We start from the raw sequence: 72,089 nt of genomic DNA on the forward strand, positions 1-72,089 counted from the left end.
TAAAACAACCTAAGCCACCCATTCTCAACCAAGGTTCCTCCAGAGGTTGCTAGGGCTTCTGTGAGCTGTGACTGACTGACCTCCTATTTGATGATAGTTCCAGGCCCATCACCACTTGGCAAAGCCAGCAGCATGACATCAATTATATTTCCAATTATCATTCTGACCACCACTGTAAGGGTAGCATTCTTCCCCCTGACCACCAACATAAGGGGCATTTTGTTCTTTGACCATCAATAAATTGGTTTTAGTAAGGGTTCCTCAAGACCTAAAAATTATTTTAGGGGTTCCCCTGAAGTAAAAATGTTGAGAGGCTGCTCTAAGCTGTTTACTGCTAAAATAGAGTTCATCGACTGTTTCTGGAAAATTCTCTGTTTGCCTCCTTGTAGGCAGGTAGGTGTGGGCTGCACTTTGTCCTCCAGCCTTCAGGCCAGTCAGTGTTCATTGAGGGACAGTTGTCTCCTTTTGTGAGCTGCAGACAGACATCTTGGGGAGGACAGGTATCCTACTGAAATCTGCAGCCCAATAAGATTTCTGTGGCCATCTTGACTAGGGATTCTTTAAATAAAGGACCCTGTGTCATTGGGTGCACCTGCGTCATGGTAATGAGACAGGGAAAGAGCCCCACTGGTTAGGGTTAATGTATGATACTTGGGTTACTTCTGATACTTGGGTTTCTATTAATGTATGAGTATGAGAAGCAGTACGGACCACATTTTACGCAGACTTTTGCTGCCAGCAAGATTCTGCATATATTGTAAAAGGCCATGTGCACGAGGCCTTACAATACCTAAGTGCTTTACATCTGTTGAGATAAGATATCATTCACCCAGAGATTGCATCATTTTCAGTGGAACAGCTGAATATGGAAGGAAGAAGTACAGCATAGATACAATGGGGTCTATTTATCAACCATTCATTGCACACATTTTATAAACATTCGTGCACGCGGAACAAAATTTTACTGTCTTTTTAACAGATTAATTCCTGTATCACCAGCTCCATCCAATGGACAAAATGTGGTATAGTTTTCTGAATTACCTCAAAAAGAAAATATACTGTATTTTGGCCACTAGATGGAGCTGATAATACAGAAATAATCTATTAGAAAAAATAAAGTGACATTTCGTTCAGCTTGCATAAATGCTTCTGATATTCAGCCATTGAATGTTTTATAACTAGACCCCTATATAACACTGCAAAACAGGAAGCAGACAATATGTATTTAATGAACAAATATGGCTGCTCCTATGTACATTAGGGATGGGCCAAACACCCCCGGTTCCGTTCGCACCAGAGCATAGTTACATACATAGTTACATAGTAGATGAGGTCGAAAAAAAGACACAAGTCCATCAAGTCCAACCTATGTGTATGGTTATATGTCAGTATTACATTGTATATCCCTGTATGTTGTGGTCGTTCAGGTGCTTATCTAATAGTTTCTTGAAACTATCGATGCTCCTCGCTGAGACCACCGCCTGTGGAAGGGAATTCCACATCCTTTCCGCTCTTACAGTAAAAAATCTCGAACAGGCAAAAAGTTCTAGTGAACATGCAAACTCTATTAGACTGCTTTCACACTGAGGCGCTTTTCTTGTGTTTTAGTGCTAAAAATAGTGCCTGTAAAGCACCTGAAAAGCTCCTCTCATGCCTCCCCAGTGTGAAAGGCCGAAGGCTTTCACACTGGGGCGTATACACCACTCCCAAAACACCCTGCCAATTTAAATGAATGGGCAGCACTGCCAAAAAGCCTGCAAAGCGCTTCAACAGTGCCGCAACATGGCATAGATTTTGGGGGGTACCCCACAGCATATTTTTTTTTTACATTTTGGCGTGGAGTTCCACCTAAAATCTATACTAGACCCAAAGGGCCTGGTATGGATTTTGGGGGGGAACCCATGCCATTTTTCTTCTTAGTTCTGTCATAGGGTTCTCCTTGCCCATACACTGTATTATATACTCTGCACTGCACTATATACTCTGCACTGCAGTGTATTATATACTCCTCACTGCACTATATACTCTGCACTACACTGTGTTATATTCTCTGCACTACACGATATTATATACTCTGCACTATATACTCTGCACTGCACTGTGTTCATAGGTGTGTGCAGCCTATTGCATTAGGGTTTGCACCTAAAAGCTCAAGCACATGTGTGTGTGTGTATGTGTGTATATATATATATATAAAAAATGTATTAAAACATGGACTGTGTCAGTAGTTTTTTATTTATTCTTGAATTATTTTATTACAATTTTATTTTTTTGATTATTTTTACAATTTTATTAAGAACCCCATTGAGGGGCTTTGGTGAAATATCAGCAGGGGGAATCTGTGCCCCATGAGATGATTAGGGTGTGCCCAGGCACACCCGGCACACCCCCTGCGCACGCCTATGACTGTGTTATATACTCTTCACTACACTGCACTATATACTCTGCACTGTGTTATATACAATACACTGACTGCACGCTCAATCAACTAACTACCCTGCCTAATCTCTCTCCATTAATACACACTTTACATGGCCGCTGTGTAAGCAGCCTTATATAGTGTGGGGCGTGGACATAGCCCCTGAGCCATGCACCCTGCCTTTGGCCAATTATGGCTCTCACTGTACATTGCGCTGTGATTGGCCAAAGCATACAGGTCAGGTGCATGCTTCGACCAATCAGCAGCCTTCAATGCACTGCAATCTCGCAAACAAACGAACACCCGATCTTCGACTCGAACATCGGGCCCATCCCTAATGTACATACAGTATGTGCAGAAAGTATACAAGGTAACAGTGTTTTTAAACTACCTACACACAATGGTAATATTTTTTACATCAAGCTGACTTTTTCAAATGAATATCTAAAATAATGAAAAAAGACTATATGTTCCCTTTAGGAACTATCGTGTTTTAATAAACCAGTTAAGATTATGAATATAATATTGTCAATTTCACTCTTTCCAAATGAACATGCAAAATAAAAGCAAGTAAAGCCAATTAAACTGTGTCTGATTTTTTTTCCTACCACTTGGTAAAAGCTTTTCCCTTTTGAAAAAGTGACAGGTCACGTGACGAAACGCGTCAGTCGGAGCTGCATGATTGTGCATGCCCATAACCAGAAGTAGGCTGACTTATACATAGTGTGATGCCAATGGTTGATCCTTAAGGGGGCAATATCTGTATTAAAGCAACCATATCTCAGTGGTCTGAATTTAGAGTGCACTTTACTTGTGAGTGTTTTATATCACAATTTTGATGAATTTTTTTTTTTTTAATTTACTACACTATAAGAGCTTTTTTTTGTCTTTGAGCATTCATGCCTAAAGGTGGTGGATTAGTCACATACAGTGGATAAAAAACACTATATTGGTACATCCGATAAATACCCAAAGGGGATAAAAGCCCATGGGCAAGGTGTGGTTTGACCCTAATGCCGCGTACACACGAGCGGACTTTCTATCCTACTTGGTCCGGCACACTTTCCGACGGACTTTGTCCGCCAGGTGCGCCGGACTTTAAAACGGACGGACTTGCCCACACACGCCGGGACTTTCCGGTGGGCTAAGTCCGCCCGTCTTTCCGACGGACTTTCGCCGGAGTTCCGGCGGACTTTCAGAATGAACGGACTTGCCCACACACGGACAAGTCCGTTCATTTTGAACGTGACTCAGGTGCGACGGGACTAGAAAAGGATGTCAATCTTGCCGCTTTTATCGGCGAGATTGACACCTTGCTAGCCCCATCGCGGGGCATACCAGGCCCTTAGGTCTGGTATGGATTATAAAGGGGAACCCCGCTACGCCAAAAAAACGGCGTGGGGTCCCCCTAAAATCCATACCAGACCCCGATCCGAGCACGCAGCCTGGCCGGTCAGGAAAGGGGGTGGGGACGAGCGAGCGCCCCCCCCCCTCCTGAACCGTACCAGGCCGCATGCCCTCAACATGGGGGGTGGGTGCTTTGGGGGAGGGGGGCGCCCTGCGCCCCCCCCCCCCCCCAAAGCACCTTGTCCCCATGTTGATGAGGACAAGGGCCTCTTCCCGACAACCCTGGCCGTTGGTTGTCGGGGTCTGCGGGCGGGGGCTTATCGGAATCTGGGAGCCCCCTTTAATAAGGGGGCCCCCAGATCCCGGCCCCCCACCCTATGTAAATGAGTATGGGGTACATGGTACCCCTACCCATTTACCTAGGAAAAAAGTGTAAGTAATAAAACACACTACACAGGTTTTTAAAATATTTTATTAAACAGCTCCGGGGGGGGGATCTTCCTCCGGCTTCGGGGGTCTTCTTCCGGCTTCGGGGGTCCCTCCGCTTCATCTTCTCCCGGCGTCCGGTTGGTTCTTCTCCGCTCTCCGGCCTCTTCTCCCGGTGTCGCAGGTCTTCGGCCGGCCCCTCCGCTCTCTTCATGTAGCTCTATTGCGAGCGGAGGTCCGGACTTCTGGGCTTCTGGGCTTCTGGGCTTCTGGGCTTCTTGGCTTCTCTTCTCTTCCCCCAGATGTTGACACGACGCTCTCTCCGGCTGGACTGGTCTCTGAGGGCTGCGTTGTGACTTATATAGGCGGAGACCCCGCCCCCATATGATGTCACAGTCCCTGGGCATGCTGGGACTGTGACGTTTTAGGGGGCGTGGTCGACCACGCCCCCTAAAACGTCACAGTCCCAGCATGCCCAGGGACTGTGACATCATATGGGGGCGGGGTCTCCGCCTATATAAGTCACAACGCAGCCCTCAGAGACCAGTCCAGCCGGAGAGAGCGTCGTGTCAACATCTGGGGGAAGAGAAGAGAAGAGAAGCCAAGAAGCCAAGAAGCCCAGAAGTCCGGACCTCCGCTCGCAATAGAGCTACATGAAGAGAGCGGAGGGGCCGGCCGAAGACCTGCGACACCGGGAGAAGAGGCCGGAGAGCGGAGAAGAACCAACCGGACGCCGGGAGAAGATGAAGCGGAGGGACCCCCGAAGCCGGAAGAAGACCCCCGAAGCCGGAGGAAGATCCCCCCCGGAGCTGTTTAATAAAATATTTTAAAAACCTGTGTAGTGTGTTTTATTACTTACACTTTTTTCCTAGGTAAATGGGTAGGGGTACCATGTACCCCATACTCATTTACATAGGGTGGGGGGCCGGGATCTGGGGGCCCCCTTATTAAAGGGGGCTCCCAGATTCCGATAAGCCCCCGCCCGCAGACCCCGACAACCAACGGCCAGGGTTGTCGGGAAGAGGCCCTTGTCCTCATCAACATGGGGACAAGGTGCTTTGGGGGGGGGGGCGCAGGGCGCCCCCCTCCCCCAAAGCACCCACCCCCCATGTTGAGGGCATGCGGCCTGGTACGGTTCAGGAGGGGGGGGGGCGCTCGCTCGTCCCCACCCCCTTTCCTGACCGGCCAGGCTGCGTGCTCGGATCGGGGTCTGGTATGGATTTTAGGGGGACCCCACGCCGTTTTTTCGGCGTAGCGGGGTTCCCCTTTATAATCCATACCAGACCTAAGGGCCTGGTATGCCCCGCGCTCGCCGCAATAGGAAGATTTGTTTTTCCTATTGCAGCGAGCGCGAGATGCAATACCATCCCCTCGTGTCGTATTTGGTCTGTCGGACCAGCCTACACACGAGCGGGCTTTCCGTCGGACCAGCACACACACGAGCGGACTTTCCGCCCGAAACTGAGTCCGACGGAAAGATTTCAAACATGTTTAAAATCTAGGTCCGGCGGGCTTTTGGGAAGAAGTCCGCCGGAAAAGTCCGCCGCCGCCCACACACGGGCGGATTGTCCGGCACACTCTGGTCCGCCGGACCAAGTATGCCGGAAAGTCCGACCGTGTGTACGCGGCATAACTGTTTAGTGGGTCATACATTTAGGTAAGCAGCCTGTGCGGAAGGTGCAGAGCACTAACACTGGAGGTGAACATGAAAAGAATTCCACACGTACCCAGTTTTTGTGGAAGGGTGGACTTTAATGGAATGATTAATAAGTTATGATTAATAAGTTATGATTATGTTATTGATCATAATGTGTGGATAAAAGGTAGAAGATAAATGCATATAAGGTGTCACATGGACATTCACTTTATACATGGATTTATATGATTTGATACGTTTTTATATTGTTTGCAGACACACGTAGTCTAATCTTTTTTTTTATTTGTTGTTCTGGAACATATAAGACCCGTGATAAAAAATGAGTCTGGAAAAATCTTGCTTCTAGACATTACACAAAATGACAGTGCTGTTTTATGTAACCATGATCCCTTCCCCGGCTACAAAATGCATTGATAAGAAACATTTTCTCAACTGCTGGAATTGATGTCTAACCTTCTGTGCAGATACTCCCTAAAAAAGAAAAAAAACAGCTGCAATGAGTTGATATTTTATATGGTTCTTTTTTCTTCCCCACTGAAGTTCTGTTTTATTCGGTGCAGAATAAGTATCCCTTTTGCACGTAACTTTAAACCTTTCAGTTTTTGCTCCAAACAGTACAATTCGTGAGTTTAAATTGGGCAGAGAAGATTGGAGCCGGGCTGTGTAATGAGCATGGAAGGCCTATGTCACTATGCCAAGCTGAAGCCCGGTGGAGAATCAAGAATGTACTGGGGGTGCGGGGCGGAGGGTGATTGAAAGCAAATGGGAGCAATTGGCTGTGTTTATCTCATGTCTCACACAAGATGACGGCTGACAGTTGTTATGGTTTTGGAGCTATATAAAAACAATAGTTTAGAAAAATGTGTCTGCTGTGAAACAAGACGTGTGATTGGTTTACAGCATATCCCAATTACACATTTCTGCAGAAGGCATCTAATAGTGCATTAAAACGACCAGCTACCTCCATCCAAGGGGGACATTTCAATTATGAGTGGTGTGACAGAGCGAGGGTGACCCTGCCACTGTGAACATTGAGGAGAATATGACACAGGATTTGCATTAAAGTAGGCAAAAGGCAAAAATTTGTTTCCATTTTAAACAGAATAAGATTGAGGTATAACCCCTGTCAGATTTTTTTTTTTTTGCCATCTGTGTCCCATTGCGGAGATTTCCCCTCTCTTCCTGTACCATAGCCATACAGGAAGTGAGAGAAAATCCCTGCAAATTAAGAGAATTATTTGGGGACTCCCAGGTCATCAGAACTAGTGTCCCCATTGGAAGATTTCCTCTCTATCACTTTTCTGGGGACAACCCAAAATTTGTGAATTTCTTTTACTTTCACTTTCAATAATAATGATAAACCGGTCAAATAGAGAGGGTGAATCTCCTTCATGGGGGCACAGACAGCAATAAAAACTGACAGGTGTCCTAATCCCCCTCCACTCTATCCAAAACTAAAATAAAAAGTTTTGCCTTTAGTTATACTTTAAGGGTTATAATGCAAGGTCCTGGACATTCGTTTCTGCGCAGAGAAAGCTGCTTTTTTGGTTTTCTCCAGATTCCATAGTTCTGGATCAGGACCTTCAATCCCATGTCTGGATTTTACCAGGTGCCTGCAGCCTGTCTGAGTACACAGGTGTGCAGGGTCATTATATTCCTAAGCCTAACGATGGCTCAAAACTCATAGTTTGGGAGACAGAAGGTCTCAACCTGGGGGTCAGAGGAGACCCAGCCAGGAGTCAAAAGATAGAAGATCTCACCCGGGGGTCAGAGGAGCCCCAACCAGGAGTCAAGAGACAGAAGGTCTTACCCAGGGTCAGAGGAGCCCCATTCAGGAGTCAAGGGACGGAAGGTCTCACCCAGGGGGTCAGAGGAGCACCAGCCAGTAGCCAGGATGTCTCTTTCCAGGAGTCAGGTGGGCTCCAATCAGGGTGTTAGGAGAACCCCTATCCAGTGGCCAGGATTGGGCCGTGCAGCAGGGTGCTGTGACTAAAGGCTAAGAGAGCAAAGGGAGCCAGTAGAGTTGGACAACACAGTCAGAGGAACTGGTAAGGAGAGCAGTGGTGCTGCCAACAAGGGAGCCAGGTGGCTCAGTATTTTCATTTGACTGTTCATATTGATGTGGAAGAACACCTGCAAGTGGGCAACTGATACTAAGAAATATTAGGGAAAACGGCGCTACCGGAAAACCTGTTTGGCTCAGCCTATACAGGGGAACGTTATGCAAACGTTATTTTTTGATTATCACCCAGATCTTCAAGTTAGTGTACAGAAGAGATTCAGTGTTATACCTCCTGATATAAAATACTAGGAACTGTAAGAATTGCAGTACAATGGCTGGGGTATATGCGTATGGGTCAGTTTATACTTGTATGCCTCCTACATGAGTGGTGGTATATCAGAAGAAACCCATTATGCATCCCATATAGTCCTAAGGAGTCCGTATGCTTTCTCCAAAGCCACAAAATACATTACCACTGTTTGCACATTAGAAGCATAATATGTATAGCAAAAAAAACCTTATAGAAACCCATAAATTAATTCCTGTAAGGGAAAAGGATTACATGCACAGTGGGTGTATCTAGGGATCTCAATATTCATACAGTTCATAAATGGTGGTAATAATAGGAGTATGTAGCAAAGTCCCATGCAGTTCATGCGACAATCAGACACATATTTTTCGGAGTGACTTTCGTGTATACAGGGTTGAACGGTGACTTCTGTGATCCCCCCTTAAATTGCTCACTCACCAGATGTCGGAACCCCTACAGGGGTATCAGGCCTGTACTGTTACACAAGGGCTTTGCTGCTGGTTGCTGCTATGTTCCAAGTATTTCCAATTTGCATGCTGCAATTACTCCTTATATGTCAGAGAATAAAGAAAAAGGGCTTCCATAGTGTGATACAATCCCAAAAAAATATTTTTATTTAAAATAATTTAAAATCCAAAGCCATAAAATAAGAAATGCAAAAATAAAGTTAAAAAAATTACTTGAAAGAACGCACAAGTCCAAAAAATGAGCTATCCTTCACCCACCCAATGACCACTGGGGGGGGGTTGACGCTCCAGTGTTTGTTTGGATGTTGTGCTCAGTCACTGTCCTCAAAGTGGGTACAGACTTGGGGGAAGCAGCGATCAGCTGGAGATGTGCTACGTTCCTCCCACTAGTCTGCAGGAAGTGACACAGCAAGTGTGGGTCCGTCGTGCGCGCTTCGTCTCCTGACGTCTTCAGCGGTGGTACCACGCATGTGCAGACTAACATATTTATGCAAGGGGAACGCTCAGTGTGTCCCTCCCCTCTAGAGGATCGCAGCTAATCATCGCTGGACAATTCAGATAGGGAGGAGGGAAGGGCGGGTCCGAGAATTACCTATCACCCCTTGGGATGTGTATTATTCCCATTATGTATATCCAGCAAAACGGCCACCTATTAAGGAATTCATAGGAGCGGTCTGGTGTTTTCATGCCCAGCTAAAGGGGAACCATGTGAAGAATGAGAAATAGACAGCCCCTAGTGGCCATAAGTGGTATAGCATAGATGCAGTATTTGTTATCATTAATAATCTGACAGTAGCTACCTTAGCATAGCAACCAATCTTAACATATCTGGTTACAAACATTACAAATCGAGATACTAATGGCACTCCTGAGTTACAGAGTCACATAGAATGGCCTAATTATATAGAGGTTGAAAGTGCCCTCAGTGTATAGCAAGTGCATCATATTAAAACATAACACCTACTGTGCTCAAATTTTACAGGATAAGGAAAGGAAACCTGTTTACATACATATGTTGTGACATAGTGCTTAGAATATTGTACATTACCATAAAGAATACTTATTTATAAGTCTGCTATTGTATGGTCATAATTCTGTCACTATGTATAATATAAGATTTAAAAAAAAAAGAAAAATTGAAGAGGGGACATGGTAAATAAATATCAATGTATGTGTACCCCTGTGTAAATGAGGATGGTGAACACATAAAAGTGTTTAGTGGAATAGTAGTGGTGAAGTTGTCCTAATATAATATGGACATAATGGACAGTAATAAAGGTGAAATAATCCTAATATAGATATGTAGACCTAAAGTACAATTGATATATCCACAGGGACATAATGTGTATATTAAACCCTATGTTGTATCATAGGTCACTTAGTATAATACTTGGTGCATGTATGGTCATAGTGTACAAAAAGGAATGTGCCTGTGAACAAAAATAAATAAAGGTGGCATATTAATGCCTTAAGTAGCCTGTGCATGCGCACAAATAAGTTTCGCATTGGAAACGTAGGGTATTGAGTGTATCGCAGATATATGAGAGTAGGTGACCCCTACCATTGATATGTTATAGTCATCCAAATTGTTATAAGGGGATGAGGCCTAAGTGTCCCAAATCCCAAGGTAGGAGAATACCTAAGCTGTATTATGGATTGGCGATAAAGCAGTTAAGGTCTATATCTAGGTTGAGGCCCCTAGGGGCCAGGGACCCCAACCTATATATCCAAGCTGTCTCGTTTTGCGAGACGAGAGTAGTCATGTTGCCCCCCCTCCAGTGTTCTTTAATGGAGTCGATACCATAAAAAACAAGGCCTGATGGATCCCTATTGTGTACTTGGTCGAAGTGGCGTGACAAGTTGTGCTTAGGGAAGCCCTTCTTGATATTCTTAATATGTTCCCTTATCCTAACATATAGGGGCCTTGTGGTTCTACCCACATACTGGAGGTGGCAAGGGCATTCTATAACATATGTTACATGGGTTCTATGGCAAGTAATAAAATTTTTTATCTTATATTCTTTCTGGTCAACTTTAGATCTAAACGTTTCTTTTTTGCGGGGCTGCTTTTTTGCTAACCCTGCAGGGCAAACATTTTTGACATTTATAGAACCCTCTGAGATTAGGAAAGATCTGTATCTGTTTGGGGGGGTTGATGGCATTATGGACCAAGTGATCACGAAGGGTGGGGGCCCTCCTATAGATGAAATTTGGTTTGTTGGGAAGTATTTTGGTTAGTATTCTGTCTTCCTTAAAGCGTTTGTAAAGGTGTTTTTTTTTTTTTTTAAAAATAACAAACATGTTATACTTACCTTCACTGTGCAGCTCGTTCTGCACAGAGTGGCCCCGAACCTCGTCTTCTGGGGTCCCTCGGCGGCTGTTTCAGCTCCTCCCCGCAAGCATTCACCACCTTAATGCGAGCTCCCTCGCACGGTGGTGAGTGCTTGCGGGCGCGCTCCCGTGATACAGCCGGCGGCTATAGCCGCTCGCTGTATCACTCGGCCCCGCCCCCCGGCGCGCCGCGTCATCGGATGTGATTGACAGCAGCGCGAGCCAATGGCTGCGCTGCTTTCAATCCATCCACTGCAGCCAATCAGCGGCCAGGGTGAGCGGAGGAACAGATGTCGGGAACGCGAAGCTGACTTTCGAGGCGTCAGGTAAGTAAAACGGGGGGCCTGGGGGCGGCGGTTCTGTCAGAAGTTTTTTCACCTTAATGCATAGAATGCATTAAGGTGAAAAAATTTTTACCTTTACAACCCCTTTAAGAATGGGCCAGTATTTTCTAAAGATGTGTTCTAAATTTTTGTATTGGCTATTGTATCCCGTTATAAATGCTAAATCCATCACCTTGTTCTTATTCCGATTTTTTCTGAATAGGTTGCCTCTGTCCATACCAGCTACTTCCATTTTTGTCTGCATCAGCCTTTCCATACTGTAGCCTTTTTCATGGAATTGTTCAATCAGCCTATCTGCTTGTGTTTGAAAGTCTTCCATGGTGTCACAGTTTCTGCGTATTCTTAACAGTTGGCCTTTCGGAATATTTTGTTTCCATTGTGGGTGATGGCAGCTGGTGGTAGGTATATAACCATTTTTGTCTGTAGCCTTGAAGTAGGTTTTGGTGTATAGCCTATCTTCATTTTTGAAGATTTCCAAGTCTAGGTATTCAATTTTTTCATGGTTCCATTTTCCTGCAAAGGTGAGCCCGTATTTGTTGATGTTCAAGTTTTTGAAAAATTCTTCCAGCTCTTCACCCGTACCATCCCAAACAAAGATAAGATCATCAATGTATCTTCGGTAGAACTTAAGTTGGGGGATGTTTCGTTCATACAGGTATTCCTCCTCCCACATATTCATAAGCAAATTTGCAACGCTGGGTGCATACCGTGCCCCCATTGCAACACCTTTTTGTTGAACATAATAGCTCTGATTGTGCCAGAAGTAATTGCAGCTCATAGCCATCTCCAAGCCTTCCAGTATGTAATCAATTTGTGCTTGCCTCATCTGGGTATGCTCATGTAGGGCTTTCTCTACCGCAAGCAATCCGTCTTGTTGTACGATACTGGTGTAGAGAGAGTTTACATCAACTGTGGCTAATAGGAAATTCTGAACTCCATTCAGTTCTCGTAGATCTTGTAAGAGTTGTGAGCTGTCCCGTAAATAGGATTTCCCTTTACATACCAACGGTTTTAGAAATATATCTAGATATTCACCTAACCTTGAAAAAATAGAATTTATCCCACTGACAATGGGCCTTCCCGGAGGTTTGTGCAAGCTTTTGTGAATTTTTGGGGTATAGTACATTACGGGAGTCTTCGTAGAGTTGGATACAAGATATTCCGCCTCTAGGGTATTTAGTATTCCGCTGTTTTTCCCTTTTTGCACATAGGCCTTTAATCTTTTTAGATACATCTTCTTGGGGTTCCCTTTTAATTTTTTATATGTATTTTCAACCCTTAGTAAGTTTTCCATTTCTTCTTCGTAGTCATCCTTGTTAAGGATGACCAATCCTCCCCCTTTGTCCGCTGGACGGATAACTACTTGTTTGTTTCTGCTTAATGTATTGATGGTTTTCCAGATGCTTTTAGCTTTATGATTGTTTCTTTTATCTAGCTTCTTGAGGTCCTCTTCTACCATTTTTTTAAAGGCTGTCATACATTGGTTGCCCGGAGTGTTTGGGTTGAAGACCGATTTGTTTTTGAGTGAGGTATGCACATATATCGACTCTTCCTTTAGTCGTTTGTTTTCATTTACCGCAAAGTGTTTTTTGAGGTTGAGCTTCCGCATGAATTTTTACAAATCAATGTAAGCTTCAAATTTATTCAAGGATTTTTCTGGTGCATACTTCAATCCTAAATCAAGGACCTTCATCTCTTCATCCGTAAATTGGACAGAGCTTAGATTATAGATTCCCTTGCCTAAAATTCCCTTCTTCTTTTTCTTTCTCCCCCCTCTAGTTCCTCTAGTCTGCTTTCTCCTCCTTGGGGTCTTGGAACTGTTCCAATATTCCTTCCTTGCTGGTTGTTCCAGTTCCTCCCGGGGGGTCCGTATGCTCTCCTCACTGGGTATTCTCCGCGATGATAATCTTCTCTTGGATGTTGGTATCCATCCCTGTTCCCATTTCTTCCTCTCCAAGTTGGATTTCTGTAAGGAACACGAGCTTTCCACCTTCCCGGCGGCTTGTCTTGTGGACCTCGCCTGGGAAAAACCCTTTGCTCTGCATAATAACTTCTGTCCATATTTTCTTCAAAATCCCCATATCCTCTCCCATTAGGGGGATAATTGTGTTCTGTTAGTGCTGAATATCTATTATACGTGGATACATTGTATCTGGGTGTGAGTGGTGTTCCATGTTCATTGCTCGGTTGGTGATAAGTTCTTCTTTTCTCCGGCCTATTAGGAGATCTATTCGGTGTTCTATGCGTTCCGTGGTTCGTAGGCCTAAAGTTGGTTCTAATCCTGGGTTGTGGGGTGTTACAGACTGGTTCATCCAGGGACGTATCCAAGGAGATATCCCCTTCATACATAATGTTATCCATTGGTATGTCTTCCACCTCCAGGTGTGTGGTTTGCCATTTGTAAACCTTCATAGTATTGTAGTCTGCCAAATCTCGTTTATATTTCTTTAATTTTTTTGTCTGTATGCTAGTGTCATATTTTTTAAGGATGTCTTGGAGCTCTTTTTCTTTGTCTTTATATTCCTTCTGATTTGCAAAGGGTAATAATTGGTTTTTAATTTCAGCTAGGTGTGTTTCCACCCCTTTAAGTTTAAATTGTCTTCTTTTAATAATCTTATGTAATAATTCGTTTTCGCATGCATTACAGAGGGTATACCATTCCTCCATAAGAGCTGGATCCTCAATGCCATCATTTGGGTTGATATCCCACCTGAGTCTCCTGGGCGTCATTTTGGCATTAATGTATGTTTCTAAGGTGGCTATATCCCACCATACTCTTAATTGTTTTTCCATGGTATGTCTTAATTGCTTCATTAGACCTTGCATATCATGGGTGTTGGTTACTACCTCTTGATTAAATAGACCTGCCAGGTCAATGTTACGATTGCCCATATATCCAAAAATATCCATAGCTGCAGTTTCGAATCAGTGGGCAACTGATGTCTATGTAAACTTTCTGTTTTGTTTAATAAAAGTGGGCTCCCATGCCTTAAATATGGTATGGACTGGTGCAGTATAATCACCCCAGGATCACAGTGGCTCCAGGCAAGATGGATCACTTGCTGGCATTTTTATGCAAAATGGTCCTTTTTTCAGATATTAAATGCTGAAAGCCAAACAAGGAATTGTGTGCCTGTAATTCCATACATAAAGCATGCAGATATGGCCAAGGTGTGCAGTTGTTAGAAGAATAGGGAAGATTTATGATTTAAGCAGGTTATCAAGCAGTTGAACAGGTGTACCTAATAAAGTGAAGAAACTATACCAAATAATTCTGCGCTGCCCTAGGGGAGGAAAATAAGCAGCTAACACGGCCAGTAGGATATGTGCATATGGAAAGGAAACAAAAATAAGTGTAGCGCTAACATAAACAACCATAAATGTCTAACATGAAGATAATATAGTCCAAGGGCTAGTAAACCTCTAGGCACAAATTAGACAGAAGTCCTCCATATTTGGGTGGCTGCTAATAAATGATAGTCCATAGAAATTCATAACTTCATATGTGGAACATATCAATGGGTGCATAACATCTGAAGTGAAGAAAACACCACCACCGACAATAAGGAGGCTTACCGGATCAATTGGACCCAAAGAGACATACGCCTAGTTGGGTCAAAACAGGCTTAGGTGGTAGGCAGCTATAGGAGATCCGGAGAAATTGGAAAGATGGAGGTCCTGAGATGAACCGTGGACCGATATGTCTCTCAAGGTGATGTCAGAAGACAGATGTCAATAACAATAGATGGAAAGGAAAAAGGAAAGGCCATATAGTGTAAATCCATAAAAAAGGTAGCAAATGTATTAAAAACCAGGAAATACACTCACATGTAAATCTTTAAAATCAGCGCTGTGAACATATGGCCGCAGTGGTTTCCTACCCGACGCGTTTTGTCCTCATTTGACGTCGTCGATCATTTATTAGGAGCCACCCAAATATGGGGGACTTCTGTCTAATTTGTGCCTAAAGGTTTACTAGCCTTTGGACTTCTGTCTAATTTGTGCCTAGAGGTTTACTAGCCCTTGGACTATATTATCTTCATGTTAGACATTTATGGTTGTTTATGTTAGCGCTACACTTATTTTTGTTTCCGTACCTAATAAAGTGGCCAGTGAGTGTATATATATTTATTTTTTATATTTTTTTTAAAGTAGAGTTTTCTTTAATCCTATGATTGTTAAAAAGCAAACACCAACTATATATCTCTTATTTTAAACTTTTATAGAATGATTGTGTTTATCGGGACTTTAAATATTTATCTGGACTGAGGATACTTTTGCAAATGTAATTTGTACAAATATACATTTTATTTAGTTCAACCCTGCTAGATGCTAAAAAGGTTCTAAAAGAACATATACAAATCCTAAATGTTTTAAAATATATAAACTCAAATGATTAGGTATTTCCTCTCAAGACATGCAGTTCACATTCGCTTGTGCTATACAGTTAAAAATTAGAATACAATGGAGGTTATATGAAAGGTTGCAGGACCGGTATTACTTTTGATATGAGCGCACTAATGGACATAATTGTAAAGAGGCAACTAATCAACTCAAGGTAGTATAACAATAATGTCATTGCATTCTTGCTATCATGTCATTCATTGAATTATTAAAGCACATTCACCTTTCAGGTTCATGGGGGTGGGGATAGAGAAATAAGCACTGTGTTGCTTTCCTTTTCCATGTCCAGTTACAGGCTCCAGGATGACCTGGGCTCAAAGGAAGTGGGCTGAATGATGCTGATCATCAAACTGAGCAGACCAAGAATATTTACCAATCTCCAGACTGAAGCTGTATATTGCAGCAAAAGCTGGTTTTGTTATTTCATCTTTTATTGGGATACTCATCTGCTTTAACTCCTTGTTCTCTAAATCTTCAAGGAAATGTTCTAAAGGAGACATTCAAGAAGGAGCCCCCTGGTGGAGGTGTCACCCAGAAGTTCAGGACAAAAAGTTGATAAGGGATGCAAAACAATCACCCATAAATAGTATATAAATAATAATAGATTTCACATAACTACACAGTACGTTCTCTTGTAATATGCAGTATTTAAATATTTATTGCCAGCCTCAACACATTCAAGATGTTTTTGAAGAGAAATTAATGGAAGGTTGGAAAGTTCACAATAAAAGCTCATAAACAATGCAGGGCAGGTGAGAGTTTTATAGTGTACTGGCTGCTTTGTACAGACACAATGTTTTTAGTGAATTAATCATGGTGAATTAATCATACACATCTCTTCAATAACACTGGCGTCATGGAACAGAGAGTCATATAAAAGGTCTATTAGCAACAATCACTGGAACTTCATATGTTCTTCAATATATGTGTTCTCGGTGAACTCTCATATTTAGGGAGCAAGCACATAACTTGATGTGCTCTACAATATACGTTACAGAGTATTTTGACCTCATTTGTATATAGCCTCACCCAGACATACGGTGCCTTGAAAAAGTATTCATACCCCTTGAAATTTTCCAAATATTTTCATGTTACAACCAAAATCCTAAATGTATTTTATTGGGATTTTATGTGTTAGACCAACACAAAGAGGCACAGAATTGTGAAGTGGAAGCAGTGGCGGCTGGTGCTTAAATTTTGGTGGGGGCGCAAACAAACTGAAAAATTCTGAAAAAACCCCCATCAATTGCAGACTCACTGTGCCCATCAAACGCAGCCACTGTGCCATCAAATGCAGCCACTGTACCATGAAACCCAACCACTGTGCCATCAAAAGCAGCCACTGTACCATCAAACACAGCCACTGTGCCATCAAACGCAGCCACTGTGCCCAAAAATTTGCCGCCACTGTGCCCATCAAACGCAGCCACTGTGCCCATCAAACACAGCCACTGTGACATCAAACGCTGCCACTGTGCCCATCAAATGCCGCCACTGTGCCCATCAAATGATGCCACTGTGCCCATCAAACGCTGCCACTGTGCCATCAAATGCTCCCACTGTGCCATCAAATGCTCCCACTGTGCCCATTAAATGCTGCCACTGTGCCATCAAATGCTCCCACTGTGCCATCAAATGCTCCCACTGTGCCTATGGAATGCTGCCACTGTGCCCTCCACCTGCCATCTGCCTGGCACTTACCCTTTCTCGGTGGGCCAGTGGGTGACAGCGGCGGGTGGCGAGCGATGTCCTCGATGTCTTCTGCTCCCGTCCTCTCCTCCCATCCTCTCCTATGACTGGATGCCTGATAGGTGTCCAATCACAGTGCCTGTCGTTTCAGCCAATCAGGTGACGGGTAACAGACCCGAGCACCTGATTGGCAGAGAGGTGGTTCCGTGTTAGAAAAGCGAATATTCACTCGCTTTTCTAACACAGCTGGGTGAACTGCGAGCGCCAAACATGGCGCTCGCTGTTTACCTTTTTTGACCCCTATTAGAGCCTATGGCTCTAATCAGGTGCTTCAAAACCACCCCCCGCCGCTGTAATTCAGGGGCAGGGCGCCTGAATAGGGGGTGCAGCGGTGGCAATGCATGAATCTATCTATTAGTGATAGAGGGAATGGCTGGAGAGAGGCTCCTTATGGACGCACCGCCACTGAGTGGAAGGAAAATGATAAATGGTTTTCCAAAAAGTGTGAGGTGCATTTGTATTCATCCCCCCCCCCCCGAGTCAATACTTTGTAGAACCACCTTTTGCTGCAATTACAGTTGCAAGTCTTTTTGGGGATGTCTCTACCAGTTTGCACATCTAGAGAGTGAAAATTTTGCCCATTCTTCTTTGCAAAATAGCTCAAGCTCTGTCAGATTGGATGGAGAGTGTCTGTAAACAGCAATGTTCAAGTCTTGCCACAGATTCTCAATTGGATTTAGGTCTGGACTTTGACTGGGCCATTCTAACACATGCATATGCTCTGATCTAAACAATTCCATTGTAGCTCTGGCTGTATGTTTGGGGTCGTTGTCCTGCTGGAGGAAGAACCTCTGCCCCAGTCTCAAGTCTTTTGCAGGTTTTCTTCTAAGATTGCCCTGTATTTAGTTCCATCCACTTTCCTATCAATTCTGACCAACTTCCCTGTCCCTGCTGAAAAAAAGCATCCCCACAACATGATGGTGCCACCACCATGTTTCACGGTGAGGATGGTGTGTTCAGGGTGATGTGCAGTGTTAGTTTTCAACCACACATAGCATTTTGCTTTTAGACCAAAAAATTTAATTTTGATCTCATCTGACCACCTTCTTCCACGTGTTTGCTGTGTACCCCACATGGATTCTTGCGAATTGCAAACAGGACTTCTTATGGCTTCCTTTCAACAATTACTTTTTTCTACTCTTCTATAAACGCCAGATTTGTGGAGTGCATGACTAATAGTTGTCCTGTGGATAGATTCTTCCACCTAAGCTGTGGATCTCTGCAGCTCCTCCAGAGTTACCATGGGCCTCTTGGCTGCTTCTCTGATTAATGCTCTCCTTGCCCGGCCTGTCAGTTTAGGTGGACAGCCATGTCTTGGTATGTTTGCAGTTGTGCCATACTCTTTCATTTTCGGATGATGGATTGAACAGTGCTCCGTGAGATGTTCAAAGCTTGGGATATTTTTTACTTTCAATATGTTTTTATTTTAATTGGCACATACAAATTATGCAATAACATATTTATACGCTCAGGAGGGAATGCCTCCTAGAGCATGACACATAAAAGTTACAAACAGAAATATATTTCGATAGTCAGCTCAGCCATGGAAACTTATGGGGAGGTCCGCTAACGATTATCAAGACCCAAATACTAACATAACAAGATCCAGGCTCTTCCCCTAAAACTTTAGGGATCCCTTCCCTGCCACCGGCACCCCTGACGGGATCTGACTGTGCCGGATGAGGGAAATCCCCCCTTACTATACTGCCCATATGGGCTGAGCAAACAGGTAAGATAGGACGATTGTGTGTCCCCCTGAGCGAGGGAGACTACCTAACGGTAGCATCTAATGAATTTATCAACATTTAGCTATCTGACATGAGTTAACCGACATAGATGATAGAAAAAAGAAAGAAGAAAGAGTAAGAAGGGGAGAGGTGGGAAAGGGGGTCCTCATGATCAGTGAGGAGATAGGATTATTTCTTCTGCATGCCTCTTGCATAGCTATTGGATAGACGTGACTAAAGATTGTTTAGGAATGGTGTCGTACCTGAACACCCGGAATGAGGGAAGTACCCATATATAGGGCCCAAGGCTCCCATATTTTTTGGAATTTCGAGGAGGTGTCCGTCAGGATGCTGGTAAGTTTTTCTTGGGTCATAATCCATGAAATCTTCCTTTTGACTGTATGTATTGCTGGTTTTGGTTGTTTCCAGGCTTTGGCAATTGTGATTTTTGTACCCAGCAGTATAAAGTAGATCAGCGTTTGGGATGCCTTGGTTATGTCTGGGATGCATGTATTTAGAAGTGCCACCTCTGGGGTCCTGGGGACCTGGCAAGCCGTCACCTTGAAGATCATGGAGAAAACTTTTCTCCAGAAAATGCGGATTTTGGGGCATTCCCACCAAATGTGGGCCATTGTGCCTAGGTGTTGGCATCCTCTGAAGCACAGAGGGCTTGCTGAGGGGTATATGACTGCTAGCCTGGTAGGGGTTAGGTACCATCTGGTTAGCAGTTTGACGCTTGCTTCCATGAGGGAGATATTTTGGATCCCTTTGAATGATCTGGATAGTGTTGCTTGCCAAGTCTCTAGATCTCTGCAGTGTTGGAAGTCAACCTCCCAAGCCTTCATGTATGGGGTTTTGTCCATAGGACAAGTGAGGGCTGAATATATCACCGAGATTCCCCCCTTCTGCTCCATGGCTTGTCCGCACCACAACTCGTATGCTGTGAATTTGGGGGGAAGGGGTTTTTCCTTCCAGATGGTGTGAAGAAAATTGGTGATTTGGTAGAAACGGAAGCGTTCCGATTCTGGGAGTTCCAGGTGTTTGATACAAAATTTGAGATTGATCGTCCCAGTGGGGGTGAAGAAGTGTCCTATCCAGTATAGCCCTTTGTTTAGACACCATTTAAATGCTGAGATGTCTAGTCCGGGTGGAAAATCGGGGTTGTGAAAGAGATACGGTAGAGGGCGTCCCTTGGAGACCAGAGTTGGGACTAGCCGGAGGGAATCCCATAGGGCACAGGAGTAAGATAGAGTCGGTGAGAGGATGGGTGGCCTGGATTTAGTCAGGCACCAAAGTATGTGATCTAGCGTGTGGTTGGGAATGGCCTGTCTTTCTATATTGACCCAATCAGGTTTTTCATATCTGGAATAAATCGTGGACAATTGTGCGAGTCTAGCTGCTAAGTAATATTTATGTAAATTTGGGAGACCTAACCCTCCTTTGCGTCTGTGGATGAATAAAGTGTTCTGAGGGATGCAATATCCTTTTTTACCCCATATATATTTAAGTATGTTACTCTGTAAAGATCGTAAGTGGTCTTTCCTGATTGGTATAGGAAGGGAGCGAAAGAAGTAGAGAAGTCTGGGTAGGAGGGTCATTTTGATAGAATTGATCCGGCCCAGCCATGATAGCTCATGTTTTGACCATCGAGCAAGGTCTGCCTCCAGTTTTTTGAAGAGTGAGGGGTAATTATGTGTGTAAAGAGTTTCCGTTTTGGCCGTCAATGTGATACCTAGGTAGCGAATGGAGGTATCGCTCCATTTGAATTTGAAGGATTGTTTTAGAGAGGATACTGTTTGAGGAGGTAAAGAGACGTTGAGAGCTTGGGATTTAGAGATAACTTCAAGTCCTGAGATTTTGGCAAATTTCTCTAACATTAAGCAGAGATTGGGTAGTGTAGTGGGTGGGGAGGTCAGGAAAAGGAGGATGTCGTCGGCGAAAAGGCCGCATTTGTGCGTCTGGTCCCCACAGGTCACCCCTTTGATGTCTGGATTATGTCGCACCGTGATCGCCAGTGTTTCTATAGCTATTGCGAATATAAGAGGAGACAACGGGCACCCTTGCCTGGTGCCTCTCATAATGTCTATTGGTTTGGAATAGTGTCCCTGTAGACGTATCTGGGCCCTCGGTCGTGAGTAAAGAGCATGCAGAAGACCAAGGAAACGATCACCGAAGCCCCACCCCTCCAATAGTGAGAAAATGTAGGGCCAGGAGACCGTGTCAAAGGCCTTCTGCAGGTCCAAGGATGAAAGGAATCCTGCTTGGTTTGGTCCCCCTTCCCAGTTAGTTTGTAGGATCGAGGTAATATCTATTGCCCGCCTTATTTGATCAGGGCCCTGTCTTCCAGGTATGAATCCTACCTGATCCTTATGTATATACTGACTAATGAAGAAAGATAGCCTGTTAACCATTATTTTTGTGAGGACTTTTAGGTCATTGTTTATGAGGGAGATCGGCCTGTAGTTGCTAACGTCCTCGTGGTTCTTGTCAGGCTTGGGTATGACTGTGATTAACGCTGTATTAAGGTGAGTATCTAGGGGGTCTCCATTGGTCTTGGAGTTAAAGAAGGAGGTCAGGTGAGGTGCTAGAATGTGCGCAAAGGATTTATAATAGGTTATGGAGAGACCATCAGGCCCCGGGGCAGACCCCTTTCTGAAGTCCTTGATGACCCCCAATACCTCCCCTTCCGTGATGGGTGATTCCATCCTTTGTTTGTGAGCGTCTTTTAGGAAAGGGATAGGAAGATCCTCCAGGAAGCTAGGGATTAAGTCAGCGGTGGATGTAGCAGGTCGTCTATACAATTTAGAGTAAAATTCTTGGAAAGCTTCCAGTATTTTGGATGGATTAGTCGTGGGGGGTTGACCATTTATTATTATTATTATTATACAGGATTTATATAGCGCCAACAGTTTACGCAGCGCTTTACAACATTAGGGCAGACAGTACAAGTACAATACAATTCAATACAGGAGGAATCAGAGGGCCCTGCTCGTTAGAGCTTACAATCTAGGAGAGAGGGTCAAGTGATACAAAAGGGTAATAGCTGTGGGGGATGAGCTAATGGAGAAAATAGTGCAGTTGTTAGATGGAGGCAGGATAGGCTTCTCTGAAGAGGAAAGTTTTCAGGGATCGCCTAAAAGTGGATAAAGTTGGAGACAGTCTGACAGATTGGGGTAGGGAATTCCAGAGTATGGGCGAGGCTCGGGAGAAGTCCTGGAGGCGGATATGGGAGGAGGTGATGAGGGAGCTAGAGAGCAGGAGGTCTTGGGAGGAACGGAGATGGCGATTAGGTTGGTATTTTGAGACTAGGTTAGTGATGTAGCTGGGGGCAGAGTTGTGGATGGCTTTGTAACTTATTGTTAGTATTTTGAATTTAATTCGTTGGGCGAGTGGTAGCCAATGGAGGGATTGGCAGAGAGGGGTAGCAGACACTGAGCGGTTTGTAAGGTGGATGAGTCTGGCAGCAGCATTCATGATGGACTGAAGGGGGGATAGTCTGTTTAAAGGTAAGCCAATGAGGAGTGAGTTGCAGTAGTCAAGGCGAGAGATAACCAGGGAGTGAATCAGGAGCTTTGTGGTTTCATTGGTTAGAAAGGGACGTAGTTTAGAGATGTTGCGGAGGTTGAGGCGGCAAGCTTTGGAAAGTGATTAGATGTGGGGCTGAAAGGAGAGTTCAGAATCCAGGATAACACCTAGTACCCTGACATGTGGGGACGGGTGGATGGTTTTGCCATTGCTCTTGACAGAGAAGTCGGGGGAAGAGGAACGTGGGGGAGGAAATATTATAAGCTCGGTTTTGGACAAGTTGAGCTTGAGGAAGTGGTGTGACATCCATACAGATATGTCGGTTAGTAAGTTAGTGATGCGTGAGGAGACTGATGGAGTGAGTTGAGGGGTGGAGAGATAGATTTGTGTGTCATCAGCATAGAAATGATATTGAAAGCCGTGAGAGGCTATCAGCTGACCCAGGGAAGAGGTGTAGATTGAAAATAAAGAGGTCCAAGAACAGAACCTTGGGGGACCCCGACAGAGAAGGGAAGAGGAGTGGAGGAAGTAGAATTGTAAGTGACACTGAAGGTGCGTTGGGATAGGTAGGATGAGAGCCACTGAAGAGCACAGTCACGGAGACCGAGGGAGTAAAGTTTTTTGAGGAGGAGGGGGTGGTCAACCGTGTCAAAGGCAGCTGAAAGATTTATCCTGAGCTTGGGTAATGCATGAGTTTTGATGGGGGGAGAAAGTTTTGTTACTAGTAGGGGACCTATTTTGTCTGCCTGTGTGTAGAATTTATGTTTGTTCCAGCGAATGGCCTTTTCAGCTTTGGCTGTGAGTGCTAGGTTGAGATCTAATCTGGCTTTGTCGATGAGCGAGGAGGGGTTCCTGGATGGGTCTTTTTTGTGAGAAGCCTTGAGTTTATTGTATTCTCTGTCTAACCGAATTATGTCGGCTCTTTGTTCTCGTTTGATCTGTGTGGAGATCTGAATGAGTTTACCCCTTATGAAAGCCTTGCGCGCCGCCCAGAGCATTTCCGGGGATGTGTCCTCTGTTTTATTGAGTGTAAAGTACTCCTGCAGTGCTGTTTCAAGTTCTGTGACTCTGATGGGGTCAGATAGTAACGACTCATTGAGTCTCCATTGTCCCCTAGATCCACCCAAGGCTCCTGTTTTAAGTGTTATGGTGACAATGGAGTGATCCAAAAGGGACGATTCCCTGATTTGGGCTCTGTGTATTGATGGGAGTAGTGAGGATGGGGTCAGGATGTGGTCGATCCTTGCATAAGTGTTGTGAGGGGAAGAATAATGTGTGAAGTCCCGCTTTTTGGGATTGAGTACCCTCCAAGTGTCAGACAGGCCATGTGCATGTATCGTCTTTGCGATTCTGAGATTTTCTTTGGTGGGACGTGTGAGTTGAGACCGCGGTGGTTTAGACTTATCCAACCTCTGATCGAACGCTGCGTTCGAATCTCCGCCAAATATGATCGTCCCCTCCAATTTCTGAGCTAGTATGTGCAATAGTGAGTCAAAAAATTTAGCTTGTCCTCTATTCGGTGCATAATAGGAGACCAATGAATACAGATGGTCTCCCACCGTGCCCTTAACCAAGAGGAACCTGCCCTCTGGGTCAGCATGCTCAGAGATTTTCACAAACTTATGGTTTTTGGAGATTAGGATTGCGACTCCCTTGGTTTTGTTGTTTGCGCTCGCTAAAAAGAACTGTGAGAAGTGTGGGTGAAGAAACTTAGGGCTATACCTGGACGGGAAATGTGTTTCTTGCAGCATAATAACGTCTAGCTTGAGATGTTTGTAATAGTCAAGAACCTTTCTCCTTTTAATCGGGGAATTGAGTCCCTGAACATTGTGTGACGCTATTTGTAGTTCAGCTATGGGGCCGTCAGCCATGGAGCAGAAGGAGAGAGATGCAACGTAAACAGCCCCCACTTACCCTTAGATGTGTTGACACTTGGACGATAGCGTGATGATCATTGTTCCGTGTTGGTGGGTTATGGGCAGTCACTTCCTCGAGGGTGTGAATGTTATCTGAAACACAAGATGCAGTTAGATGCAATGTTGTGATCGGGAGGGAGGGAGGGAAGAACAGAAAAGGACAGTAAAGGTCTCCTAGAAAAGAAAGAAAGGACACGGGGAAGGAGAAACCCCACGTGTCCTTCTGAAGAGAATCAGATAATGTCTGGCCCATCCAGGCTCAGACAACCTAACCCTCAGAGACCAACGGGTATCTAAGGGTTAGATAGGTGCGCAAGTGGTCCGTCACGAAACCGGACGCCCTCTAAATAACATGTACTTCTAATGTATATAATATCCTCACGTAAGCATATCACAGTATCTAGCAGCTTAACTGGCTATAGACCCTTCACCTCCCCTACTTGCATGTTCCCCTCCCCCTAACTCCCCAGTCCCTTCTCTATCACAGCAGAGCGTCCATTGGGGGAACTATTTCGGTTATCCCTTACTTAGTGGTTAAAGTACTCCCTGGAGCAGTGGGAGGATAAAATATCCAACTGTGTGAGGTGTAGCTGCCTTGTGGTCAACGTTCACTGCGATAAACGAAGTCAATGGAAAAAAGAACAAAAAATTGAAAAATAAGTGCACTGAATAATCAGTAACCGGTGCCCGGGTGACCAGCGTGCCCAAGGATTTAGGCACGAGGGACCCCCGCAGTTGGGGGAATTATTACTCTGGTCCCCGCTTCACACCCGGGATGTGTTAGTTGAGATCCAAGTCATCACTGGCTTCAAGATGGGTTGTTGTCTTTGGCCTTCTTAGCTTTTCCTGTAGACCACAAGGGAGATTGAGGGCTGGTGGGGGTCGGTCTTTTGTTAGAGTTGACTCCGGCATTGGTTGTGTCCATTTCAGCTTCCTGGGAGATGATTTTCAGGTGTAAAAGGAGTCTTTCTCCTTCTGGGAGGGATGAGAAAGCATATTGTTTCTCCTTAACGGAAAACTTAACCACGAATGGGAAGGACCACCTGTACTTTATGTCGAGCGAGAAGCAGGGGTTTCAATGATCTCCTCCTCTGGATCGGGTAGGGTGAGAGATCCGCAAAAATCTGCACTTGGTGACCCATGCACATTACTGTGTGAGCGGACCTGGCCCGTCTCATCACTTCCTCCTTCACCGTGTAGTGATGGGGCTTGGCAATAACATCTCTTGGGGTACCATCTTTTCGGGGGGGGGGCCCCAAGGCTCTGTGGGCCCTGTCCAGCTCTAGGCGGTGAGATGGGATGGTGGGGATTAGTTGTTTAATCAGGTCTTGTACTGCTTCAGGAATATTTTGAATCGTTTCAGGTAGGCCACGAATTCTGATATTGTATCGTCTTGACCTATTCTCGAGTTCGTCGATACGAGCCATGGCTAGGTCGAGTTGATCTTGCACGGTACAGATGTGCTGAGAATTTTGGTTAGTGATAGCTATAGTTTCTTCAACTTTGTGTTCGATCATGTCGATCCGGGCTCCCAGATTGATAAAATCAGCCTTGAGATCCCCTGTGATTTTAGTAGCCGTTTGTGCCAGCCCCTTATCCAGGAGTTCGGAGAATCTGTGGAAGAGGGTATCCATGTGAAAGGCCTGGTCACTGGCCGGGAAATCCTGAGGAGAATAACCTGTGTGCCCTGTGTTAGATTCCTTGGGAGATAGAGAGTATTCCTTTAGAGGGCGGTCTATGGGGGATTCAGTGGAAGCTGGTGAGGGGGTGAGGATAGGTGGGTATCCCGTTTGCCTTCCTGGAGTGAGGTGCAGGGGGAAGTGGGGTTGGTCTGACCTGTAGTTCGCCTGACTTGAGAAGCAGGGATCCTGTGTCTGTGGCTTTGCCTGTGTTACGTCGGCCATCTTGGATGTCCCAGCCGTTCCTGCTTCTGCTAATTGCGGCCACAGATTGCGTTTAACTGGTGCCCCGATCATATGGGGGTGTAGCCGGGACCTCATAGCTTGTCTCCCCTTGTTTTGGGGTCCGTCTGTGCGCTGAGGAAAGTGCGACGGGCGCCGTCGTTTGGTGAGGGAGCAGAGCTCTAGGCAATCGCGGCCATTTTGCGAGCCCCGCGCATGCGCACTCCAGCTTGGGATATTTTTTTTATAACCTAACCCTGCTTTAAACTTCTACACAACTTTATCCCTGACCTGTCTGGTGTGTTCCTTGGCCTTCATGATGCTGTTTGTTCACTAAGGTTCTGTAACAAACCTCTGAGGGCTTCACAGAACAGCTGTATTTATACTGTACTGAGATTGAATTACACACAGGTGGACTCTATTTACTAATTAGGTGACTTCTGAATGCAATTGGTTACACTAGGTTTTAGTTAGGGGTATTAGAGTAATGGGGGCTGAATACAAATGCACACCACACTTTTTTTCAGATATTTATTTGTAAAAACTTTTGAAAACTATTTATCATTTTCCTTCCATTTTACAATTATGTGCCACATTGTGTTGATCTATCACATAAAACCCTAATCAAATACATTTACGTTTTTGGTTATAACATGACAAAATGTGGGAAACTTCAAGGGGTAGGAATACTTTTTCAAGGCACTGTACGTACTATTTAATGCCCTTATGAGGAATGAGGAACAGTGGTCACTGTTTGAAGCTCACCAACAAAGATAGACAGACACCTAACAAAATAGTTATTCAACGTTGCAAAGGTAAAGACTCGAAAATGAGCACATAAGTGAATCGACAATTCTGTGACCCTCTCCCAACTAAGATTGTTGTGCAAGTTAATGGCATCCATTTGGAAGCTGTTTCTGCTCTCCAGCCTCTGCTCCAACCTCTTCTTTCTGGTCTATGTGCCTGTTTTTGGCTAGTGGTGTATTTAAATAACTTACCACACTCCTTAGTCTGGTTGCCTGTTCTAGAGTATACTTTGACTCTTTAAAATGATTATTCAAGGCTGTTTCCAGTTGACCATCTTCGGTCAGAACTCAGGCTGCTTTTAACTTTGCAATGACTGTAAACTTGGGACACTTCGTTGTTAGCATAATACATAGCTAGGACTTTCTCTGACCCTGACCATCCATTTATCTGACCCCATGGCACCATTTGAATTTCAGGTGCTAACCTTGCTGGGCATTCTCCTCTTATCCCTGGTCTGGGAATGGCCACTCTGTATAGGTTCCACAATCTGACATAATATAACTTGCATAGTTGCCAACATTGTAAAAAAAAAATGTGGGACACTTTTGTGGCTGTAGGCGGAGCTGTCCAATAATTAGGGGGCGGGGCATTCGTCAGCAGGCGTGGCCTAGCAAAAATAGACAAGTTTGGCGCGCGAAGCGCGCCGTGGCAAAAAATGGGCGTGGTTTACGCGAAATTGTGGGCGTGGCTTAAATGGGCGTGGCTCTAGAGGGTGTGGTTAGAGTCTGAAATGAATGAGGGATGGAGAGGGGGAGAGAGGGGGAGAGAGGGGGAGAGAGAGGGAAATGACGGGACAGCAGCCCCAGATCCTACACAATAGAAATATGTGTATTCTAGAAAGTTTAACAATCAGCAGATAAAGATACTCCAAACACTTCAATCATCCCGGCACCATGGTTGTTATGGTGTCAGGATGATTGAAGCGCATTATTTCTATTATTATATTGTAATATAAAATGAAATCATTCAACTCACCATAATGCAGAATCAGTGGGATCCCTGAGCGTGTCACCAGCCACGTCGCCTGCCACCAGCCGTCCGTCCTTGCTTCAGATGTCCGAGCAGAGTCCGTCCTTGCATCAGATGTCCCCAGCGGAGCCCCCCTCACACCAGGAGTCCCCGGCGGAGCCCCCCCTCACACCAGGAGTCCCCGGCGGAGCCCCCCCTCACATCAGGAGTCCCCGGCGGAGCCCCCCCTCACATCAGGAGTCCCCGGCGGAGCCCCCCCTCACATTAGGAGTCCCCGGCGGAGCTCCCCCTCACATCAGGTGTCCCCGGCGGAGCCCCCCCTCACATCAGGAGTCCCCGGCGGAGCCCCCCCTCACAATCAGGAGTCCCCGGCGGAGCTCCCCCTCACATCAGGTGTCCCCAGCGGAGCTCCCCCTCACATCAGGAGTCCCCGGCGGAGCTCCCTCCTTACATCAGGAGTCCCCAGTGCCCCCCCTCACATCAGGAGTCCCCAGTGCCCCCCCTCACATCAGGTGTCCCCAGTGCCCCCCCCTCACATCAGGTGTCCCCAGTGCCCCCCCCACTCACATCAGGTGTCCCCAGTGCCCCCCCTCACATCAGGTGTCCCCAGTGCCCCCCCACTCACATCAGGTGTCCCCAGTGCCCCCCCCACTCACATCAGGTGTCCCCAGTGCCCCCCCCTCACATCAGGTGTCCCCAGTGCCCCCCCTCACATCAGGTGTCCCCAGTGCCCCCCCTCACATCAGGAGCCCCCAGTGCCCCCCCCACTCACATCAGGTGTCCCCAGTGCCCCCCCACTCACATCAGGTGTCCCCAGTGCCCCCCCTCACATCAGGAGTCCCCAGTGCCCCCCCCACTCACATCAGGTGTCCCCAGTGCCCCCCCCACTCACATCAGGTGTCCCCAGTGCCCCCCCCACTCACATCAGGTGTCCCCAGTGCCCCCCCCACTCACATCAGGTGTCCCCAGTGCCCCCCCCACTCACATCAGGTGTCCCCAGTGCCCCCCCCACTCACATCAGGTGTCCCCAGTGCCCCCCCACTCACATCAGGTGTCCCCAGTGCCCCCCCACTCACATCAGGTGTCCCCAGTGCCCCCCCCACTCACATCAGGTGTCCCCAGTGCCCCCACCACTCACATCAGGTGTCCCCAGTGCCCCCCCCACTCACATCAGGTGTCCCACAGCGGTGCGCGCGCTCCCCCCCACCTAGAACCCCCGCCCCTTTCCATATCAGACTGGCAGCGGGGCGGGGGGTAGGCGGGCCGAGGCGGAGTGGGGCGAGGCGGGCCGAGGCGGAGCGGGGCGAGGCGGAGCGGGGGGGCCGAGGCGGAGCAGGGCAGGGGGTGGGCGGCGACGCAGAAGCTTCGTCTAGCCCCCCCCAGCCGTCTTCCTGAACTTCCACAAAATGGCGGCCGGCGGAGACAATGTCTCCGCCGGCCGCCGACCTCTAGCGGCGGCGGTTTAAAAAACGGGAACCGGATTTTTCGGGACATTTCCCGGGACACCACAAATCCGGGAATGAAGTCCAAGTCCCGGGAATGTCCCGGGAAATCCGGGACAGTTGGCAGCTATGAACTTGGTGGCACCCGAATACAGTGCAAGCTCAAAAAACTACCACAGAAGGTAGCTTTTAAGGGGATAGAGCGCTATAGCTGCACCAATTTAGCATGAACAAGACACAATCTCACATAAAGGGCATACTGTGTACCTGGACACTAAACTCTGGTTTAACCACTTCAGCCCTGGACCATTTGGCAGCTCAATGACCGGAGGACTTTTTACAATTTGGCACTGCGCTGATTTAACTGGTAATTGCGAAGTCATGCAATGTTGTATCCAAACGAAATCTGCGTCCTTTTTTTCCCATGAATAGAGCTTTCTTTTGATGGTATTTGATTGCCTCTGTGATTTTTATTTTTTGCGATGTAAACGGAAAAAGACCGAAAATTTTGAAAAAAATGATATTTTCTAACTTTTGTTATAAGAAAAATCCAATAAACTCAATTTTAGTCATACATTTAGACCAAAATGTATTCAGCCACATGTCTTTGGTAAAAAAAAATGTCAATAAGCGTATATGTATTGGTTTGCGCAAAAGTTATAGCGTCTACAAACTAGGGTACATTTTCTGGAATTTACGCAGCTTTTAGTTTATGACTACCTATCCCATTTCTTGAGGTGCTAAAATGGCAGGGCAGTATAAAACCCCCCAAATTACTCCATTTTGGAAAGTAGACACCCTAAAGAAATTGCTAAGAGGCATGTTGAGCCCATTGAATGTTTTTTTGTTTTGTCCCAAGTTATGGAATAATGACAAAAAAAAAAAAAAAATTGTTTGCACAAAGTTGTCACTAAATGATATATTGCTCACACATGCCATGGGCATATGTGGAATTACACCCCAAAATAAATTCTGCTGCTTCTCCTGAGTACTGGGATACCACATGTGTGGGACTTTTTTGGAGCCTAGCCGCGTACAGGGCACCGGAAACCAAGCACCGCCTTTAGGATTTCTAAGAGTGTAAATTTTTGATTTCACTCCTCACTACCTATCACAGTTTTGAAGTCCATAAAAAGTAGACACCCCAAGCTATTTGCTTTTTTCTTTTTTAAATTTTCAAAACTTTGTGACAAAAAGCGAGATCTGCAAAATACTCACCATAACTCTCAGCAAATAGCTTGGGGTGTTTACCTTCCAAAATGGGGTAATTTGGGGGGGTTTGGTGCCATCTGGGCATTCCATGGCCTCCGAAACTGTGATAGGCAGTGAGGAGTGAAATCAAAAATTTACACCCTTAGAAAGCCTGAAGGCGGTGCTTGGTTTTCGGGGTCCCATACGTGACTAAGCTCCCAAAAAGTCTCACACATGTGGTATCCCCGTACTCAGTTGAAGCAACAGAATGTATTTTGGGGTGCAATTTCACCTATGCCCATGGCAAGTTTGAGCAATATATCATTTAGTGTCAACTTTGTGCAAAAAAAAAAAAAAAAAATGTTTTTTTCCCACAACTTGTGTCAAAATATAAAATATTCCATGGACTCGACATGCCTCTCAGCAAATAGCTTGGGGTGTCTACTTTCCAAAATGGGGTCATTTGGGGGAGGGGGGCTGAACTGACCTGGCATTTTATGCACAACATTTAGAAGCTTATGTCACACATCACCCACTCTTCTAACCGCTTGAAGACAAAGCCCTTTCTGACACTTTTTGTTTACATGAAAAAATATTTTTTTTTTTGCAAGAAAATTACTTTGAACCCCAAAACATTATATATTTTTTTAAAGCAAAGGCCCTACAGATTAAAATAGTGGGTGTTTCATTTTTTTTCCCACACATTATTTGCGCAGCGATTTTTCAAAGGCATTTTTTTTGGAAAAAACACACTTTTTTTAATTTTAATGCACTAAAACGGCTGAGTACATGGATACCAAACACGACAGGCTTTAAAATTGCGCACAAACGTGCATTGACGACAAACTACATACATTTTTAAAAGCTTTTAAAAGCATTTATAGGTTACCACTTTAGATTTACAGAGGAGATCTACTGCTAAAATGACTGCCCTCGATCTGACCTTCGCGGTGATACCTCACATGCATGGTGCAATTGCTGTTTACATATGACCCCAGACCAACGCTTGCGTTCTCCTTTGCGCGAGAGCAGGGGGGACAGGGGTGCTTTTTTTTTAAATTATTTATTTTACTTTTTTATTCAATTTTTAAACTGTTCTTCTTTTTTTTGTTTTTATCATTTTTATTGTTATCTCAGGGAATGTAAATATCCCCTATGATAGCAATAGGTAGTGACAGGTACTCTTTTTTAAAAAAATTGGGGTCTATTAGATCCTAGATCTCTCCTCTGCCCTGAAAGCATCTAACCACACCAAGATCAGTGTGATAAAATGCTTTCCCAATTTACAAAAGGCTGTTTATATCCAACAAAATCTAATTCATGAAATGCTCGTAGCTTCCGGTTTCTTAGGTCATAGTGATGATTGGAGCTGTTCTGGTCTCTGATCATCTATGGTCAGCTGGCGGAACCACCAGCTGCATTCTCAGGTTCCCTGTTGGGACAGGAGAGCCAGAGAAACCATGGAAGACGGTGGTGGGGGGGGGGGGGGGGCATTCCCTCCCACTGCTTGTAAAAGTCTAGAGGCTAATTAGCCGCTAGGATTGCTTTTACATGAAAGCAGACCGCTGGCTGAAAGGAATGATATCAAGATAATACCTAAATCCGCAGGCATCATTCTGGTATAACCACTCAAAGTCCAGTAACGTTGCTGGTCCTTGTTGGGCATATATTGTAATCTTTTTTTTTCATGCAGCCTGTGGGCTGCATGAAAAAAAGAGATTGATCAGTGGGTATGCCCACCATTAGAATACCTCCCTTCATCCACGCACTTCTAATGATGGGCATACATGCACCATTTTGTTTTTAACTGTGGTGGTGAAATCACCTCCTACAGCGCTGGAGTCACGGCTTTATGTATCGTGGGAGCAAACGCTGTTGCTGTTAAGATAAATAAATCCGGGCTGCAACTGAATGGCGTACCTGCTAAGCAAATGATGGTTAACAATAAAACAAAGTAACATTACTGTACACACGGTCAGACATTGATCGGACATTCCGACAACAAAATCCATGGATTTTTTCCAACGGATATTGGCTCAAACTTGTCTTGCAAACACACGGTCACACAAAGTTATCGGAAAATCCGATCAGTCTGAACGTGGTGACGTAAAACACATACGTCGGGACTATAAACGGGGCAGTAGCCAATAGCTTTCGTCTCTTAATTTATTCTGAGCATGTGTGGCACTTTGTGGGTCGGATTTGTGTACACACGATCGGAATTTCCGACAACGGATTTTGTTGTCGGAAAATTTTATAGCAAGGTCTCAAACTTTGTGTGTCGGAAATACCGATGGAAAATGTGTGATGGAGCCCACACACGGTCGGAATTTCCCACAACAAGGTCCTATCACACATTTTCCGTCGGAAAATCCGACCGTGTGTACGGGGCATAAGACTTACCATACCTGCAAAGCAAATACAAAAAAAAATAGCAAAAAATAAAACAATTTTTAACCCAACCTGTGCCTAAAATATATATATGCCGAAGCATGGGGGCATCCGCCCCAAAAGTTAGGAGCAAATCGCTCCTCCACCCCTGCTGCCCCCATGCTTCGGCATATATGCTCTTCTTTTAAACTGTGGTGGTGAAATCACCTCCGACTGCGCTGGAGTCACGGCTTTATGCATCGTGGGAGCAAATTCTGTTGCTGTCAAGATAAATAAATCCGCGCTGCAGCTGAATGGCGTACCTGGAAACAAAAAAATGGTTAACAATAAAACACAATAAAACATTGCAGAATAGAATACAGTAAAAAAGAGAATAGAGAGAGAGAGAACAATAAAACGACAACTATTTTTGTTTTTTTTTATTTTATATATTTTTTGTGTTTTATTTTTTACTTTTTTTTTTTTTACACTTTTATTTGTAACTGTAACTGTAACGGTTCAGTTCCAGGTTCGGATCTCTCAAAATGCGATGGCATCTTGGGAGACCCTGTGAAAGTTGTCCTAGTCTGTGCAGTGCTGTACCCTACGCTAATACTCCACTAGTGTATGGTAGCGTTCAAAACATTCGCCAATGCAAATACCAGGATTGTCAGGACAGGAGGGACAAAAATAGCGGGTGTCACGCCTATATCCGCGCTTTCTACAGACACAACATTTTCTTTGGGGGGCTCGTTAGGTAGGGGTACCCGGGAGGACATACGGAAAATGCCTCTCATGCAGCCGGCTTACTGCATTTGGATTGGGAAGGTGAGGTGGAGCACCGTCTGGAAAAAGTAGGGCTCTGACGATCTCTTCCTGGAATTTAAGGAAGGATCCAGTCCGTCCTGAAGCTCTGTATAACTGTCATGAACCGGTGTGACCAGATTGTGTGGACTGCAAAGAGGAAACCAAAACGCATGTAAAGTGAAATAAGAATGTTTATTAAAGATAAGTGATATAAATAAACAAACACCCCAAATATAAATAGTGCTCAACCAACCGACAGAAACCCACAAACAACAGATAATATATACAGCAAGGGGCAATACCGGAATCACAGATGTCAGCCAGGCCAGGGTCATACACAGCAGGTCAGCAGGAACAAGGGATATACCAGAAACATAAACGTAGCCAAGCCAAGGTCATACACAGGAGATCAGCAACTGAACAAGGGCAGGTTGGGAAAGGGAGATAAAGGATGGGATAGGATACAGGCTCAGGAACAGGTTCAGGGTCCGATACAGGTTTACAGGATAGCAGGATAACAGGTCAGGGCGCAAGGAAGAAAGATACCAAGGCAAGCCTATGAGGGCTTGCCGGGTATTTATAAGGCTGTGGTAATTGACCTCATGTCACAGCTGATCGCAGAGTGTGCTGTTTGCTCCACACTGCCGGAGTGCACCCGCTGGTGGACACCGGTACTACGGCCCAAGGATGCAACAGTGCCACCAGCAGGAGAGAACTCTTACTGCAGGTCCCAGGTGTTGGAAGACACCCGCTGGTGGACACTGGTACTGCGATCCAAGAGGCCGATAGCGCCACCAACGGGTAAACCCTCTCATGACAGTAGCACATGAGCGTTCAGCAAAGCCAATTGAAATAAGTATACAGACACTTTCTTGTACCAGCATCTGGCCTTACGGGTAGTTAGGTACGGCGCCAACAACTGGTCGTTGAGGTCCACCCCTCCCATATTTTGGTTATATATTCGTGGACACAGAGGGGTTTCTCCACAAGTTTAAAGCAAGGTTAGGTTATAAAAAAAATATCCCAAGCTTTAAACATCTCATGAAGCACTGTTTAATCCATTATGCGAAAATGGAAAGAGTATGGCACAACTGCAAACCTACCAAGACATGGCCGTCCACCTAAACTGACAGGCCGGGCAATGAGAGCATTAATCAGAGAAGCAGCCAAGAGGCCCATGGTAACTCTGGAGGGGCTTCAGAGATCCACAGCTCAGGTGGGAGAATCTGTCCACAGGACAACTATTAGTCATGCACGCCACAAATCTGACCTTTGTGGAAGAGTGACAAGATAAATACTATTGTTTAAAGAAAGCCATAAGAAGTCCCATTTGCAGTTTGCGAGAAGCCATGGTGGGGACACAACAAACTCGTGGAAGAAGGTGCTCTGGTCAGATGATACCAAAATTTAACTTTTTACCCAAAAAGAAAATGCTGTGTGGTGGAAAACTAACACTGCACATCACCCTGAACACACCATCCCCACTGTGAAATAATAGTAACTGTACCCTGAGCAAACATTTTCTTGCCCCCCCCCCCCCATGCAATTTCGCTCTCCACCTTCTCTAAGACATACAATAAATAGCAGCTAGACTCAATATCAGTTTACTGAATCAGATCAGACAGCGATTGGTTGCCAGAGGTTACAGTGTATCATTACCGCTCACTGACTGGCTGCTAGAGGTTACAACACACATTATGGATTACTGATTATTTGCTATAGGTTACAGCACATGACTTCTGCTTGTTAATTGGTTGCTAGAGATTACTGTAATTCAATACTGCTCACTGATTGGTTGCTAGAGGTTACTGGACATCCTTACCACTCACTAATTGGTTGCAAGAGGTTAGTGCACACCATTACTGCTCACTGATTGGTTGATCCTTACTGCCTGCCCACCATGGGCTGGGGAGGTGAGGAGACCCATCAATAGACAGAAAACTCCTAGGTGTCAGAGAGGTTCCCTGGTTGGGCGTTGGTGCGCTCTGGGGCGTGTTGGTGCGCGCGTTCCTGTGTGTGCTGGGGCACGTGCTTCTGAGGGCACTGGCGTGTTTGATCCAGCTGGCCATGGTGTGCGCGGTGGTGCCCGGGCGCGCGCGTGCGTCCGCCTATGGGCATTGGGATGCGTGTGCCTGGTGGTGCTGGTGTGCGCGCCGGTGTCCGGGGGTGCGCTCGGGCGCGTGCGGGCGAGCTGGAGTCTGTGCGTATCGGCGCACGCACGCTGCAATCTCTGTTCAGTGCTGCCTGATCAACAGCTCTTGTGCCAAGTTCCGTGATCCTCTCTGTGTTCTTGTGTTCCTCAAGTTCTGATCTGTTATGACCCGTCTTGCCTATTGGACCTCCCTGACTGCTGCCTGAACCTGACCCCGGCTTGTTTGACCCCGCTTTTGCTTGCTCCTCTTGTACTTCTGCTGCCAGCCCGTTGCTGTGTGACCAGCCTAAACAGCTCCTGCTCAGCATCTGTTTCTAGTGTTCCTGAATACTACCTGCTGCTTGTAGAACCACCTCTCTTCCGGCATCCGGATCCTTACACCAGGCCCTCTTACCACTCCGCACTCGTGTTCTTCCTGTCTGCTCTATCAGGGGCCCCGAATCGGATACGTAAGGGAGCCTACCCTCTGCCCAAGCGGACTCACCGGTCTGGTAAGTGGGAGACCTGACAGTATCAGGCAGCCATGACCGAGTCCGGGCAGGGGGCCTCCCCCATGGATGAACTCTGTAGGCACCTAGCGGGCCTCACCCAGGCAGTCAAAAGCCTACAAGAAGGCTATACCAGATTAGAGGGACATGTCCAGGCTCTCTCAGCATCTCCCGGGCCTCCCACAGCACCCTCTGTAGTAATGCTCCCTCCGGAGCCCAGGGTACCCACACCTGAAAAGTTCTCTGGTGAACGTTACAAATACCGGGCATTCCGCAACGCGTGTGAGCTCTATTTTCCCTTACAGCCCCGTACGTTTTCCCTGGAGGCCACAAAAGTGGGTTTCGTCATATCACTACTGACCGGAGAGCCTCAAACTTGGGCTCACCGTCTACTGGAGCAAAAATCCAGATCCCTGGATTCCTTGGATGTCCTCTTCCTAGCGATGTCTCAGCTATATGAGGACCCCCAACTAACGGCTACTGCTGAGGGCGCCTTGCACTCCCTGCAGCAAGGTCACAGAGCGGCCGAAGATTACGCCGTAGAGTTCAGACATTGGAGCTCTGCTACAGAGTGGAATGACACTGCCCTGCGTCACCAATTTCAGATGGGTTATCCGACCCCCTCAAAGATGAACTGGCACGGGTTGGGATACCCCAGACGCTGGATGAGCTCATAAACTTGTCAATCCATTGACCGCCGCCTGAGAGAGAGACGTTCAGAGAGGTCCGTTAGCCACCCATGTCCCACTTGGATGCTGCCCAGGGTTCCTAGTGCTCTGAATCAATTTCCTCCCGCCTCTTCTGCTCCGGCCACAGAAGCTCCAGAACCCATGCAGCTTGGTCTGCTCCGTCCATCCCTTACCCCGGAAGAAAAGACGCGCAGACGTACTCACAATTTATGTCTGTACTGCGGAGAACACGGACATTTTGTGAGGGCTTGCCTCAACAAGAAACGTAAGTGCCTGCCGTCCTCTTCTTTATGTGCACTTGTCTTACCCAGATCTGGTAATCATTTGACACTCTCTGTTATGTTACAGCTTCCTGGAAGGAACATCCCGGTGCCGGTCATTATTGATTCTGGAGCATGCAGTGGCTTCATTGACCGGACCTTCGTTGATAACCATGGTATTCCTCTCCAACCCAAGGCCCAGGGACTTGCAGTATTCCTAGCTCCGGTCCAGTTACCCAGGAGACCGTTCCTTTACTGGCCACCATAGGCCCGGAACACCAGGAACTCTTACGCTTGGATGTCATCTCCTCTCCTCTCTTTCCAATCCTCCTAGGAATGCCTTGGCTGCAGGCTCACAATCCCAGCATTGACTGGTCCACAGGAAAAATTCAATTTCTCTCCAATTACTGCAAACAACACTGTCTACATGGAACACCCATAACACCATCCCAGTGTCTTTGCTTGGACTCTGACACCAAGCTTTGTCAATCCCTTCCCGAGCCCTACCGGGACTTCCTGGATGTTTTCAGCAAGAAGGGGGCAGGGACTCTCCCAGTACACAGGCCTTACGACTGCCCAATAGAACTCTTACCCGGAACTGAAGTTCCCTTCGGAAGGATTTTTCCTTTAACTGAGCAGGAGCTGGGCACCCTGAAGGCCTATATTGATGAAAACCTGAAGAAGGGATTAATTCGCCCCTCCACATCTCCAGCAGGTGTGGGCATCTTCTTTGTTGAGAAGGATCACTTCCTACGTCCCTGTATCGACTACCGGGAATTAAATAAAATTACCATTAAAAACGGATATCTGCTACCCTTAGTACCTGAGCTGTTTCAAAGATTAGGGACCGCTACAGTTTTCACCAAGTTGGATCTCCCCTCGATTCGGGCACTTCGAGTACCTCGTCATGCCCTTTGGCCTGTGTAATGCGCCAGCCACCTTCCAACACTTCGCCAATGATGTTTTCCGTGACTTTCTGGACCTGTATGTCATAGTCTATCTGGACGATATTCTGGTTTTCTCCGCTTCCCTGATCGACCACCGCAGACACGTACGAAATTTACTTACCAGACTCAGGCAACATGGGCTCTATGCCAAACTCGAAAAATGCGAGTTTGAGCTCCAATCTATTCAGTTTCTGGGCCTGGTCATCTCTCCCGAGGGTATCAAGATGAACCCTCAAAAAGTATCCGCTATCCTGGATTGGCCTGCACCTGTAGATAAGAAAGTAGTACAGCGCTTTATTGGCTTCGCCAATTTCTATAGGAAGTTTATCAAAGGATTTTCTTCCATAATTGCCATCGCTGAGCTCATCAGACAAGGGACCCGGTTTTGCTGGACTCCTAAGGCGCAGCTGGCCTTCGAAGAACTCAAGGCTCTGTTTACCTCAGCCACCATTCTTAAGCATCCCAATCCAGCCCTACCTTTCGTATTGGAAGTTGACGCATCCGAAATTGCGGTAGGAGCTGTGCTCTCGCAAAGGCAAGGCGCCAAAGCCCTCCTGTACCCTGTGGGGTTTTTCTCACGTAAACTCTCATCTTCAGAAAGGAATTATGACGTGGGAGATCGGGAACTTCTGGCCATTAAAGCAGCTTTAGAAGAATAGCGTTATCTTCTGGAGGGTGCCATTTTGGTCTACACAGACCATAAAAATTTAGAATACCTGAGAACGGCTAAGAGACTAAAACCTCAGCAGGCCAGATGGGCACTTTTTTTTCCCGATTCCAATTCCACATCACCTACAGACCCGGATCCAAGAATGTCAAGTCTGATGCACTCTCTCGCATGTTCCACGACTCAGAAAAAGCCCTACCTCCAGACACCATCCTTCCTTCTGGGAATTTCCTGCTTCTTCAAGAAGATCTTGTCTCTCAAATTAGACGGGCCTCTATGGGGATAACACCACCTGCTGAAGCTTGTGCCAAAGACGGGCTGTTTTGGCATGAAAACAGAATTGTGGTCCCTGAGGAGCTAAAAGTACAGGTGTTAAAACTTTGCCATGACCATAAGTTGGCCGGACACTTTGGCGCACGAAAAACAATCAACTTATTACAACGTACCTTCTGGTGGCCTCACCTTGTTAAAGATTGCAAGGAGTATGTTGATTCTTGTAATACCTGTGCCAGAAGCAAGAACAGCCGGGCAAGGACGTGGGGTCTATTAAAACCTTTACCGGTCCCAGAGAGGACCATGATTTCAATGGACTTTATCGTTGAACTCCCCCCATCAGAAGGTTTTTCCTCCATCTTTGTTGTGGTAGATAGGCTGTCCAAGATGGCCCATTTCCTTCCCATGAAGGGTACCCCCTCGGCTATGGAAACAGCTACTATCTTCATCAAAGAAATTATCAGATTACACGGAGTGCCAACGAACATAGTTTCTGACCGAGGTGTCCAGTTCACCTCCAGATTCTGGAAAGCCCTCTGCGGCTCCTTGGAAATCGAATTAGCGTTCTCCTCGGCCTATCATCCCCAGTCAAATGGGCAAACTGAAAGAACGAATCAGACTCTGGAGCAATATCTCCGCTGTTTTTCTGCATTCTCCCAGGACGATTGGGCCTCCCTGCTCCCTATCGCGGAGTTTTCGTACAACAACTCCTTGCACTCAGCTACCAATCAGACACCATTCTATGCCAACTATGGCTTCCATCCGTCCTTTTTGCCTGGGTCAATACCAGAGTGCTCCGTTCCTGCAGTATCCGAAACCTTGGATTTCATTTCAACAAACAATAAACTACTACAGGATACCATGGCCAAAGCTCAGGAATACTACAAGAGGATGTTCGACAGGAAGAGGTGTGGAGAGCTTGTTTTGGAACCTGGCAACCCAGTATGGTTATCCACCGCTAACCTGAAATTGGCCTGTCCGTCCAGAAAACTAGGCCCTAAGTTCTTGGGTCCTTTCTTGGTAAGGAGGAAAATTAACAACGTGGCCTATGAACTTGACCTGCCTAACTCTCTGAAAGTACATCCAGCCTTCCACGTGTCTCTTTTGAAACCGGTTACTCCTAATTCTTTTGTTGGCCGTAGTGTCGGTCCACCCAAGCCTATCCTAGTTAACAGTGAGGAGGAGTTTGAAGTGGAAGCAATTTTAGATTGCAGAAGAAGGCACAATCAAACCCAATACCTCATAAAGTGGAAGGGTTATGGGCCTGAAGACAACTCGTGGGAGCCAGAAAGCAACTTGCACGCCAGAGAGCTCTTGCAAGCATTCAAAGATTCACATTCTTCCAAGTTGGCCCAGCTGGGCATCCGGAGTCTGCCCTTGAGGAGGAGGCACTGTCAGAGAGGTTACCTGGTTGGGCGTCGGTGCGCGCCAGGGCGCGTTGGTGCGCGCGTTCCTGTGTGTGCTGGGGCGCGTGCTTCTGGGGGCACTGGCGTGTCTGATTCAGCTGGCCATGGTGTGCGCAGTGGTGCCCAGGCGCGCGCGCGTACGCGTTAGCGCGCATCCGCCTATGGGCATTGGGATGCGTGTGCCTGGTGGTGCTGGTGTGCGCGCCGGTGTCTGGGGGCACGTGCGCGGCGTTTGCCGCCAATCAGCCTATTTAGGCTTGCTGCAATCTCTGTTCAGTGCTGCCTGATCAACAGCTCTTGTGCCAAGTTCCGTGATCCTCTCTGTGTTCCTGTGTTCCTGAAGTTCTGATCTGTTACGACCCGGCTTGCCTATTGGACCTCCCTGACTGCTGCCTTAACCTGACCCCGGCCTGTTTGACCCCGCTTTTGCTTGCTCCTCTTGTACTTCTGCTGCCATCCCGTTGCTGTGTGACCAGCCTAAACAGCTCCTGCTCAGCATCTGTTTCTAGTGTTCTTGAATACTACCTGCTGCTTGAAGAACCTCTCTTCCGGCATCCGGATCCTTACACCAGGCCCTCATACCACTCCGCACTCGTGGGCTTCCTGTCTGCTCTATCAGGGGCCCCGAATCGGATACCTAAGGGAGCCAACCCTCTACCCAAGCGGACTCACCGGTCTGGTAAGTGGGAGACCTGACACTAGGACTCCTGGTATCAGTGGCAATGCTGGGGGAGAGGGGGCAGGGGGGTGATCGATGGCAATGCTGCGGAGTTGATGGGATAAGTGGCAGTGGTGGGGAGATGGGATTAGTTAGGAGGCTGTACACTGTGGCAAATTCTGAATCATGTAGAACAAAGCTGGAAACCTTTGGCAAGTATATAGTGGGGGATTCTACACTGACCACCATTGTGAGGGGGGATTTGCACTAACCACCATTTAAAGGGGGATTTCACGCCACCCACGAATATAAAGAGGTATTTCTACACTGACACCAATGTAATAGGAGCATTTACACCAACCACCAGCGTAAAGGTGAATATACAATGACCTCCATGTAAGGGGGAATTTACACTGACAACCATTGTTGAGGAGATTTGTACTGATCACCAATATAAGGTGACACTTCTACACCAACCACCAATGTTAGGGGGGATTTACACTGACCACCAGTGTAAAGGGGGATTTACACTCACCACCAGTGTAAGGGCAATTCTGCACTTACCACCAATGTAAAGGGAAATGTACAATGATCACCATTGTAATGAAGAATTTACACTGACAACCAATGTAATGGGGAATTTTACATCAACAACCAATAAAGGGGGATTTCTACACTGGCCACCAATGTAAGGGGGGATTTACACTCACCATCCATTTAAAGGGTGCTTCTTAAAGGACCACCAATGTAAGGTAGAATTTGAAACAACACAAATGCAAGTTTGGATTTTTTTACCACTTATCTACACTGGCCACCAATGTAATGGGGCTTTACACTGACCATTAACCACTTGACCACCAGGCACTTAAACCCCCTTCCTAACCAGACCAATTTTCAGCTTCGGTGCTCTCACACTTTGAATGACAATTACTTAGTCATACAAGACTGTACCTATATGAAATGTTTGTCCTTTTTTCACACAAATAGAGCTTTCTTTTGGTGGTATTTAATCACCGCTGGGTTTTTTATTTTTTGCGCTATAAATCAAAAAAGATGGAAAATCTGGTAAAAAAAAAAAAATTCTTTGTTTCTGTTAAAATATATTGCAGAGTATTGGCGAGTATTGGCAGAGTATTGGCGAGTATTGCAGAGTATTGGCGAGTATTGCAGAGTATTGGTGAGTATTGGCGAGTATTGCAGGGTATTGGCAGAGTATTGGCGAGTATTGCAGAGTATTGGCCGAGTATTGCAGAGTATTGGCGAGTATTGCAGAGTATTGGCGAATATTGTAGAGTATTACATACTATTTGACAAATGAGAAAACTCAGATCTACGCGCCCCTCTCGAGTTTTCACCACTGCGCTCAAATGCCAGGTAGAAGGGTACTTATCCCCTACAAAAGAGAAAGTCCTAATGGAATAACTACAGAGCTGCCACTTTAAAATGAAAAAATGTACTATGCAAACCTTTCTATTGTTTACAAGTAATCCTAGGCTATATTGGTACTTGTAAATCAGAAAAAGTGGCGCTAAATGGCGATATACCTCCTAGCTGTTGCGAAAAATGGTGATCTAGTGTTCTACCAAACAATGTATACAAATAAAAAGTGAAAAACATTCATGAAAAATCTCATCAGTGTGAAAAAATAGAAAAAATATATAGAATCCCTGTAAAAGTGTGTTATACACACAGCAGTATATATTATATAATAATATAAAACGTGAAATATAAATGATATAAATCCATAAAGATTCCCCAGGCAGGACACCGTGCAGGAAAGGTGAGGTATCTGGAAACAATCCACCAATTCACTCAGTGTTAGTGATTCCTCTCCCCTTGAATTCAACACTCACCAGCTCCATATGCCTCACACTCTCGTGTTTTGGCAATAAGGCATAAGTATAAGGTTGATCAATGGAGGGTCAAAGGATCCAGATTCTTTAATTATCCAAGTGTCACCTCAATTCATAAAAAGAACTCAAAATAGTGTGATACCGTAAAATATATAAAATTTATTCAACTTAAAACTTCAATCATTACACTCACAAGAACAACTCTTGATTCAAGCCAAACTGACACTGCAAAGCAAATCCAAATCAAACCGAATCCTCCTCTGTGAAACGCCCAGCACCACTGTGAGAATGAAGGTCACGGCGGACCTCAAGAAGCAGCGTTGGATATCGTCATATCAGACTTCCTCATGGGATTGGCTGTACGGCACGGCACCTCCTACCCTTATACTCCTTGCGTCTTTCGACGTAATAGTATGCTAATCTGTGTTCACATTCCCAGATGCCTCTGCGGCCCTCAAAAAGCAGCGATGCTGGGCCGATCACGTACATCAGAGAGCAGCTAAACTATAAACATATCTTGAAGATGGCTAAGCAAAATATAATCAAATATAATGTATAGAACTCCCGTTCTATTACGTCGAAAGACGCAAGGAGTATAAGGGTAGGAGGTGCCGTGCCGTACAGCCAATCCCATGAGGAAGTCTGATATGACGAAACATGTCGGGGCGTGGCTGTACGGCACCTATCAGTAATCATTAGTGACGGACGGGACTTGGTTGCGGATCTCCGTGCATCGGCGGGAGCCTTCAAACGTTTCAGAGGAGCTGCCCCCCGGGCTTTGTTGCCAGCAGGTGATCCACATCTTTAGATTGTCAGCGGAGAGGGGTGAGAACTTATCCAACGCTGCTTCTTGAGGTCCGCCGTGACCTTCATTCTCACAGTGGTGCTGGGCGTTTCACAGAGGAGGATTCGGTTTGATTTGGATTTGCTTTGCAGTGTCAGTTTGGCTTGAATCAAGAGTTGTTCTTGTGAGTGTAATGATTGAAGTTTTAAGTTGAATAAATTTTATATATTTTACGGTATCACACTATTTTGAGTTCTTTTTATGAATTGAGGTGACACTTGGATAATTAAAGAATCTGGATCCTTTGACCCTCCATTGATCAACCTTATACTTATGCCTTATTGCCAAAACACGAGAGTGTGAGGCATATGGAGCTGGTGAGTGTTGAATTCAAGGGGAGAGGAATCACTAACACTGAGTGAATTGGTGGATTGTTTCCAGATACCTCACCTTTCCTGCACGGTGTCCTGCCTGGGGAATCTTTATGGACTTATATCATTTATATTTCACGTTTTATATTATTATATAATATATACTGCTGTGTGTATAACACACTTTTACAGGGATTCTATATATTTTTTCTATTTTTTCACACTGATGAGATTTTTCATGAATGTTTTTCACTTTTTATTTGTATACATTGTTTGGTAGAACACTAGATCACCATTTTTCGCAACAGCTAGGAGGTATATCGCCATTTAGCGCCACTTTTTCCTGATTTACAAGTACCAATATAGCCTAGGATTACTTGTAAACAATAGAAAGGTTTGCATAGTATATATATTACATACTATTGCCAGAGTATTGTATAGTATTGGCAGAGTATTGATTAGTATTGGCAGAATATAGGCACTGAGCAGCGCTGTGGGCTGGATCTGTAGTGCCCACAGCGCTGCAAACGATTTCTCCCCCCTCCCTCTCACCTCTCACACTGTACCAATCGGTACAGAGAGGGGAGGGAGGGAGGAACCGGCGTCATAGGGGAGGGAAGGAAGCGGCGTCAGAGAGGGGAGGGAAGAACCGGCGTCATTTCGTTTACAAGTGATGCTCCGTCATTTGCCGGAACGATCACGTGGTAAACGGCCGCTATCAGCTCTTTACCGTGATCCGTGATACGCCGAGTGAATAGCTTACTGCAGATTACATTATATTATATTACATTATATTTATATTCTTTATAACAAATAAATTACAAAATAGGATACCTATCTGTTATATATGCTATATGTTTTTTTTGGGTTTTCTTAGATTTTTTATCAAAAGTGCATAAACGGAAGCAAAAGAAATACTCCAGATTTATCCAGTTTATTCAGGACACAGAGAGCCATCCTCAATGCCGCCGGTTACAGTTAAAGGATATTATCCCATTTGAGATGCAAAGACTGTCCAAAAGTGACTTTGTTTTTCATCCTAGCTGAATTCACCATCACCTTAACCTCATCTCCCCCCTAAAAGTATCAGCAGGAATTTCCTCCAATTAATTCTAATACATTGCACTAACCTCTCTCTGCCTCTTCTCTGCACTCTGTTGTGTATGTGACCTTCATTTGAATACGTGGGCCGTTTTTAACTGTCAGAAGCAATTTCCTTGGTCCGTTTGCAGGCAAACTGATGAGTTTAACTCGGAGTGATCGGCCTAAAAAGAAAAAAAAAAAAGAAGAAAAGCCGGGAGGGCCTGCCAGAAAATGCTGGGAGTGATTCACAATAAAGGATAAGTAAGCTGGCCCAGGGCAGCCTCCTTTAGCTAGAATTGGCCACTAATGCAGAGGACACAAAATATACTAAATCGTAATAAAAGAAACTGGGACGTGAATTGTCATGTCGTGCCAGATTATCACAGAGAATTATCTATTCCATGATGTTGCTGCCGGCCATGAAACACCAAAATTTATTTGCTTTATTTTGACAAGAAGTCAAACATTGGTAGACAAGAAGAAACACTTTAAAAAGAAGTCCAATGAAAAAAACAAAAATCTGTACAAGCAGTTATAATGATCACAACCAAACCTTTCTAACTAAGCCCCATACACACTATGAGAAAATAGGAAGAAAAATTCCATACGAGGCACTATCGTTCGAATTTTGTACAGTGTGCACACAACTTTCGTCATCCAATTCCGACTTTGCAAACAGAAATTTCCGAAGGGGCAAACTTCAAAAATGTTTCTCGTACATGAACAGAACTAACGATTTCCATTTATTATGTACCTTTTTCGTACGAGAAATATCAGATGCAAAAGACGGCGCATGAATGAATGAATGAGTGACTTGTATAGCGCTACCTATGCGAACTGAATCGCCTCAGGGCTTTTTTACATAGATTAACCACTTCAATACTGCATATGTGGCACTGATCGACACTGATAGGCAGGACTAATGGGCACTGATAGGCAACACTAATGGGCTAGGTTGCACTGAAAGGCAGCACTGATGAGCACTGATAGGTGACACTGATGGGCACTGATAGGTAGCACTGATGAGGAGACACTGATGAGGAGGCACTGATAGGTGGCACTGATGGGCACTGATAGGCGGCATTGTTGGGGCTGCACTGATATCAGTGTCCTGATTATCAGTGTAAACGTCCCCTGTCAGGCTTGCTGGTTACCGGCTCTTCTCTCCTCACGCTGTGAGAGGAATGCAGATAACCTGCAAGTTTGTTTACATGTGTTATGCTGTGATTGGACACAGCTGATGTCATGGTAAAGGGCTGCTGTGATTGGCCTTTAACACCAATCTATGATCAGCTGTTTCTAAAGATCACTGAATGCGTGTCCCAGTGGGTGCGCGGGGGGAGTGGTCCTGGGAGGACGTCCATGGATGCCCTCCTGGAATGAGAGAGCCACACTCTAGCCATCTTTCAGCTATAGCGCAGTCAAGAGTTGGTCAAGCGGGGAAAGTTATAACCGTTGTCTGTTTTTTTGCTATCTATGTCCCATCGGAGAGATTTCCTTTCACTTCCTGGCCCAATAGCCAAAACAGGAAGTGAATGTGAGTAAATCCCTGTTTGTAACCAGAACAAGGGTCCCCATTGGAAGATTTGTCCTCTATTTCAGTTCTGGTGACCACCCAACCCTCTGCAAACTGTATGGGGCTCCGGCACAGCTGGCAGAAAACCCTGGGCAAGGTATTGGGTGGTGGTTGTGAAGGGGTATCCACAATACCTTCTAAGGGTGGCTACACATTTAAACCTTGTGATAACCAATAGTAAATAACTGTTTTGCCAGGTGTTATCACAACACATGTTAACACACAGTACTATGTGCATTATGTTGCCATTGGTTTCACCCCAATGCACTCAGTGCAAAAAAGCTGTGCATTAATCATTCACCTAGGGCTCATTCACATGTGTGCTGATTATGAAGAATGAAGCAGAGCTCATTTTTTGCACCTATAGCATTTATGATGTGTTTTTTATGCATTTTTGTTGTGTTTTTGCAGCGTTGTAAAAGCATCAGGAAAGGCTGGAATATGTCCATGAAAGTTTTGTTTTTCTAGGGGAAGTGCTTAAAGGGGAAGTGATGTAGAGGAAATACCTGCTTTGAGTATTGCACATATATACACAGTGAACAGACTTAAATGATCATTTGGCATGAAAGGTGAAAAATATGTGAACGGTGGCACTCTTTATGTAACAGGTCTGTTCATTGTGTATATATGTGCAATACTTTTGTTTTATATTTTAGTTTTATATTTATTTGTCACATATATTTGGAAATGGCTCCTACTTGGTGCAGAGATTATTATTATTATTATTTATTATTATTATACAGGATTTATATAGCGCCGACAGTTTACACAGCGCTTTACAACATTAGGGCAGACAGTACAATTACAATACAATTCAATACAGGAGGAATCAGAGAGCCCTGCTCGTTAGAGCTTACAATCTAGGTTCATTTTTATATTTTTTAAAAGCTCTTTTCTTATTGTTTATAGCTTTTTTAACTTTGGCTGTGAGCCACATAGGTTTTATTTTTAGCCTTTTAAACTTATTGCCCATGGGAATATACTTTGCAGTGAGTTCACAAACAGTCACTTTGAAGAATTCCTATTTCTGTTCTGTGCCCATTGATGCCAATATTCCTTCCCAGTCCAAGTCCTGGAGAGCAGCCCTTATCCTTGTAAAATTTGCTCTCTTGAAGTTAAGTGTTTTTATCTTTCCCGTATGTGTTTTTTGCTTACAGCTAACATTAAATGAAATCATGTTATGGTCACTGCTACCTAGATGTTCCTTTATATAAACATTAGTAATAAGCTCTGCATGGTTTGAGATTACCAGGTCCAACAGAGCATCATTCCTAGTTGGTGCCTCAATAAACTGGACCATGAAATTGTCCTGTATTAGGTTTATACATTTTCGCCCTTTAACTGTCCAGAGCAGTGCCACTACTCCAGTCAATTTCTGAATAGTTAAAATCCCCCATTATTATCACCGTCCCAGCCCTTGAAGCCCTTTCCATCTGTGCAAGGAGCTAAGTCTCCACCTCCTCATTAACATTGGGTGGTCTATAACAAACTCCAATGATTAACTTTGAACTACGCACACCTATATGCAGTTCCACCCATAATGTTTCAGACTCATCACACTCTCCATCAACCAGGTCCTCTTTCACACTCGCTTTGAGATCACTTTTCACACAGATACAGACCCTACCACCTTTCCTTTTTACCCTGTCTCTCTGAAAGAGTGCATAGCCAGGAATATTGATAGCCCAGTCATGTGAGGAATGAAGCCAAGTTTCACCAACACCGATTACATCATAGCTCTCCTCGTGCACCAGAGCTTCCAACTCACCTATTTTGCTTGGCAAACTTCTGGCATTGGTGAACAAACACTTTAATGCATTATTACATTTTGCTCTGGTGTTTTTCATATCTTGTTTAGTAGTACAAATGGCACTATAATTTCCAATGGTTGTTTGCAACATGGGAACTTTTTTGTCACCTGCCATAACCCTCCCCCCATCTATCCCCATTCCACCCTCCATTAATGTCTGACCCTTAACTGACCTGTCTGCCCGATGGAATTCTAGTTCACCCTCCCCCTTAATCCTAGTTTAAATACTCCTCCAGCCTTCCCATAAACTTTTTCCCCAGCACAGCAGACCCCCTTCCATTCAGGTGCAAACCATCTTTAGCATATAGGTTGCATCCCAATGAAAAGTCAGCCCAGTGCTGTAGAAACCCAAATCCCTCCTCCCTACACCAGGTCTTTAGCCATGCATTCAGTTCTCTAATCTCCCCCTGCCTTTCCTGTGTTGCTCATGGCACAGGCAATATTTCAGATAATATCACCTTGGAGGTCCTTCCCTTCAACTTGCAGCCTAGTTCATTAAATTGATTCATAAGGAGCCTCCACTTTCCATGTATTCTGTCATTGGTTCCAACGTGAACCAAGACAGCTGGGTCATGCCCAGCCCCTCCCAGCAATTTATCAACCTGGTCCACCACATGCCGAACCCTAGCACCAGGGACACAACAATACATTCGGTTGAGGTGATCCTGGCGACAAATTATTAATCCTGACATGCCCCTCCACCCTCTACATCAACCCTACTGACCACCTGCTCAGTGAGCAGAGGACCCCTTCCAAGGGGTTGTCTTTTCTGCCCAGTGTTGCAACTTGCTCCTCCAGATCTCTAATGCGAGCTTCCAGAAGGGCAACCGACTCACATCACTCACAGCGGTATCCATCCTGGAGCTGTTGCACCAATTTTGCATACATGTGGCACACGGTGCACTGTCATTAAAAATAATATCTGAGTTGGCAACACTTGTGACAAACAATCATCTAATATCATTGGGTACAACTATTTTATACTATTATAAACCCCCTCTATTGGTTTTCTATGCCAGATAGAGCCCCCTAGTGGTTGAAATCAGCTGAATCTACAATGGCAGATTTCGGTGCTCTGCTTTTATATGAATACTTTTGTTGCTGTTACAAACCTTTGGGTGTAGTGCAGCATTGTCTTCTTAAAGGACGATGTGATCAATGTGGCATTAACACAAGAGAAGTCTTGCGTCGGCAACAATGTAGAGATATTGGCCAGTTTCTGTACAGCAGCGGTCTCCAAACTGGGGCACTTTGCTGGCCTTTATCTGGCCCTTGGGGAACCATTTTATCCACTAACATCAACAATGGGGCATAATTCCTCTCACTGACGCCAACAATGGGGCACTATTCCTTCCACTGACACCATCAAAAGGCCACAATCCTTCCCACTGACACTGATGGGGCATAATTGCTTCCATTGATACCAATGATGGGCCACTATTCCTCCCACTGACAACAACAATGGGGCACTATTCCTCCTGCTGACACCATCAAAAGGCCACGATTCTTCCCACTGACACTGATGGGGCATAATTGCTTCCATTGATACCAACGATGGGCCACTATTTCTCCCACTGACAACAACAATGGGGCACAATTCCTTCTGCTGACACCATCAAAAGGCCACAATTATTTCCACTGACACCAACGATGAGGCATAATTGCTTCCATTGATACCAACAGTGGGCCACAATTCCTCCCACTGATACCATCAAAAGGCCAAAATCCTTCTTACTGACACCAACGATGGAGCATAATTTCTTCCATTGATACCAACAATGGGGCACTATTCCTCCCACTGACAACAGCAAAGTCTTCCTATAATCACCATTTTTTTGATTTCTGAATTGTGGGGTTCTCCTTGAATCAAACAGATCTACTTGCACATATCAAGACAAATCAAAAACTGCTGATACCTCTTCTTCAATCATCACAATGTATTCAAATAAAAAATAAAATCAAATAGAACCATTTTTAAACATCCTTATATTTTCCTTAAAATGTACCCCAAAAAAATTCTGGCTTTGCCAGACTCCAATAAGTCTACAAATTATAGAACAACAATGGTGTCTGTACATTAGGGCAGCACCCAGCATGGTCACTGCATTACATGTATCATTTTAGTGGAGAAAAACTATTTTGTGTGTTCATTGCCATTGAATAAACACTTGTGCCTAGATTTTATAGAGCCAAAACTTCACATAAGCCTTCAAAATTCAGAAATCCAAATTAGAAATTAAACTGAATAATTAGAACAAAACAGTTTGTTTTAAGGCTAAATTCCAATTTTGGGAATTTGTACATAGTCATAGTGGTCCAGCTTAAACCAATGTAAGTATGAAGGTGCCATACCTGCTCTTGGAAACTGAAAATCACTGTAGTAAGCACCACTACTACAGTGATTTCAACTAGCTTCTGGGACCCCTGCTCAGCAGCTTCATTGCTGTTTACTGAACACAAGAGGTTACTTACTCAATATAGGCACTATTCAATGCAAAGTGTTCCCTAATCGGATGAGGTGAAGAGCGTGACGTCACCATCTTGCCTCTCAACCTCATCCATGCTCTAATGTTGTTTATTATTATACAGGATTTATATAGCGCTGACAGTTTACGCAGCGCTTTACAACATTAGGGCAGACAGTACAATTACAATACAATTCAATACAGGAAGAATCAGAGAGCCCTGCTCGTTAGAGCTTACAATCTAGGAGGGAGGGCCAAGTTATACAAAAGGGTAATACCTGTGGGGGATGAGCTAATGGAGAAAATATTGCAGTTGTTAGATGGAGGCAGGATAGGCTTCTCTGAAGAGGAAAGTTTTCAGGGATCGCCTAAAAGTGGATAAATTTGGAGACTGTCTGACAGATTGGGATAGGGAATTCCAGAGGATGGGCGAGGCTCAGGAGAAGCCCTGGAGGCGGATATGGGAGGAGGTGATGAGGCAGCTAGAGAGCAGGAGGTCTTGGGAGGAACGGAGAGGGCAATTAGGTTGGTATTTTGAGACTAGGCTATTGATGGGGCAGAGTTGTGGATGGCTTTGTAACTTTGTAATTGTTAGTATTTTGAATTTAATTTGTTGGGCGAGTGGCAGCCAATGGAGGGATTGGCAGAGAGGGGTAGCAGACACTGAGCGGTTTGTAAGGTGGATGAGTCTGGCAGCAGCATTCATGATGGACTGAAGGGGGTATAGTCTATTTAAAGGAAAGCCAATGAGGAGGGATTTGCAGTAGTCGAGGCGAGAGATAACCAGGGAGTGAATCAGGAGTTTTGTTGTTTCATTGGTTAGAAAGGGACGTAGTTTAGAGATGTTGCGGAGGTTGAGGCGGCAAGCTTTGGAAAGTGATTGGATGTGGGACTGAAAGAAGAGTTCAGAATCCAGGATAACACCTAGCACCCTGACATGTGGGGACGGGTGGATGGTTTTGCCATTGCTCTTGACAGATAAGTCAGGGGAAGAGGCACATGGGGGAGGAAATATTATAACCTCGGTTTTGGACAAGTTGAGTTTGAGGAAGTGGTGTGACATCCATACAGATATGTTGGTTAGTAAGTTAGTGATGCATGAGGAGACTGATGGAGTGAGTTGAGGGGTGTAGAGATAGATTTGTGTGTCGTCAGGGTAGAAATGATATTGAAAGCCATGAGAGGCTATCAGCTGACCCAGGGAAGAGGTGTAGATTGAAAATAAAAGAGGTCCAAGAACAGAACCTTGGGGGACCCCAACGGAGAAGGGAAGAAGGGTGGAGGAAGTAGAATTGTAAGTGACACTGAAGGTGCGTTGGGATAGGTAGGATGAGAGCCACTGAAGAGCACAGTCATGGAGACCGAGGGAGTAAAGTTTTTTGAGGAGGAGGGGGTGGTCAACCGTGTCAAAGGCAGCTGAAAGGTCCAGAAGTAGGAGTACAGAATAGTGTCCGCTGGTTTTTGCAGTTAGTGGGTCATTTGTGAGTTTTAAAAGAGCAGTTTCTGTGGAGTGTTGAGGGCGAAATCCAGATTGAAGGGGATGAAGAAGGTTGTTCTTAATGAGGTGGTCACTCAGTTTGTTGCAAACCAGGCATTCAAGGAGTTTAGAGGAAAAGTGGAGCAAGGAGATAGGGCGTAGGTTGTTAAGATTGGAAGGGTCCAAGGACAGCTTTTTAAGTATGGGGGTGACCAGTGCATGTTTTAGAGCATTGGGGAAAATGCCAGAGGTGAGGGAGAGATTGAAGATGTGGGTTAGAGAGTGTAGGATGGAGTCAGAGGGCGACCGTAGCATTTGATTGCAAATCTATGGGTTATTATTTTGATGTATATCCATTATTTGAATTGGTTGCATGTTACTTTCTTAAAACCAGGGCTTTTTTCAGCGGGAATGCGGGGGAACGCAGTTCTGGCACCCCCAGTACTGAACTTTTAACTTTGTGGTCATGTCTAAGTAATCTCTCTATTTCATTTCTAAAGACAATTACATCATCAAGTCCCCCTGACTTGTGATTGTAAGTGAGCAGATTACATTGCTGATATTTGTCTCAATATCAAGTTCTGAATCAGTTCCTCTCTACATTCTATGCAGTTCAGACAACAGTTCTTTAATACACTTGATAATTCATCTCTCACATTATTCATTCAGCATTTCTGAGCTGGTACCGCTGAGCATGTACCGGACTCCACCTGCCCAGTAACCAGTTACATCACTCCCAGTGAGTGACATTGATTTGTATGTTTCTCATGAATACTAAGAAGCTGAACTCTTGTACTACACCTGTGCTTATTCTTCTCTCAAGGCCTCACTCCAACTCTCATGGCTTCCAGGCTGAGTCTAACGTCCCGTGCCACAATGTCATACACAGTACAGGTATTGGGGTTCCAATTGCTAGGGAAGCAGCCTAAGAACACAAGCTCCTTTACTACCATGGCTTTCCTTCACCTTTTCCAAGTCACACCGCTTCCCAACTGTCTGCTTGCTTGTGCACATAGACGCAAGTATGGTAGCCATTAGCAAGTGCAATATAGCCTCCTCTCAGTAGTTTCACTGCACATTAGACCTTTGTATTGTATCTTCTCTATCTTTTCTTGTCCTCTATTTAAGCCCTGTTCTTTGTCATACACTTACATGCATGCACCCCTTTAAGGTTGTCCTTAAGTAACCTCAGACCAGGCAAAGTTGAATAACTGTAAACTTTCTTTACGGAAGAAATTTAAGTGTAACAAATGAACAGTCAACATAAGATGCCTTCAACATACATTCCTGGACATGATTCCCTAAGTGTCCTTTTGAGGTGGTCATTCCTTAGGTGACTATGAATAGGTGAGTGAGTCCATTAGTTCTTGGTAAGCAAGAGCCCATATCCTGGAGCCCCGACTGGGCTGCCACAAGGAGTAGTCTAGTTCAACAGTTGTTCCTTTAAGTGGGGAAACCTTCGGCCACCTTGCTAATTACTGCATATATGTGCTCTGGTAGAGGGTGGTAGTTCCCCCAAAAGCGCAGGAAAACCTGACCAGCAGTGTTAACTCTTATCTCCCAGGGAGTACCATCTCAGCCAGGCAAACATAAGCAAATATATTCACATTAGAATATTTAGTTACACAAAGAAATTTGAACAAAAAACAAAACTGCAATGATTAAAATATATGGAATAAACACTTACCCTCAGCACCTAATTGCCAAGGTCCGCCGGCTGTCGTTGAGGCCCTTCTGTAAGGTGGTGCACATGTAGATGTTTCTTTAATGCTGTTCACAAAGGATGATAATGGGCTGTTGGGTGAGGCTTTGTCTCTGCTGCATTAACTGTGGGTGGTAAGGGATTCAACTCTTAGCTCCGCTCACCAATCCTGGCAAGCAACAGTTCCGTTCCCATATGCTTAGCGGTCAATCAGCCCAGCAGTCCAAGTCTTCACTATCAGCTCCTCACAATCAGATCCTTCCAGTCAGGTTTTCTCTTAGGTGGGCACACACAGCAACCAGTCTCCCCAGCTCAGGTTCCAAAGGACAGCATTCTCTCTCTATGCACAGTCTCTGTCCTCAGTGTAGACAAGCACAGCACAGATCCGCACACACTGGTTGCCTCAATCCCCCTTTCTGATAATGCCTTCATTTCCTATTCTGATAAACCCCCATTCCCTATTCTGATAAAGCTCCTATACCCCATCCTGATATAGCCCTAATTCTCCATTCTGATAAAGCCCCATTTCCTATTCTGATAAACCCCCCATTCCTAATCCCCCCATTCCCCATTCTGATAAACCCCCTATTCCCCATTCTGTTATCCCAATTCCCCATTCTGATTAAACCTCCATTCCACATTCTGATAACCCCCTATTCCCCATTCTGATAAAGTACACATTCCACATTCTAATACCAAACCCCCCCCTCATTTCCCATTCTGATAGGCCTCTATTTTTGATAAAACCCACTTTTGCCGGTCTGATAAAATCAGCACACGTAACCACCCCACCCCCATTCCCAATTCTAATAAAGATCCTATTACCTACTCTGATAAAATCACCATTCCAAATGCCCCATTCCCATTTCTGATAAACCCCCAATTTCCCATTCTGATAACTCCACATTCTCTATTCTTATAAACCCTTTACTCCCCATTCTGCTAACCTCCCTAGTCCCCATTTTGATAAACCCCCCATTCCCCATTCTAATAAACCTCAATTCCCTATTCTGAAAAAAAGCCTCCATTCCTCATTCTGATAAGACCTTCATTCCCCATTCTGTTAAAACCCCCTCCATTTCCTATTCTGATAAACCTTTCACTCCCAATGTTGATAAAGCCCCCATTCACTATTCTGACACCCCCCATTTCACATTCTAATAAACCCCCTATTTTCCATTCTGACAACCCTCCATTCCCCTTCTGATAAAACCCTCATTCCCTATACTGGTACTGCATCCATTCTCCATTCTGATAAGGCCTTCATTCCCCATTCTGCTACCCCCCCTCCCTGTTTCCTATTCCGATAAAACCCCATTCCCCATTCTTATAAACCCTCCATTTCTATTTAACCCTTTAACGCAGGGGTAGGCAACCTTGGCACTCCAACTGTGGTGAAACTACAAATCCCATCATGCCTCTGCCTCTAAGAGTCATGCCTGTGATTGTCAGGGTCTTGCAATGTCTTATGGGACTTGTAGTTTCACCACAGCTGGAGGGCCGAGGTTGTCTACCCCTGCTTTAACCCTTCATGATTCATTCTGATAACCCCCATTCCCTATTCTGATAAAATTACCAACCTCAATTCCAATAAAGCCCAAATAAATTCCATAAATTCCAAATCTGATAAACCCCCCATTCCCTATTCTGATAAAGTCTTCATTTCCCATTCTGATAAAGCCCCCATTCCCCATTCTGATAACGCCCCCATTACCCCATTCTGAAAAAGTCCCCATTCCCTATTCTCATAAAATTGCCACTCCTAATCCTCCTTCCTCCATTTAAATTCTAATAAAGGCCCCATTTTCCTTCTGATAAACCTCTCATTCCCCATTCTGATAAACTTTCCACCCCCCTGTCTGCAAACCCCCCATTCCCCATTCTGATAACCCTCAATGCCCCATTTTGATAAACCCTTTATTCCCTATTTGAAAAAAAACGCCACTCCTAATCCCCCCTCCCAATTCCCAATTCTTATAAAGCCTACATTCCCCATTCTGATAAATTCTCCATTTCACATTCTGATAACCCCCTATTTCCCATTATGATACTGATAACACCTCCATTCTCCTGATAGGACCCCCATTCCTCATTCTGATAAAGCCTCTATTCTCTCTATTCTGATAAACCCCCCATTCCCCATATTGATAAACCCTCCCATTCCCAATTCTGATAAAGCCCCCATTGCCCATTCTGATAAAGGATCCATTCCCCATTCTGATTAAGCCCCCTGTCCTATTCTAAAAAAATTGTCACTCCTACCCCCCCTCCCCCCATTCTCCATTCTGGTAAATCCCCACTCTCAATTCTTATAAACTCCCCATTCTGATAAATCCCCACTCTCCATTCTGATAAACCCCCCATTCTCCATTCTGATAAATCCCCTATCTCCATTCTTATAAGCCCCCACTCTCCATTCTGTTAAATCCCCACCCTCCATTCTTATAAACCCCCCCATTCTCCATTCTGATAAATCCCCACTCTCCATACTGATAAGCCCCCCTTTTCTCCATTCTGATAAATCCCCACGCTCCATACTGATAAACCCCCCATTCTTCATTCTGATAAATCCCCACTCTCCATTCTGATAAACCCCCCATTCTCCATTCTGATAAATCCCCATTCTCCATTCTGATAAACCCCCCATTCTCCATTCTTATAAATCCCCACTCTCAATTCTGATATCCCCCCCCCATTCTCCATTCTGATAAATCCCCACTCTCCATTCTGATAAACCCCTTTTCTCCATTCTGATAAATCCCCACTCTCCATACTGATAAACCCCCCATTCTTCATTCTGATAAATCCCCACTCTCCATTCTGATAAACCCCTCATTCTCCATTCTGATAAATCTCCACTCTCCATTCTGATAAACCCCCCATTCTCCATTCTGATAAATCCCCACTCTCCATTCTGATAACCCCCCCCCCCATTCTCCATTCTGAAAAATCCCCACTCTCCATTCTGATAAACCCCTTTTCTCCATTCTGATAAATCCCCACTCTCCATTCTGATAAACCCCCCATTCTCCATTCTGATAAATCCCCACTCTCCATTCTGATAACCCCCCCCCCCATTCTCCATTCTGATAAATCCCCACTCTCCATTCTGATAACCCCCCCCCCATTCTCCATTCTGATAAATCCCCACTCTCCATACTGATAAACCCCCCATTCTCCATTCAGATAAACCCCACTCTCCATTCTGATAAACCCCCCATTCTCCATTCTGATAAACCCCACTCTCCATTCTGATAAACCCCCCATTCTCCATTCTGATAAATCCCCACTCTCCATACTGATAAACCCCCCATTCTCCATTCAGATAATCCCCACTCTCCATTCTGATAAACCCCCCATTCTCCATTCTGATAAACCCCACTATCCATTCTGATAAACCCCCCATTCTCCATTCTGATAAATCCCCACTCTCCATTCTGATAAACCCCCCCCCCCATTCTCCATTCTGATAAATCCCCACTCTCCATTCTTATAAACCCCCCATTCCCCATTCTGATAAATCCACACTCTCCATTCTTATAAACCCCCCATTCTCCATTCTGATAAATCCCACACTCAATGCAATATTCAGTTGTGTTCTCTCATTGCCGTCGCTGGAATATGAGGCTCCAATCACACAGGTGGAGGAAGATTATATTGTCACACACACCTCTATAGAAAATGAAGTCCATACATCCTACATTACCGGGGCTTAATCATGAAATCCCTGAGTTGAGGCTGGTTTTTACTTTTCAGTAACACCAGTATATTTTTTCCTCCCTGATATTTGTTAACCTTCTCCGTCTCCAACGACATACGCCCCATGTGTCACCTTAACAAGTGCCTGCTTAAATTTCCCTCCGCCGTTCTTGCAGACTTTGCACCTAGACGAGCTGAGCTAGCAGGAGCGCTGGGGAAATCTCACTCTGTCGAGACAAATTTAAAAGGTCGTCCATAAACAGACGTTTTTCTGTGTCCTTCTCACAGATGCCTTTTCTTCTTCTCCGCTCCTCTCTCACAGCATGCAACTGGTGCCAATTATAATCCCAACAGAAAGCCTGAAACATATGGGCACATTTCCCACCAACAATCTTAATAACCGGCATGCATTGCTGACAGTTTAATAACGTGACAAAGTTCAGCTCCTACCATGTCCTGAGCACATCGGCCTAACACGGGGCTCTCAAACCACGGTGCGGTGGAACATAAACATTCGACAGACGATCACCTCCGTGGTTTCACCGCCGAGACCAGCGATAAGGGCAACTGCCACCATTAAGATGTTAAATTAAGTGGCATGGCCTTGAAAAGCTTGGCGGTAGAACATTTGTCTTTATAATCATTGTTTCGAGATATTTTGTTTTCACTGACATTTCAAAGTATTTTTTCAGTATTAAATCACACACATGGACCTGCAGTGGGATGGCCCATAAATCACAAGGAAGGAAATTTAATGCAGCTGTCAGTCCTGGTATGGGAGGAATCATTTTTTAACATTACACTAGGTACATCAATGGAAAATGGTGGATTATTGATTTTAAAGCGGAACTAAACTGTATCTGAGCACCACATACTGAAAACGCTGTTTAATTCATTTTTAATATTTAAAGCAAACTCGCCCATCCATCCAAGTCTCCATGGTGTATTTTGTTGAGAAATCACTTTTAAAAATGCCCCCTTAGCATATCTGGATGCAACCATCTTGCATAAGGGCAGATCATTCCTGTAGCATTTACTTCCTGGAATCCTTCTGCTCTTAGCTCAGGCATGCAGACAGGAGGGTATGCTTATCTGAGACAACCCCACCTGAAGACATCCGGGATGTATGGCATCATGTTGACCTAAGCTATGAATCTACTGAAGAAATGTAAAAACGAAAAGGTTAGAACAAGTGCCATTCCAGTCAGTTTACTGACTGGAATGGTACCAGCTGAATGGAGAAAAACCAACGTGGCGCCAATATTTAAAAAGGGGCCGTGATATATCCCTGGGAATTACAAGCCAGTTAGCCGAACATCAATAGTATGCAAGATCTTGGAGGGGATGATAAGGGCCTATATACAAGATTTCAGTAATGAAAACGGTATCATTAGCAGTAATCAGCATGGATTTATGAAGCATCGTTCATGCCAGACCAATCTATTAACCTTTTATGAAGAAGTGAGCTGCCTTCTAGATAAAGGGAGGGCTGTAGATGTGGTGTATCTTGATTTTGCAAAGGCATTCGATACCGTTCCCCACAAGCGTTTACTGTACAAACTTAGGTCTTTCGGCATGAACCATAGGGTGAGTACCTGGATTGAAAACTGACTACAGGAGTGAGTCCAAAGGGAAGTGATAAATGGGGAGTACTCTGAATGGTCTGGTGTGGAAAGTGGGGTCCCCCAAGGATCTGTCCTGGGACCAATCCTGTTTAATTTATTCATAAATGATCTAGAGGATGGGATAAACAGTTCAATCTCTGTATTTGTGGACGATACAAAGCTGAGCAGGGCAATAGCTTCTACACAGGATGTGGAAACCTTGCAAGAAGACCTAAACAAATTAATGAGGTGGGTGGTGTGGAAAGTGGGGTCCCCCAAGGATCTTTCCTGGGACCAATCCTGTTTAATTTATTCATAAATGATCTAGGATGGGATAAACAGTTCAATCGCTGTATTTGTGGACGATACAAAGCTGAGCAGGGCAATAGCTTCTACACAGGATGTGGAAACCTTGCAAGAAGACCTAAACAAATTAATGAGGTCGGCAACTACATGGCAAATGAGGTTTATTTTAGAAAAATGTAAAATAATGCATTTGGGTGGCAAAAATATGAATGCAATCTATACACTAGGGGGATAACCTCTGGGGGAATCTAGAATAGAAAAGGACCTAGTAGATGACAGGCTCAGCAATGGCATGCAATGCCAAGCTGCTGCAAGCAAAGCCAACAGAATATTGGCATGCATTAAAAACGGGATTCACTCCAGCGATAAAACGATAATTCTTCTATTATACAAAACTCTGGTCCGGCCGAACCTGGAGTACGTCATCCAGTTCTGGGCACCAATTCTCAGGAGGGATGTGCTGGAACTGAAGAGAGTGCAGAGAAGGGCAACAAAGCTAATAAAGGGACTGGAGGATCTCAGCTATGGGGAAAGACTACAAGCATTGAACTTATTCTCCCTGGAGAGGAGACGCATAAAAGGGGATATGATATTAATGTACAAATACCATACTGGCGACCCTAGCATAGGGAAAAAACTATTCAGTGAAAGGGACTTTAAAAACTGTACATACTATTGAGGGTATATTACACTCCTCATAGACTCCAATTTCTATTCCAGGCACGGAAATTGATTATGGTTCATTGGAAATCTGAGGATCCCCCAAAGATAGGGGGATGGGTTAAAAATGTTGGCGAGGTGTTAAGAATGGAGAAGCTTATTTACCAACATAGAGGCAGTGCACTTAAATATGACGATTATGGGGACGGTGGTTGGATGTCCCGGGGCTTGCCCCCGATGGATCTGATTATTGATAGACTACTTGGGCTTAATACCGGATAATGTGTTATTTATAGATGTCTACATGGTCATTATAGTGTAAAGTCATTGGCGAATCTATTTTCGTTGTGGCATTGTAATATGAAGCTGGAAATGTAAGATGTTTTTCTTTAATGAACATATTTTTTGGATTAAAAAAAAGGGAATTTTCTCTTGTGGAAAAAAAAAGGGAATTTAAAAAGACATGCAGCCATTCACTAAAATTAGAAGAAAGGCGGTTTAACTTTAAACTGCGTAGAGGGTTCTTCACTGTCACAGCGGTAAGGATGTGGAATTCTCACTCCACAAGCAGTGGTATCAGCAGAGGGCATTGATAATTTCAAAAAAATATTAGATGGGTACCTTAACGACCATAACATACAGGGGTATACAATGTACTATTGCCATAAACACATACACACAGATTGAACTGGATGGACTTTTTTCAACCTAACCAACTATATAACTAAGTAAATATAATATACTTTCCTATCTATTTGCTAATGATAGCAGCATTAGGTTTAAAAATAGTTAATGCTGATTGAGAGAATTTAGTTCTGCAAGATGCCATCATATTCTGTCAAATTTTATATAGAATCTATAGGACCATTTTTGTCAGTTTTTAACCCCCTGGGAAAAAATTACGGAGCCGCAGTGTATTGCACTGGGATTTCTCTACCATATTCTGTAGTCATTAAAGGACCAATCCATTCAAAACAGAAACATGTATGGTGGGGTAACGTAGCACCTGGTTTCTTACATACAGTATATTAGATACTCCAACACTGAGATCTCCCTTCTATAATTCCAGACCCCATTCCTGCCCACTTCCAGCTCCTCCTGTTACATTCTCAGTAATATAAAATAAATGACAAATCCACCAGTAAAGTGGGATGCCCCCATAGTTGCCACAGCAGGAACTCAAGCTCAGTTATAACCAGTTAATGCTATCCTCCATCTACCAAAAAGAAGGCAGAAAAGGGGGGTTGGTTGCCCCTCTAACTCATTCAGCTGTGTGTATAATCTGAGATTTAGCTATTGATTTCTGTAAGCAGGACTTGTCACCAAAGTGGGTGGCATTATAAGTATATATACACTGTATTACCAAAAGTATTAGGATGCTTGCCTTTACACGTACATGAACTTTAATGGCATCTCAGTCTTATGCCCCGTACACACTGTCGGACTTTGTTCGGACATTCCGACAACAAAATCCTAGGATTTTTTCCGACGGATGTTGGCTCAAACTTGTCTTGCATACACACGGTCACACAAAGTTGTCGGAAAATCCGATCATTCTGAACGCAGTAACGTAAAACACGTATGTCGGGACTATAAACGGGGCAGTGGCCAATAGCTTTCATCTCTTTATTTATTCGGAGCATGCGTGGCACTTTGTCCATCGGATTTGTGTACACACGGTCGGAATTTACGACAACAAGGTCCTATCACACATTTTCCGACGGAAAATCCGACCGTGTGTACGGGGCATTAGTCCGTAGGGTTCAATATTGAGTTGGCCCACCCTTTGCAGCTATAACAGCTTTAACTCTTCTGGGAAGGCTGTCCACAAGGTTTAGGAGTGTGTCTATGGGAATGTTTGACCATTCTTCCAGAAGCGCCTTTGTGAGGTCAGGCACTGATGATGGCCGAGAAGGCCTGGCTCACAGTCTTCACTATAATTCATCCCAACGGTGTTCTATCGGGTGCAGGCCAGTCAAGTTCCTCCACCCCAAACTCACTCAGCCATGTCTTTATGGACCTTTCTTTGTGCACTAGTGCACACTCATGTTGGAACAAGAAGGGGCCATCCCAAAACTGTTCCCAAAAAGTTGGGAGCATAAAATTGTCCAAAATGTCTTGGTATGCTGACGCCTCCTTCACTGGAACTAAGGGGCCAAGCCCAACCCCTGAAATACAACCGCACACCATTATCCCCCCTCCACCAAATGATTTGGACAATCTTATTACTTACATTCATCTGTGCCCAGACCAGCACCAGCACAATCAGCCTGTGTTTGCAGTGTTCTCTCCTGCCATTCTTCTAAGGGATCTCAATGCATTTCACCAACTAGGCGTCATCAGGAACTCTTGAAACTTCAGCTGATTGTGCTGGCGCCGGTCTGAGCACAGATGAATGTAAGTGCATGAGACCAGCTTATTTTTAACTGATGGCGTTTAATAAATGTACTGCACTATTAATCTGTTACTGTCTTTCTGGGGATTTGTGATTCCTAATTGGATGTGGGAGAGGAGTTGCACGTAATGGCATATTATTTGCTGAATTTACCTCACCTTCCATGCTGGCTTACTTTCAAAGGCTGAAAAGGTCTTTATGGCCATATGAATCTGGTGAGTGGGTCCCTGTACGTGGTGCAGCACTTTGATTTAGGAATGAAGAAGTTGTCACTGTTAAATACAAGACACGGTGGATGGGACTAATTTATATTTATATAATAAGTGCTGCACAGAAGATATTTGTTATAATGGTGGACACTTTGTAGTCCGTGTGGACACTTACATTTCTGTTACTTTGAGGACACTTACTGTATAAGTGTCCTCAAAGTAATTGATTTATTTAGATTGATTTTTTTGTTCACACTGTTTGTATTTGGGTTGATATTATAGACAAAGATTAGGTATAGTGTGTGCAGTGTTATAGTACATGTAAAGGAATTTTCACAACATTGATTTGCATCAGTTCTAGCAGCGCCTTATGTCACAGATTTAAATAGTTTATTTATTTTTTATTTAAATAATACTTTCTTTACATTTAACCCCAGAAAAAGGTTTGTATGCATTTGTATTTTTTCAGATTATCCATCCAACTTCAGTGTATAGCTCATTAGTTATGTAATGTTATGTTATATTACTGGATTGAATTGTTAAGTTTGTGCAAACCAAAGCCTTTCCACAATCAAGCACTTCAGGATCAATCAAGGCAGTAGCTATATTAACCTAAAACAATACTTTTATGTTACAAAAGGAAAAAAAAAAAAAAAAAAAAACGAATTAAAGGCTAAATCCACCCAAAGTATGTGGACTATTCGTGAAGGATTCACTGGGAAATTCAACCAATTCCTTACAGACATGCACCCAAGTAAGATACAACGTCATTTGCCTGGCATTATACAATCACATGTCACAATCACAGTATTTACAATAGGAGCACCAGCAGGACTGACATTATGAATCATAGAAATCATAGGGCTCCGTATAACATAACTAGCAGGGCTCCCCCCATCCCCCCTTTGGTTATGCAGAGGAGAAAACAGAGGTATCACGTTCAGGGTGCTGTGACAAGTGGTGGGTGTAGCAACACTAGGTAGTGCAGGGGTCAAGAGTAAAGAATGCAGAGTGCACGGCTCAGGAGTATAGAAAGCAGAATGCAGGGGTCAGGAGTAAAGAATGCAGAGTGAAGGGGTCAGGAGTATGGAATGGAGAGTGCAGGGGTCAGGAGTAAAGAATGCAGAGTGAAGGGGTCAGGAGTATGGAATGGAGAGTGCAGGGGTCAGGAGTAAAGAATGCAGAGTGAAGGGGTCAGGAGTATGGAATGCAGAGTGCACAGGTCAGGAGTATGGAATGCAAAGTGCAGGGGTCAGGAGTGTGAAACGCAGAGTGCAGGGGTCAGAATTACACACTGCAGAGTTCAGGGGTCAGGAGTATGTAGTGCAGGGTGTAGGAGTCAGGAATACATAATGAAGAGTGCAGGAGTCAGGAGTCCAGAACACATAGTTCAAGGGGTCAGAAGTATGGAACCCAGAGTGCATCAGTCAAAAGTATGGAATGCAAAGTTCAGAGGTCAAGAGTATGTAATGCGGAATGCAGGAGTCAGGAGTACATAGTAAAGAGTGTAGTAGCTGGTGAACAGAAATCAAATCTCACTTGCACCGGTCAAGGAAAGAAGAGTTTTTCTCCTGCATGCAAATCTGCCGGCAGTAGCTCTCCACGGTGCTGAAATCATGTCTACACCCAGGTTCAACAGTAGGGGGCTTACTGCCATTTTAATTTTTTTTAATGTAATAAACACTGTGTCAAGTCTTAGAACTAACCAGGACACCACAGATGGGGGTAGTATCCAACTTGCATGCTTATTTGCATGAGGAGGGAGTTACTTTAAAAGGGTTTCCTCAAAATATATTTAACTTTTTACCTGTGCTCATGGTGAGCTGGTTAGGGGCCTCTAACAACAGCTCACCAAGGAGGGTGCAACATCTGGTGACCTGGGAACCCCAGTTTGTGCTGCTAACATGTGTCTCACCAATCAAGGGCCCAAATCTGTGCTGGACAGTTTATTGTAATTAGTATAGGCTCCGCAAGTACACTACCAATGACCCTATAGAGAGCTTTCTAGATTCTTGCTGTCATGAAAGTTCTGTCTGTTGAGAATTCTAGATAATTTGCTTGCCATCTGTGTGCGTGTTGTATATATATATATATATATATATATATATATATATATATATATATATATATATACATATATATATATATATATACATACAGTATTTCACAAAAGTGAGTACACCCCTCACATTTTTGTAGATGTTTTATTATATCTTTTCATGTGACAACATTGAAGAAATGACACTTTGCTACAATGTAAAGTAGTGAGTGTACAGCTTGTATAACAGTGTAAATTTGCTGTCCCCTCAAAATAACTCAACACACAGCCATTAATGTCTAAACCACTGGCAACAAAAGTGAGTACACTCCTAAGTGAAAATGTCCAAATTGGGCCCAAAGTGTCAATATTTGTGTGGCTATCATTATTTTCCAGCACTGCCTTGCATGGAGTTCACCAGAGCTTCACAGGTTGCCACTGGAGTCCTCTTCCACACCTCCATGACGACATCAGATCTGGTGGATGTTAGAGACCTTGCGGTTCTCCACCTTCCGTTTGAGGATGCCCCACAGATGTCCGTTAGGGTTTAGGTCTGGAGACATGCTTGGCCAGTCCATCACCTTTACCCTCAGCTTCTTTAGCAAGGCAGTGGTTGTCTTGGAGGTGTGTTCGGGGCCCCAGACCATGACCATGACACTCCCACCACCATGCTTGACTGTAGGCAAGACACACTTGTCTTTGTACTCCTCACCTTGTTGCCGCCACACATGCTTGACACCACCTGAACCAAATAAGTTTATCTTGGTCTTATCAGACCACAGGACATGGTTACAGTAATCCATGTCCTTAGTCTGCTTGTCTTCAGCAAACTGTTTGCAAGCCTTCTTGTGCATCATCTTTAGAAGAGGCTTTTTTCTGGGACGACAGCCATGCAGACCAATTTGATGCAGTGTGTGGAGTATGGTCTGAGCACTGACAGGCTGACCCTCCCATCCCTTCAACTTCTACTGCAATGCTGGCAGCACTCATACGTCTATTTCCCAAAGACAACCACTGAATATGATGCTGAGCAAGTGCACTCAACTTCCGTGGTTGACCATGGCGAGGCCTGTTCTGAGTGGAACCTGTCCTGTTAAACTGCTGTATGGTCTTGGCCACCATGCTGCAGCTCAGTTTCAGGGTCTTGGCAATCTTCTTATAGCCTAGGCCACCTTTATGTAGAGCAACAATTCTTTTTTTCAGATCCTCAGAGAGTTTTTTGCAATGAGGTGCCATGTTGAACTTCCAGTGACCAGTATGAGAGAGTGAGGGCGATAATACCAAATTTAACACACCTGCTCCCCATTCACACCTGAGACCTTGTAACACTAACGAGTTACTTGACACCGAGGAGGGAAAATGGCTAATTGGGGCCAATTTGGACATTTTCATTTAGGGGTGTACTCACTTTTGTTGCCAGCAGTTTAGACATTAATGGCTGTGTGTTGAGTTATTTTGAGGGGACAGAAAATGTACACTGTTATACAAGCTGTACACTCACTACTTTACATTGTAGCAAAGTGTCTTTTCTTCAGTGTTGTCACATGAAAAGATAGAATAAAATATTTACAAACGTGTGAGGGGTGTACTAACTTTTGTGAGATACTGTATATGTATATATATATATATATATATATATATATATATATATATATATATATATATATATATATATATATATATATATATATTATATTTTTTCATGTGATAACACTTAAGAAATTACACTTTGCTACAATGTAAAGTAGTGAATGTACAGCTTGTATAACAGTGTAAATTTGCTGTCCCCTCAAAATAACTCAACACACAGCCAAGAATGTCTAAACTACTGGCAAAAAATGTGAGTACACCCCTAAGTGAAAATGTCCAAATTGGGCCCAAAGTGTCAATATTTTGTGTGGCCAACATTATTTTCCAGCACTGCCCTAACCCTCTTGGGCATGGAGTTCACCAGAGCTTCACAGGTTGCCACTGGATTCCTCTTTCACTCCTCCATGATGACATCATGGAGCTGGTGGATGTTAGAGACCTGGCGCTCCTCCACCATTCGTTTGAGGATGCCCCACGGATGCTCAATAGGGTTTAGGTCTGGAGACATGCTTGGCCAGTCCATCACCTTTACCCTCAGCTTCTTTAGCAAGGCAGTGTTCATCTTGGAGGCGTTTTTGGGTTCACTATCATGTTGGAATACTGTCCTGCGATCCAGTCTCCGAAGGGAAGGGATCATGATCTTCTTCAGTATGTCACAGTACATTTTGGCATTCATGGTTCCCTCAATAAACTGTAGCTCCCCAGTTCCGGCAGCACTCATGCAGCCCCAGACCATGACACTCCCACCACCATGCTTGACTATACCTTTGCAGCAATGCTGGCAGCACTCATACGTCGATTTCCCAAAGACAACCTCTGAATATGACGCTGAGCACATGCACTCAACTTCTTTGGTCAACCAGGGCCAGGCCTGTTCTGAGTGGAACCTGCCCTGTTATACCACTGTAGTTTCAGGGTCTTGGCAATCTTCTTATAGCCTAGGCCATCTTTATGTAGAGCAACAATTATTTTTTTCAGATCCTCAGAGAGTTCTTTGCCATGACCATCACTTTTGTGAAATACTGTATATATATATATATATATATATATATTATATATATATGCTCAGTGGCTCTGGGCTTTAGCAAAATGTCGGCCTCCAGCAAGAAGAAACAGGAACAATGATGGAAGCAATTTTTAATCACTATAGTTTTTGCCCATTTTTCAACAGGATTTGCAGTTCAAAATTTACTGTACATTAAACAGGATTTGCCAGTGTGAAAATTTCATCAAACAAGATTCGCTGGCATCCGTTCTTCAATGGGAAAACTACTTTACTGTACTATTCAACTTATTTACCACTCAAAGAGCAAAGAATTTGTTTGACATTCGATCAGCTTAAATTTGAAACTACTCATATTCACCTGCTTTGGATCGGTAAATTTTGTTCTAAATGTGATTTTTGGCTTGTAAACTAGAAAATTTGGGCCATTTGACATTCTGTAGTCAGGTTTTTTCCTTTCCAGCATTACTGCCTTTGGCAGGAGAGAGTAGTGAGCAGTCATTTTCCTGAGACAGCCTCACCAGTTTCAAACTCCATTTTCCATTTGATTCTTTCTTTGATGCCAAGGTGGTGAAGCATAATCACCTGTTTTGGCCTGCCTTGCATTAACTTCTCCAGCTTGTTGGAAGGATTTGAGGCCTCAAATAGAGGAGCATTGGAACCTGACTTAGGGAAGGTCCTAGAAGTCCCCCATTTGGTAGGCATTGGCACCTTCCAAGGAAAATAGTATATGAATAGGGGCACCTTCCAGCCAGCAACAGTACAAACTTTTGGGATGAGCCTACCCAGTTTTTCAAACACTCCTCATTCCATTTCCCCATATCTGATGGTGAGTGTCTGTCTACTAAACAAACCTTATATTGCCTAGCCCAAATGTGGCTTACCTAGGAGCTGGCATGATACATCCATTTAGAAGAGGTCCAAACTGGCAGTGAAAATCCACCAAGGAGTGATACCAGTGAGCTGCCTTGTGGGTAAGTGCATGTTGGTACTATGCTCTTTACATTTAATACTCTCTTTACTATAGGTATTTATATAGCACCAACAATTTTCATATTGTACATTTAACTCAGTCCCTGACCTCAAGGAGCTTACAATCAAAGGTCCCTACCTTTATGCATACATACCAGGGCCAAGGTCTGTGGAGTGTGGGAGGAAACCCATGCAAGCACAGGGAGAACATGCAAAGTCCAGGCAGGTAGTCTCCTGGTTGGGATTTGAACCAAGGACCCCAACGCTGCAAGGCAGAAGTGCTAACCAATAAGTCTAGGTGCTGCCAACTGCCTCTTGAAACTCAATAATGAAAGCAGTAGTTGGTCAATCTTACATTTCCAGTCATTCCCTAAACATTGTTACCCATGACACGTCTAAACCAAAACTATAGCAGTCCACAATTCCACATATTGACTGCCTTTGTAAACATATTAGCAATATAGAGTTACCTGCTCATTGTGCAACCTAACCATTGGAGTAAGACACGCCGCCCTTAGTTAGATTTGTATAAATGTGCGCATGGAATCGTTGATGCTCCATAAAAAATGGTTGTTATGCCAAATCTGCTACACAAGTACAAATACTTTGTTCAGCAAACCTTACATATCCTCCTACATCAATAGCATGCATAAGAGGAGAAGACAGACTGGGGTTGTTACTTTTGCCTTTGTTATTCTCCTTTTGCATTTTTCATTCACAAACAACCCAAGGTATACAATGCATGTCTTTGTGCAACAATCACGCTTTCTCAAGGTATACTGTTTCGCAGGTTAAACTGTGTTCAATGATCCTCCAACATTTATGGGCTATCAGCAAAGAGAAGAGCAAAAGCAAAAACCCCCCTGTCAGTATTGTTTATACCCCGCATCCCAAGCTGGGCTTCCTTCCTCTTGGAAGGATGTCCATTTTAAACTTGACTCCTGACTTAGCATTATTGACATATTGGGGGAGATTTACTAAAACTGGAGCACTCAGAATCTGGTGCAGCTGTGCATGGTAGCCAATCAGCTTCTAACTCCAGCTTGTTCAATTAAAGCGGAACTATATTCACCTCAGCTGTAGTGATATGGTGTCCCAGATCTCCCCGCACAGCAGCTGACATCTTTGGGAAACCGGCTTCTGGGTCACGATCGCCGGCCACTGTCATAGGTCGGGCGGGGATAAAGTCACTCCTGCGCATGCGTGGAGGTTCAGTCAGATTAGGCATTGTCAAATTTGTACAGTTGGCTGCATATACGTATGTCTCTTCTGCATTAAAAATCCTGTCTGTCTGCCAGTTTTAATTATATAGCCTAAAGTTCCACTTTAAAATTATATTAAAGGTTTGTTTGTTTTTTTTAAACAAAAAAATGTTATACTTACCTGCTCTGTGCAATGGCTTTGCACAGAGCAGCCCCTATCCTCCTATTCTCAGGTCCCCTCCCTGCTCCCCTGGCTTCTCCCCCTTGACCAGTGCCCTCAATAGCAAACAGTTTGCTATTTGAGCACTGGTGCATGCTCGCTCTGGAGCCCTGTTCTGTGTGTCCATAAGACACAGAGTGGTGGCTTGTCCCCCCCTCATTGGCTCATTGGCTTTGGTTGACAGAAGTGGGAGTCTTTGGCTCCCGCTGCTGTGTCTCACCCAATGAGGAGAGAGAGACCTGGGACAGCTGAGGCTCCTGTACACATTCCTGGATTGAGAAAGGGCTCAGGTGAATATTGGGGGTGGGTGTGAGGGGAGCAGCACACTGAAGGTTATTTACCGTCATGCATAGAATGCAAGAAAGTAAAAAACCTTCAGCCTTTACAACCACATTAAGCTTTGACAATAAAACCTAGAACCTGGTTTCTACATGGAGCTGCACCAGTTTTGCACACTGCCGTTCTCATAAATCCCCCCTAATAAAACATATACTTTTCACAACTTCAATTCTCATTTTTGGATATTACCCTCCCAAATGTTATGTATTAAGCACTATACAGATGTTGACATAATATTGTAAATCTAATTTTACTGTTTACTGTCATTTCTCATTCAGGAGATGTAGGATATGGCCTCCAAAGCTGGCCGATGACACCAGTTTATAACACCACACCACTTGCAGAGGAATGCTGTAACATGGCAGAAGACAATATCTGTCATAGAGCAATGCTTTGGCCTCCTAAAGTCAAGGTTCCATTTCCTATGCTTAACGAGGAAGACTATTATACTCTGCATCCAAAGTCGCAGATCTTGTCATGTTCTGTGCCATGTTGTATAATATGGCTTTAGACATGCCTTGCAACCAGAGCAGAGGAAGGATCAGCTGACTGCATAAAAGAGCGTGAATGTTGGCAGACGCTGATAGGTGAATTCTATTGAACCCTTTGGATGAACAGTCACTGGAGGGATTTCTCCGCTGAATGTCTGATATGTCTGATAAAAATAACCCTTTGTCTCTTACTGATGAAGTTGTATTGAAAGAGGGGGAAAACTCAGTGCTCTAACTTATTCACGTATGTAAAAGTGGGGGGCTTACCAGAACGATTGGACACAGATGATGTCCGGTAGGACGAAACGCGCCGGGACCGCCTGCTGACACCACTACACTGCCAAATTTTACCTATTCTCAGCGCTGTATTTTATCTTCACAAATATACTTGATTGGATTTGTCCTCACCATACATACTCTCTACAAGTACCTTGGCTATCCCTATTCCATCTCCAGGGATCTACAGCTATACAAGCTTAATTGGCACAGTGGGTGTATACCCATCTGTGTCCAATCATTCTGGTAAGCTCCCCACTTTTACTTACGGCGGTGGATCTGCTATCAACACTTGAATATCATGTTATTTACA

This window comes from Aquarana catesbeiana, linkage group LG04, assembly GCF_042186555.1.
Source record: "Aquarana catesbeiana isolate 2022-GZ linkage group LG04, ASM4218655v1, whole genome shotgun sequence".
NCBI lineage: Eukaryota > Metazoa > Chordata > Amphibia > Anura > Ranidae > Aquarana > Aquarana catesbeiana.